General features: G+C 39.9%; 1 protein-coding gene across 1 annotated transcript; it reads left to right on the forward strand.

Moving 5' to 3' along the window:
* Nucleotides 1-11933: 11933 nt before the first annotated feature.
* LOC142173546 (uncharacterized) lies at nt 11934-19508 on the forward strand. Its single transcript, XM_075239159.1, has 7 exons — nt 11934-11985; nt 12082-12134; nt 14970-15025; nt 16343-16655; nt 16722-18421; nt 18707-18848; nt 19161-19508. The coding sequence occupies exons 1-7, from the start codon at nt 11934-11936 to the stop codon at nt 19506-19508; spliced, it is 2664 nt and encodes an 887-aa protein (XP_075095260.1).
* The last annotated feature ends 52581 nt before the right edge of the window (nt 19509-72089 follow it).

Raw genomic sequence — 72089 nt, forward strand, 5'->3', positions numbered from 1 at the left:
AATTTTGCCCAGCGCTGCTTCGCATCTGCGGACATAGTTGCGCACCTGCGGTTTCGCTTTTGCGAGACAAAACTCGCTCCTGCGGAAGTCCCTCGCCAGAAGCCCATCACACCTGTAGACGGCATTTCGCATTTGCGATGTTGCTTATGTGTCAAAATGATCGCTTCTGCAAAGCCATGCCTAGTTGCCTCTATCCGGCCTGCGCTCCAGTGGTCGCATCAGCAACCAGAATTTTCCAGCCCTTCCTTAAGTCCAAAATCCGATCCGTTAACCGCCCGGAATCCACCTGACCCCCCGGGACCTTGACCAAATATACCAACGCGTCCCAAAACACATTACGAACTTAGTCAAGGCTTCAAATCACGCCAAACAACATGAAAACTACGAATCGACGATCGAAATCATTCTTTAAACTTTCTAACTTCCAAACTTTGACGAACGCGTCCGAACCACATCAAAACATTCCGGATTGACGTCAAACTTTGTGTGCAAGTCAAAAATCATGATACAAACCTATTTCAAGGCTCGGAACCCCAAACGGACATCGATAACATCAAAATCCACTTCAACCCAAACTTATGAAATTCAAAAACTTTCAAAAATGCCAACTTTCTATAATAAGCGCCGAAATACTCCCGGACCACCCGATACTAAACCCGAACACGCGCCCTAGTATGAAATGATCATGCAAACCTATTGGAACCTTCAATTCCTAATTTCGAGGTCATTTAATCAAAAGTCAAACCTTAGTCAACTCTTCCAACTTAAAGCTCCCGAAATTAGAATTTTCCATCCGAATCAACTCTGACCACACACAAAAGTCTTAATACCTGAAGTGAAGCTACTCAAGGCCTCAAACCGCCGAACGATGTGCTAGAGCTCAAAACGAACTGTCGGGTCATTACAATATTAACAAAAAAGAGTGAAAAAAGAATGGAAAATGAAAATAGCATCTGAAATTGGTGTTTCCAGCATACATAGGTTTTATAATTATATTGAAGTATGCTTGGTATGTTAAAGGTGACATAATATTTTTTTGTTTCCATTGTGTTTATACTTGCCAGTAACCTTAGGTATATGGAGATTCTTGGTCAAACACCATGTTGAAATTGTACTTTTATGATCGTCTCACAAAGGAACAAGCAAAGTAGTAGAAAAGAGAGGACGAACCACCAATCACGAATTATCTCACTCTTCCCACTTTCCTTCCCCGAGGGGAAAAAATGTACTGTGTCCAACTCTAATTGATATTGTTCTTTATTCGTGAAACTTATTGTTACACCCTATATTTTTTTTGTACGTAAAACTGCGTCGTGAGCAAACTAGTGTAGGACCTAGAAAAAAAAAATGAGATCATCTTTGAAAATATATAAAGCAATTTAATCATGTTACCTCAGAAGTTACAAATATTGAATATCATGAACAACAAGTACAAAGAGGGTTGGAAGGTTTAGAAGCTAAAGGAATTGAAGAAAATAATGTTTCGTCGAAAGCCGACAAATTGGGAATGTTATAACATGTACTTTTGGGATGAGACCAGGGTGTTTTACATGATAAGGAGGTTATGTTACGAGTTATATTATTCGTATGATAGTCGTATGTTATGTTTTGAAGTCAAGCGAGTGGTGGAACAAAAGTCGATAAAAGTCATCACAAGTTACGTTCATATATTTTACTGAAACTTTAGGTTAAATGTAACTTCGATTTTCTCCCAATATACTTAGAGTTATGGGGTGTTACACCCATCAAATTAAATATCTATGAGTCTACTTTCCAACGCATTAAACCGTTTGTCAATACGATATCTGAGTAGAGAGATATGGGCATTTTTGCAAGACTGCGCAGACTGTCACCTACTTGCTTAAACGAGAATCCAAAACTGGGCCTGTTCGGGTCGTCCAAAAATGGGCCAGTTCGGGTCGTTCAAAGAGGCCTTTTTAAAGTCCTATCCCCTTCATATATTAGTCTGATAATAGGAAAAAATAATCAGACTCATTCTCTGCAAAACTCCTCCCAAATATTTCCCCCAAACCCCAATTGATTTTCTCCCCCTTTCAAGTTCTAATCGGAGGTAAAGCCTAGAGTTTGAAGAATCAAGATAGGAGTCGAGTTATCCAACAAATAAGGTAAGTTTACTGCTCTCTTTCATTCATTTTTTCTGTTGTAGATGTATAGTAAGTCGTTCTATATTTGTAAGAACTCACGGGACGGTGATCGGAAGCCGTGAGTTCGAGTTATTCACTTGTAGCGGACTGTTTTGTGGACTATTTTGTGGACTGTTTTGTGGTGCTGTTGGACTGCGTGTTTTACTACTGTTTTGTGGAGTTTTGGAGGAGGAAGGGTGTGGAGAAACACCACATAAATGCAGGATGTTGGGCTGGTCGTTCGTCGTAACATTTTCGGGTTGTTGACACTACTACGGTGGTCGTTTTGTGTATGAAGAGATTGGGGTGTGTTGGGCTGTTTTGTAGTATTGTGTGGTGTGTATAAGGTTGGAAAATAATGTATATATGCTGTTATTGTTGTTTTTGGTGTTGTTGGTGTTATCTTGAATTTGGAGGAAGTAAGAATTATAGGGGAAATGCTGTCCGTTTTAATACAAAATAAGCATGTCGTTCGTTGTGCGATAGTTATACGTTTCATAACTTAATGATAGTATTATTATCGTTGTTGTAGATTAAGGTGAGAAGAGGCGAGTTCAACTTGGTGATTGAAAAGAGTGTGATAAGGTATGTTAAGGCTAAGCCTTCCTTCATTTTGGCATGATCTCGTAGATACATGTGTTAGTAATGAGACAAAAGAGAAGTTCATATTCATGAATTTATTCACACTATTCTAGTCTCATAAGTTACAATATTATTCCTTATCGAGACTCTATATTCAATTTAGTATTGTCTTCTTCCAGTCAAGATAGCAGCAAGCCTATATATACAGTGTTACAGTATTTTCATTACCATCGAGCTATAATCGATGGGCAGGCCCCTATTGGGCAACCTCTGATCAGATGGAAAGTTATATACCGAGCCTACTGTGGCCGAGCGCCTATGAGCGAGCCCATCATGGTCGAGATACATAGCCTAGTATGGCCGAGCGCCTATGAGCGAGCCTACTACGGCAGAGCAATTATATATACCGAGTCTTATAAGGCCGGACAACTATTTTACTTACTATATTGAAGGAGTTGAGTCAGTATCAACAGGTAAGTATATCTCCAGATCATCTTTGACTCCCAATTACTTTCAGTTATTATATTATCAGTTTAGTTTCAACTTTAAGTTATGTTATCGCCTTATATACTCGATACATTATTTTGTACTGACGTCCCTTTTCTGGGGACGCTGCATTTCATGCATGCAGGTTCAGATAGACAGACGGGTATACCTCCTCAGTAGGTGTTTCCAGAGTTCAGCCTGATCGGTAAGCTCCACATCCTTCGGAGTTATCGGGTCTAGGTTTTCGTGTACATCTTCTGTGTGTATGTATATATATTATGGGTAGGTCGGGGCCCTGTTCCGATCACAATATATCTATCAGTAGAGGCTTGTAGACATATCCTGTCAGTTAGTGCATTATGTTGGGCTTGTAGGCCTGGTATGTATATTTTGGTGGTTTGTCAGTTGTAGTAGTTATGATGGCCTTGTCGGCCCAACTTTATATTAATGTTTAGTCATCGCTAGTTTCCATTCAGTTTTATATTTTGCTTCGCAAATTGTCTTGCAAGGTGGCCCCTTGGCCAAATTATGACATTATATGTTCAGAGTCCCTTAGTCGCAATTTGGTACACTAGGTTAGTTGAGGCACCAGGTGCCAGTCTCGCTTCTAGGTCGGTGCGTGACAAACTTGGTATCAGAGCAGTTCTATCCTAGGGAGTCTACAAGCCGTGTCTAGTAGGATCTTGTTTATAGATGTGTTGTGCACCACATTATATAAGCAGGGAGCTACATGGCATTTTGGAGTTGGTTTCCCTTTTTTCAAATCTAAATCGTGCTGTAGAACTGAGTTATAGGAAATTTGAGTTAAACTTACGTGTTTGTGTTTTCATACACAGATGACGATGACTAGGAAGACTACGGCTATCCAGAGGGGAGATACAACAACAGGTGAGGGGACTAGCAGGGTACCCCTAATAGATGGGTCCCAGTCTGAGGCCCAAGGCGAGACCCCTACTCAGCCATTACCGGCTCCTCCACCACCTTAGGAGATTCCTAGGGATACCGCACATCCAGTTCCCCCTCCACTTCCACCAGATCAGGACTTGAGGAGTGCGGTGCATTTGTTGACACAATTGGTAGCTACCCAGCAACAAGCTAGGGCATCAGCTAGTGCAGGATCTTCTGAAGGGTCTGGGAGTTCAAGGGTCCGAGAGTTTATTGCTTTGAGTCCCCCAGAGTTTACGGGGTCAGATTAGAGGGAGGACCCGCAAGATTTCATAGATAAGCTTCACAGGATCTTTCGGGTTATGCATGCCACAGAGAAAGAAGTAGTTGAGCTAGCAACTTTTCGACTCCGAGATATAGCCATCCTTTGGTACGAGGGATGGGAGAGGTCCAGGGCACGTGATGCACCTCCAGCTAGTTGGGAGAATTTTTTAGATGCTTTCCTTGACCAGTACTTACCGCAGGAGATCCGACAGGCTCGGGTCGATTAGTTTCTAGCCCTTAAACAGGGCAATATGAGTGTTCGAGAGTATAGTCTCCGTTTTGACTCATTAGCCAGATATGCACCATGCATAGTTGCTACTATGCATGACAGGATCCACAGGTTTATAGCAGGGTTAACCCCAGAGTTGACCGAGGCATGTGCCACCGCTGCATTGCATGATAATATGGATATCTCCCGGATTCAGGCATTCGCTCAAAATATAAAAAGGGGTAGGCGTCGACAGCAGGGTACAGAGAGGACTGAGCAAGGGCAGCGTAAGAGGATGCGATTTACTAGGTTTCAGGAGCAGTCTCAGGGTAGTTATAGGCCCCAGTACTTCAGACGGCCACCTAGGCCTCCACCACCTCAGTTGCAGGGTTACATGTATGACCGCTATACTCAGTCAGGACCAGGTGAGAGCTCACGGGCGTCGGGTTTGCAACGACAACGAGGTTCTGCGCAGACATGGTCATTTCCTCCGCGGTGTGACATCTGTGGTAGAGGACACTTGGGTCAATGCCGAGCAGGTTCTGATGCTTGTTATACATGTGGGCGTCCGGGGCATATGATGCGAGATTGCGCAAATAGAGATTCTGGGGGAATGGCACAACCAGCGAGTTCAGCAACAGGATCGTCTATGTCCGTGCATCCTTCAAGGCATGAGTCTCAATCTTCAGCTGGTAGAGGTCGAGGCAGAGGTAGAGGTTCCAGTTCAGGTGTTAATCAGAACTGTATTTATGCTTTAGCGGGTCGACATGACCAGGAGTCTTCACCAGACGTTGTGACAGGTATATTGACCATTTGCTCTCAAGATGCTTATGCCTTGATAGACCCAGGATCTACTTTATCATATATTACCCCATTTGTCGCGAGGAAATTTGGTATAGTGCCTGAAATACTAAGTGATCCTTTTGCGGTATCTACACCGGTCGGAGAATCGATTATTGCTAGACGGGTTTACCGAGGTTGTACGGTGACAGTTTGTAGTCGTCAGACCTCAGCCGACCTAGTTGAGTTAGAGATGATGGATTTTGATGCTATCATGGGCATGGACTGGTTGTCAGCTTGCTATGCTACAGTTGATTGCCGAGCAAAGGCAGCTAGATTTCATTTCCCGGGTGAGGCAGTCCTTGAATGGGTAGGTAATACAGCGGCACCCAGAGGTAGGTTTATTTCCTATCTGAAGGCGAGGAAAATGATTGCAAAAGGGTGCATTTATCATATTGTGCGAGTTAGAGACGCAGATGCTGAGATATCTACACTTCAATCTATTCCCGTAGTCAACGAGTATGCAGATGTGTTTCCAGATGAACTTCCAGGTATTCCTCCAGAGCGAGAGATTGATTTTAGCATCGATTTGCTTCCAGGAACTCAACCAATATCCATCCCTCCGTATAGAATGGCACCTGCCGAATTAAAGGAGTTGAAGGAGCAGTTAAAAGATTTGCTGGAGAAAGGTTTCATCAGGCCCAGTACCTCGCCTTGGGGTGCACCGGTACTCTTTGTGCGGAAGAAAGACGGCTCGTTGAGGATGTGTATCGATTATAGACAGCTGGACAAGGTAACTATTAAGAATAAGTATCCACTTCCAAGGATTGATGATTTGTTTGATCAGTTGCAGGGGGCTAGATTCTTTTCAAAGATAGATTTGAGATCAGGATACCACCAGGTCAGAGTTCGGGAGAAAGATATTCCGAAGACAGCCTTCAGGACCCGATATGGCCACTTCGAGTTCCTTGTCATGTCCTTCGGGTTGACAAATGCTCCCGCCGTATTTATGGACTTGATGAATAGCCTATTCCGTCCATTTTTAGATCTGTTCGTGATAGTATTTATTGATGATATTCTGGTCTATTCAAGTTCAGAGGATGAACATGTGGACCACTTGCGAGCGGTACTCCAAACCCTCCGTGATCGTAAGTTGTATGCTAAGTTTTCTAAATGTGAGTTCTGGTTGAAGTCTGTAGCATTCTTGGGGCATATTATATCCGATGAAGGTATAAAGGTAGACACTCAAAAGATTGAGGCCGTGAAATCTTGGCCTAGACCTACCACTCCGACAGAGGTTCGTAGCTTTTAGGCTTAGCAGGATACTACCGGAGATTCGTAGAGGGTTTTTCTTCCCTTTCGGCACCATTGACGAAGTTGACACAGAAATCAACTAAGTTTCAGTGGACTGAGGCTTGCGAGCGGAGTTTCCAAGAGCTTAAGAACAGGTTGACCTCAGCGCCAGTTCTAACACTTCCAGAGGGTCCAGAAGGTTATGTCGTGTATTGTGATGCCTCAGGTGTTGGGTTAGGATGTGTCCTGATGCAACATGGGAAGGTAATTGCTTATGCTTCAAGGCAGTTAAGGAAGCATGAGAAGAATTATCCAACCTACGATCTCGAGTTAGCTGCGGTTGTCCATGCACTTAAGATATGGCGGCATTATTTATATGGTGTTCATGTTGATGTATTTACCGATCATAAAAGTCTGCAATATATATTCAAGCAAAAAGAGTTGAATTTGCGACAGAGGCGATGGCTTGAGTTATTGAAAGATTATGATGTTAATATTCTCTACCATCCAGGGAAAGCTAATGTTGTAGCAGATGCCTTAAGTCACCAATCTATGGGTAGCTTAGCACATGTAAAGGCCGAGAAAAGACAATTAACTAGAGAGATTCATCAATTGGCTTGTTTGGGGGTTCGGTTAGTAGATTTTGACGATGGTGGAGTTATACTCCAAAACACTGCAAAATCATCTCTCATAGCTGAAGTCAAGGAAAGGCAGTACGATGACCCAGAGTTGGTCGAGTTGAGAGAGCGAGTTCCGCAGCAGAAGAATCCATTGTTAGAGCTCAAGGGAGATGGAGTTCTCAGATATAGGGGTCGTTTGTGTGTTCCAGATGTAGCAGGGTTACGAGACATGATTATGTCAGAGGCACATTATTCGTGGTACACCATTCATCCTGGGTCGACGAAGATGTATCATGACATTAAGGATGTGTACTGGTGGAACGATATGAAGAAGAACATTGCTGAGTTTGTCGCCCAGTGTCCTAGTTGCCAGCAGGTGAAAATAGAGCATCAGAAGCCCGGAGGGCTAATGCAGACTATAGAGATCCCGACATGGAAATGGGAGGCGATAAACATGGACTTTGTTACGAATTTACCTCGTTCTCATCGTAAGTTCGATTCTATATGGGTGATAGTCGATAGGCTTACTAAATCAGCTCATTTTCTACCTGTCAGATCTACATATACAGCAGAAGATTATGCAAAGTTATATATTAAGGAGATAGTGCGGCTACACGGAGTACCAGTATCTATTATATCTGGCCGTGGGGCTCAATTTATAGCACATTTTTGGAGGTCATTTCAGAGAGGTCTAGGGACTCAGGTGAATCTCAGCACAACTTTTCATCCACAGACTGATGGACAAGCCGAGCACACAATTCATCCGCTCGAGGATATGTTACGAGCATGTGTGTTGGATTTTAAAAGAAGTTGGGACGAACATCTACCTCTTGTCGAGTTTGCATATAATAACAGTTACCACTCCAGTATTCAGATGGCTCCGTACGAGGCTTTGTATGGGCGTAAGTGCAGATCTCCTATAGGGTGGTTTGATGTTGGAGAATCTGGGTTATATGGGCCAGACCTAGTTTAGCAGGCCGTAGAGAAAGTAAAGCTCATCTGGGAGCGACTGTTGACAGCTCAGAGTCGCCATAAGTCATATTATGACATGCGGCGACGAGACTTAGAGTTTGAGATTAATGACTGGGTATTCTTAAAGGTATCCCCTATGAAGGGCGTGATGAGGTTTGGCAAGAAAGGCAAACTTAGCCCACGGTATATTGGGCCTTACAGGATTATTCGGAGAGTGGGCCAAGTAGCTTATGAGTTAGAATTGCCCTCAGAAATGGAGTTAGTCCATCCGGTTTTTCACGTATCTATGCTACGGAAGTGCATTGGAGATCCTATCAGAGTGGTATCCACAGATGATGTACAAATTACGGAGGACTTGTCATACAAGGAAATTCCAGTTGCCATCTTAGACCGACAAATTCGCAAGCTACGAAATAAGGAGGTAGCCTCCGTGAAGGTTTTATGGAGAAGCAATAATGTGGAAGAGATGACATGGGAAGCGGAGGAAGAAATGAAGTATAAATACCCCCATCTATTTCAAACTGAAGATATGGCTTGAGATGGGATGCTAAAGCACAACTCTATTCAGGCTAGTAGGTCATCAGGTAAGCTCTTATTTTCAGACTTTCAGTATTTATGATTTACGACTCTTTGAGGCAAAGTGTTGTTATTTATAGACATTGGCCATGTGTGGCATGCATATTATGTTTTCTGGCTGCATACAAGTTGGTTATAGTCTAGTGTACAGAGGAAACTCTGGCAAAATTTTTCCAAAGTCTCTAAAAGAAAACATTCGAGGACGAATGTTCCCAAGGGGGGAATAATGTTACACCCTATATTTTTTTTGTACGTAAAACTGCGTCGTGAGCAAACTAGTGTAGGACCCAAAAGAAAAAAAAATGAGATCATCTTTGAAAATATATAAAGCAATTTAATCATGTTACCTCGGAAGTTACAAATATTGAATATCATGAACAACAAGTACAAAGAGGGTTGGAAGGTTTAGAAGCTAAAGGAATTGAAGAAAATAATGTTTCGTCGAAAGCCGACAAATTGGGAATGTTATAACATGTACTTTTGGGATGAGACCAGGGTGTTTTACATGATAAGGAGGTTATGTTACGAGTTATGTTATTCGTATGATAGTCATATGTTATGTTTTGAAGTCAAGCGAGTGGTGGAACAAAAGTCGATGAAAGTCATCACAAGTTACGTTCATATATTTTACTGAAACTTTAGGTCAAATGTAGCTTCGATTTTCTTCCAATATACTTAGAGTTATGGGGTGTTACACCCATCAAATTAAATATCTATGAGTCTACTTTCCAACACATTAAACCGTTTGTCAATACGATATATGAGTAGAGAGATATGGGCATTTTTGCAAGACTGCGCAGACTGTCAACTACTTGCTTAAACGAGAATCCAAAACTGGGCCTGTTCGGGTCGTCCAAAAATGGGCCAGTTCGGGTCGTTCAAAGAGGCCTTTTTAAAGTCCTATCCCCTTCATATATTAGTCTGATAATAGGGAAAAATAATCAGACTCATTCTCTGCAAAACTCCTCCCAAATATTTCCCCCAAACCCCAATTGATTTTCTCCCCCTTTCAAGTTCTAATCGGAGGTAAAGCCTAGAGTTTGAAGAATCAAGATAGGAGTCGAGTTATCCAACAAATAAGGTAAGTTTACTGCTCTCTTTCATTCATTTTTTCTGTTGTAGATGTATAGTAAGTCGTTCTATATTTGTAAGAACTCACGGGACGGTGATCGGAAGCCGTGAGTTCGAGTTATTCACTTGTAGCGGACTGTTTTATGGACTATTTTGTGGACTGTTTTGTGGTGCTGTTGGACTGCGTGTTTTACTACTGTTTTGTGGAGTTTTGGAGGAGGAAGGGTGTGGAGAAACACCACATAAATGCAGGATGTTGGGCTGGTCGTTCGTTGTAACATTTTCGGGTTGTTGACACTACTACGGTGGTCGTTTTGTGTATGAAGAGATTGGGGTGTGTTGGGCTGTTTTGTAGTATTGTGTGGTGTGTATAAGGTTGGAAAATAATGTATATATGCTGTTATTGTTGTTTTTGGTGTTGTTGGTGTTATCTTGAATTTGGAGGAAGTAAGAATTATTGGGGAAATGCTGTCCGTTTTAATACAAAATAAGCATGTCGTTCGTTGTGCGATAGTTATACGTTTCATAACTTAATGATAGTATTATTATCATTGTTGTAGATTAAGGTGAGAAGAGGCGAGTTCAACTTGGTGATTGAAAAGAGTGTGATAAGGTATGTTAAGGCTAAGCCTTCCTTCATTTTAGCATGATCTCATAGATACATGTGTTAGTAATGAGACAAAAAGAGAAGTTCATATTCATGAATTTATTCACACTATTCTATTCTCATAAGTTACAATATTATTCCTTATCGAGACTCTATATTCAATTTAGTATTGTCTTCTTCCAGTCAAGATAGCAGCAAGCCTATATATACAGTGTTACAGTATTTTCATTACCATCGAGCTATAATCGATGGGCAGGCCCCTATTGGGCAACCTCTGATCAGATGGAAAGTTATATACCGAGCCTACTGTGGCCGAGCGCCTATGAGCGAGCCCATCATGGTCGAGATACATAGCCTAGTATGGCCGAGCGCCTATGAGCGAGCCTACTACGGCAGAGCAATTATATATACCGAGTCTTATAAGGCCGGACAACTATTTTACTTACTATATTGAAGGAGTTGAGTCAGTATCAACAGGTAAGTATATCTCCAGATCATCTTTGACTCCCAATTACTTTCAGTTATTATATTATCAGTTTAGTTTCAACTTTAAGTTATGTTATCGCCTTATATACTCGGTACATTATTTTGTACTGACGTCCCTTTTCTGGGGACGCTGCATTTCATGCATGCAGGTTCAGATAGACAGACGGGTATACCTCCTCAGTAGGTGTTTCCAGAGTTCAGCCTGATCGGTAAGCTCCACATCCTTCGGAGTTATCGGGTCTAGGTTTTCGTGTACATCTTCTGTGTGTATGTATATATATTATGGGTAGGTCGGGGCCCTGTTCCGATCACAATATATCTATCAGTAGAGGCTTGTAGACATATCCTGTCAGTTAGTGCATTATGTTGGGCTTGTAGGCCTGGTATGTATATTTTGGTGGTTTGTCAGTTGTAGTAGTTATGACGGCCTTGTCGGCCCAACTTTATATTAATGTTTAGTCATCGCTAGTTTCCATTCAGTTTTATATTTTGCTTCGCAAATTGTCTTGCAAGGTGGCCCCTTGGCCAAATTATGACATTATATGTTCAGAGTCCCTTAGTCGCAATTTGGTACACTAGGTTAGTTGAGGCACCAGGTGCCAGTCTCGCTTCTAGGTCGGGGCGTGACACTTATATAATTATTTGAATCTAAGAGATATATTTCTATGTCTCATATTCTTGATTTATCTTCATTTTTAGGTTGATTTGTAGCAATAAAGTTTGTATCTTTTGGTTATTTTATTGTCCATTTTGTAAGATTTACTTAATCTTGAATGTGTCACTTAATAAAACTTTCATCTAACATTTTATGCATGGATAAAATGTCAAGCCAATTTTTTCTGGACACATAATGAGATAAAGATGTTGCTTTTCTCATCCGGATATGTAATGAGGTAAAGATGTTGTCTTTCTCATTTCAGATTGAGATGGAAACTCTTGAAATTGGTTGGAGTAATATTTGAACATTTTGAATATTAATATTTAGTAAAAGAGCGGACACTTGGACGTTTCTCTTTGTTAGCTCTTTTTTTCTCGAAATTTTTTTAGGTTGGATTTTGGGTTATGATAGTAGACTTTTTTTTGTAGATGCCATGAGAATGGTAGGCTATTCTGATATCATTGTTTTAATACACGTCGAAAGGTTGTGATGCTAGCAGCAGGTATTCCAGTTATTTATACAGGAGATGATCCTGGACAACGTCGTGATTATACGTTGTGACAAAATTAAAACTTAATTAATCATCTCTTCATTTCTTCATACTTCGCTTACAACTTAGATATCATGAGTTCTTATCGAAGTAGCATCACAAACGTTTTCATGAATGTTATTTATTATATTTTTCGTCTTTTTTTTTTGCCCTTTTCTCTCTCTATATATGTAACGACCGACCGGTCGGTTTGAGTTCTAGCACGTCGTTCGGCGGTTTGAGGCTTTGAGTAGTTTCACCTCAGGTATTATGACTTGTACGTGTGGTCGGAATTGAATTTCGGGAAGTTCGGGATTGATTTGGAAAGAAAATTCTAATTTCGAAAGCTTTAAGTTGGAAGAATTGACTAAGGTTTGACTTTTGAGTAAAACAACCTCGGAATCGGGATTTGAAGGTTTTAGTAGCTCTTTATGGCAATTTCGTACTTAGGCGTATGCCCGAATTCGGATTTGGAAGTCCGTAGGACAATTCGGCGCATTTTAGCGAAAAGTTAAAAAGTTAAAGTTTTGAAATATTCATAAATTTGACCGGAAGTTGACTTGGTTGATATTGAGCTCATATTTCTATTCCGAAAATTGGAACAGGTCCATTATGTCATTTATGATTTGTGTGCAAAATTTGAAGTCATTTCAGATTGATTTGATATGCTTTGGCACAAATTATAGACTTTGGAAATTTCATAACTCATAATTCGATTCGAGGCATGATTCGTAGTTTCAGCATTGTTGGATGTGATTTGAGGCCTCGACTAAGTTTGTATCATGTTTTGGGACTTGTTGGTATGATTTAATGGGGTCCCGAGGGGCTTGGGTGTATTTTAGATCATTGATTGAGAGATTAGTAAAGTTAAGAAATTTGGAGTTTGACCATTGTGAATATTGGGTCAAGATGACCTCTTTTCAGTGTTTTGAGTGCGCGAGCAGGTCCGTAGCATATTTTATGATTAAAATTCATATGGGGTTTGAAATTAATTCGAGCGGAGTTGAGAATTGTTATAAATTGATTTATTACGAGTATTAGAGTATATTTTTATTGGTTTGCACATTGTTTGACTAGTTTTGGAGCGACGGGCATCAATTTGAGGTGTTAGAGTGGCGTTGGAGCCGGTTATGGAACTTCAGAGCGAGGTAAGTCTTCTGTCTAACCTTGTGAGAGGGAAACTACCCCTAAGTGATATTTATTATTATGTGCAACTAGTTGTGGGTACTACGTACGCACGAGGTGACGAGAGTCCGTATGTAGCTAAAGCATGTTTATGTCCGGGTAGACTTAGGACTTTATCACGTAATAATTGAATTATTTGAACTCGTTCTGTTGGCTTAATTAATTAGAGTTATAACTGAAATTGATTTAGAAATAAATATATATATACTAGGTCAAGCCTTATCACCTTAAGTTATTGGCTAGTTATTTGAGAAACGGTAAAGATTATGTTCCCTTTGTGCTCATGTACTGTATTGTAAGTACGTGTCTCGTGATTCGATAACTTCCTTCCTTTTCTTGTGGAGCAGGCCAAATGCATCGACAGTAGATAGATGCATCTATGGTTCGTGCCGCACGACCCTTGATAGTGTACATATTATTCTGGATTGGGTCGAACGACCTTGGCAGAATCGTGTGTTATATCGCTAGTAGTCCGAATATTCACGAGCTAATCTTTCCACTGATACCCAACATTTTATATGGTATTCCTTATTTATTGGTGTAACACCCCGTAAATTCGACTTAGGTATGAATGTGTTAAATGAGTAGTAATGTTATATTTTGGACATGTGAAGTTCTATCGATATGAGTATGGGTGGAAATAGTTATTTTAGAATCAAGAAGGAGAGTGAGGTGTATAAGATTCGATAAAATCTACTAAGTTTACGAAAGGTCTCTCTTGCAGTAGGATTTAGTACACATGTGTAAGGAATTGCGGAAAACACAAAACATGAAAGTTGTAGGCCTTTGAAATAGCTTTCCAATGATATATTGTGGAGTCCTAACGGATCTTTGTGCAAAAGGTTATGTGTGTTTTACAAATAAGTGCGCAATATGCATCCCCAGGTGCGCGCCCAGATGGTCACGTGCGCGGCCACACACTTGTGACAGTGCTACTGCCATTTTGCGCGTTCAGGTGTGCGGTCAGGCCTTCAGGTGTGCAGGGGTACACCCAGAGGGGTCATTTTTAAAGCCCTACTTTGTCCCCCACACCCCAAAACACAAAAAACTTGCTCTAGAAAGGGAAGCTCTCAAGAACCTAACCTCCCCCAAGGTCCCTCCACCATCCAAGGTAAGTTCTAATGGTGATTCTAAGTTAATTTTAATTTTCCAACACCTTATTAACATGGGTAAACCTTCCATATCATTCGATATTCGATTAGGTAATGTCTTCACCCTCTAATTGATTATAGCATTGGATTAATGATTATAGACTCTAGTTCATGAGATACGAGTTGATGGGTTTGATAGAAAAGCATGAACGGTTATAGGCTTAGGTTGTTGATTGTTGATTATTGGTTAAGGGTGTTGTTTACCTTATGGGTGATGAAGAATGATGTTGGTTATAACCATTTGAGATTTTAGAATTTATCTAGGAACTAGAGAATGAGTTATTGGGGGTAGAAACACCATTAATAAGGACTATGAAGCTTTATTCTCACCAAGTATTTGATAAAATGCCTAAGTGACCAAAACATGAGTATCATTGCTAATATGGAATCCCTTTGACTTGTATTGCTATAGATTAAAGTTGAAAGGGTTGACAAACGTTGTATTACACTCAAGAGCAGGAAGTTAAGGTATGTGAGGCTAACTCTCTACGTTTGAGAATGTTTATGATTCTCCATACGTCTCATTCTTATGACTATTTATAAATTTCCTCAGAAAGTAATTATGCCTCAGTTCCATGAATAGTTGTAGAACTTCTAATCTCTAGATGACGTGGTTTCATAATTCATTCAATATCCCATAAGTCTCCGTTATGACAGATCATTTTATTATGAATACACATTCAAGTTGAGTCCTATTTAGCATTCCAGTATTATGTAACCCAGTATGGTTCATTAGTTCAGTATCATGTATTGCAGTGTGATTCTCAGTTCCTTATTTTAAATCCTGAATGTTGAACACCTATATTTGGGCATGAGGCCGTAGTTTATGCTTTATGCATCTTTGGGCCTGAGGCCGTAGTTATGTATACATATACTTGGGCTCGAGGCCGTAGCTTGCACACATATATATTGGGCCTGAGGCTGTAGTTTATTAGATAAACAAGTTGTTCATCATTTAGAATAGGGAGTATTCATATCCTTACTTTCTTGTTCAGTTATCAGTTTACCAGTTAGCAGTTCAGTTTCAGTTTCAGTATTTACAGTTCTTTCTTTTAGTTGTTTTACATACCAGTACAATTCAAATATACTGACGTCTCTTTTGCCCGAGGCCTGCATCTCACGATGCAGGTAATGGTTTACAGGTTGACGATTCTGCTTGCTAGGACATCTCGTATCAGCTATTGGTGAGCCCTAGTCTCTCGGGGCATTATCCTTTGTTTTCAGTCTTTATAGTATTTCAGTTAATAAGGTATACCAGGGACCTTGTTCTGGTAAACAGTTAGCATTTCAATATTCTTTAGAGGCTTCGTAGACTAGAGTCATGTCAGTCAGATATTAGCAGGATTTTATGTGTTAGCCTTGTCAGCTACTCATTTATACTTGCAAACTTTTTAGTACTTTTCACATTTATGATATTTCAGTCAGACTTTTTAGTAGATCGGCATGTTGCAAGTTTATATTTAGCTAACAGTTATACCACATGTTGATCCAATCATCCAGTTGGTTCGCTCGGTCACATGTAGTTAGGCACCGAGTGACGTGTTACGCCCAGGCCATGGTTTGGGGCATGACAAAGCTTGGTATCAGAGCCTAGGTTCAAGAGTCCTAGGGAGTCTATGAAGCTGTGTCCAATGGGGTCACTTTTATGTGTGTATGCGCTCCATACGTGTAAACAGTTGACCACCAAGACATCTAGGATTGTTCCATTTCTTTCATACTCTAGATCGTGCAGTTAGAGCTAGGCTTTCAGGAATCCTTCTAACTTGTGTGAATTGTGTATTTCAGAAAAATGCCTGCAAAAAGAAAGTACACTAAAAGGGCCTCAGTTACTAGCCAGGGGGCTACGACTAATGCGGCTCGGGAGGAGGACACTCCGGCCCAGGGAGTTGTATCGGGCTCAGTGCCCAATGCTTCAGACATGGATGTCAGGGGAGCTATCCAGTTGCTCACCCAGATTGTTGCTACTCAGGCTCAAAGGCAGGGAACAAGTACTGTTCATGAGATGGGTAGTTCCAGGTCCAGGGAATTCCTCAACATGAAACCTCTAGTTTTCACAGGGTCCAGAAAGGTTGAAGATCCGCAAAACTTCATTGATGAGGTTCAAAAGATATTTTGAGTGATGCATGCTACAGATACGGAGGTAGCATAGCTTGCTGTGGACTAGCTGAAGGATGTTGCTAATACTGGGTATGAAACATGGGAAGAGTCCCGAGGGGAGGATGTGGCTCCTGCGACTTGGAAGGAGTTTGCAGATGCGTGCCTTGAACATCTTCCACCCATTGAGGTCATGGAAGTGAAGGCTTTAGAGTTTGAGAGACTAAAACAGAATGAGATAAGTGTGAATGAGTACTACCTCAAGTTTGTCTCTCTGGCCAAGTATGCTCCGGAAATGGTACGTGATATGAGGGCCAGAGTTAGGCAGTTTGTGTTGGGGCTTTCAGATGAATTGTTTGCTGTTGCTAATATAGCTGCTCAGAACAATGAGATAACAATTACTACGATGGTTGCCTTTGTTCAAGGGAATGAATACAGATTGAAGGAAGAAGAGCGGATACAGAGAGAGAAGGACAGGGAATTCAGCAAGGGAGCTAAGTCTGCAGGAAATTTCAGCCATGAGGGATCTCAAACAGGTGGCAATCGCCAGTTCTTCAGGAAATCAAAATCAGAACCTGCTCCATCTTCAGCTAGTGCACCAATTCAGAGGTCCAAGTTTAACAAGAAAAACCAAAATTTCAGAGCAGTAGGCTCACAGTCACAGACTAGTGTGGGATATAGAGGCCTTGAGTACCCTACTTGCAACACGTGTGGTAAGAAGCATCCATGGGTGTGTCATTTGGGAACAAATGGTTGCTTTAGGTGCAGTCAGCAGGGCCACTTCTTGAGGGATTGTCCATCAGCAAGGCAGAATAATGGAGGCAATGTAGCTCAGTCCAATAACTCAGCAGCACCTCAAAACTCTGAGGCCCAACAAGGGTGTGGTGCAGCAAAGTCCGGTAATGTAGGCGGTGGTCAAATCCGCTTGTATGCGCTGGCAGGCCGTCAGGATACAGAGGCTCGTGGAGATGTTGTCACAAATATGCTAACAATATTCACTTTTGATGTTTACACTCTTATGTACCCGGGATCCACCCTATCTTATGTAACCCCATATATTGCTAAGAAATTTGGGATAGAACCAGAAAAGTTGTGTGAACCCTTTGAAGTGTCCACTCCAGTTGGAGAATCAGTTATAGCAAAACATATCTATAGGGGATGTCGAGTCAAAGTGTATCATCTCCTTACTGTAGCAGACTTAATGAAATTGGAGATGGTAGACTTCGATGTAATCGTGGTCATGGATTGGTTAGAGTCTTGTTATGCCACAGTGGGTTGTAGAACCAAAATAGTAAGTTTTGAATTTCCCCGTGAACCAGTCTTAGAATGGAAGGGTGATGCAGTAGCACCTATGGGTAGGTTTATTTCCTATCTTAAAGACAGAAAGATAATCTCTAAAGGGTATATCGATCACCTGGTTCGAGTTAAGGATGCCGATGCTCAGATTTCCACTCTCCAATTGGTACCAATTTTAAATGAGTTCCCAAAAGTGTTTCCCGAAGATCTTCCTAGAGTCCCTCCCGATAGAGAGATTGTCTTTGGAATTGATCTACAACCAGACACTAAGCCGATATCTGTTCCGCCTTATAGAATGGCTCAAGCAGAGTTGAAAGAGCTAAAAGTCCAGTTGAAAGATCTTCTAGATAAGGGATTTATAAGTCCAAGTGTCTCACCTTGGGGCACACCGGTCTTGTTTTTCCGAAAGAAGGATGTGTCTTTGCGCATGTGCATTGACTATTGTCAGTTGAATAAAGTCACCATCAAGAACAAGTACCCTCTTCCCAGAATAGATAATTTATTTGTTCAACTTCAAGGTGCCTAGTGTTATTCCAAGATTGACCTTAGATCGGGATACCATCAGTTGAAGGTTAAGGAACTTGATATTTCAAAAACAGCTTTCAGGACTCGATATGGGCATTTCGAATTTTTGGTAATATCATTTGGTTTAACGAATGCACCAGCAGCTTTCATGGACCTTATGAATAGGGTGTTCAAGCCTTATCTTGATTTGGTTGTTATTGTGTTTATTGATGACATCTTGATTTATTCTCGTAGACAGACTGACCATGCAGAACATCTCAGAATTGTGTTGCAGACACCGCAGGATCACAAGCTATATGCAAAATTTTCTAAGTGTGAATCCTGGTTGAAATCAGTAGCGTTTTCGGGCCATGTCTTCTCAGGAGAAGGAGTGAAGGTGAACTTTTAGAAAATAGAGGCAGTGAAGAATTGGCCTAGATCCAACTCCGTATCTAATATAAGAAGTTTCTTGGGTCTAGCAGGCTATTACAGACGTTTCATAGAGAGATTTTCCTCTATATCATCCCCTTTGACTAGATTGGCTCCGAAGAAGGTCAAGTTTCAATGGTCGGATGCTTGCGAGAAACATTTTGAGGAGTTAGAGAAGAGGTTAACTTCAGCTCCAGTCTTGACACTACCGGAAGGAACCGAAGGGTTCGTTGTTTATTATGATACTTCAGGGGTTGGTCTTGGGTGTGTATTAATGTAGCATGGTAAATTCATAGCCTACGCATCGAGACAACTCAAGGCTCACGAGAAGAATTATCCGACTCATGATCTTGAGTTAGCAGCTGTGGTATTTGCGCTTAAGATCTGGCGCCATTATTTGTATGGGGTGTATGTTGACATTTTTACAGATCACAAGAGTCTCCAGTACATCTTCAAGCAAAGAGAATTGAATCTACATCAGAGAAGGTGGCTCGAATTGCTTAAAGATTATGATGTTGATATCCTCTATCATCCCGGGAAAGCAAATATTGTAGCCGATGCTCTCAGTCGACGTTCTATGGGAAGCCTAGCTCATGTTGAGGCAGACAAGCAAACTATGACAAAGTAGGTCTACCGCTTATCAAGTCTAGGAGTTCGACTTTTGGACTCCGAAGATGGTGGCATTGTTCTTCAGAACATGGCTGAATCCTCCTTAGTAGCCGAAGTGAGGGAAAAACAGTTCAGTGATCCTTACTTATTGCAGCCAAAGGAGGGAATTCACAAACACAATACTACAGCTTTTGAACAGGGGGAGATGATGGTACTTTGAGGTACAGAGGAGGAAGACTATGCGTTCCAGACGTAGATGGGCTCAGAGAGCGGCTTATGTCAGAAGCCCATAATTCGAGGTATTCTATTCACCCAGGTTCCACAAAGATGTATCACGATCTTAAGGAGATTTATTGGTGGAATGATATAAAAAAGAACATAGCAGATTTTGTGGCTAAGTGTCCAAATTGTTAGCAGGTGAAAGTCGAACACCAGAGGCCTGGTGGTTTAGCTCAGAGTATAGAAATCCCCGTTTGGAAATGGGAAATAATAAACATGGACTTCATAACAAGTCTACCTCACTCGTTTCGGAAGCATGATTCAATTTGGGTGATTGTAGACCGACTTACCAAGTCAGCTCACTTCTTGCCAGTGAAGACTACAGATTCAGCAGAGGATTATGCCAAGTTGTATATCCAGGAAATTGTTCGATTGCATGGGACTCCTTTGTCCATAATCTCAGATAGTGGTGCTCAGTTCACATTGAACTTTTGGAAATCCTTTCAGAAAGGATTGGGCACAAGAGGTGAACCTCAGCACAACTTTTCATCCTCAGATAGATGGCCAGGCAGAGCGCACCATTCGGACTCTTAAGGACATGTTGAACGCATGTGTTATCGATTTTAAAGGTAACTGGGATGAACATTTACCCCTCATTGAGTTTGCTTATAATAACATCTATCACTCTAGTATCAAGATGGCACCGTACGAAGCTCTGTATGGGCGAAGGTGTAGATCACCAATTGGTTGGTTCAAATTTGGCGAACCGGAGTTGTTAGGACCCGATTTGGTCTATCAGGTTATGGAAAAAGTCAACTTGATACAAGAGCATTTGAAGATAACTCAGAGTCACCAAAAGTCCTATTTGGACGTGCGGCGTAGAGACTTAGAGTTCCTAGTTGATGATTGGGTGTTTCCAAAAGTTTCGCCTATGAAAGGCGTTATGAGATTTGGGAAGAAGGGGAAGCTTAGTCCCCGCTATAATGGGCCATATAGAATCTTGTGAAGGATCGGGCAGGTGGCTTATGAGTTAGAATTTCCACAAGAATTAGTTGTTGTACACCCAGTGTTTCATGTGTCAATGCGGAAGAAATTCATGGGAGACCCGTCACTTGTGGTTCCTACGGAGATTATAGGGGTTAAAGATAGCCTGACTTACGAAGAAATTCCAGTGGCTATTCTTGATCATCAAATCCACAATCTCAAAACTAAGGAAATTGCTTCAGTGAAAGTGCTTTAGAGGAATCAAAAGATTGAAAAGACTACGTGGGAAGCCGAAGAGGACATGAAGTCCAGATATCCCCATCTCTTTGAAGAGAAAACAGAAAATGTGCAAGGTAATTAAACTTTCCATTTAGACCTTATATTATAATCTCCACGTCTTTCAGTATTTAGTTAGCTCAGTATTCAGTAATCACGTATTTGTTCAGTTTAGTATACATGTGTTTATGACAATTCAGTATTCGCACATTTCCATCATACCCGTTTAAGGTCCAGAGTTAGTCGTAGTTACAGCCAGGACAATCATTCGAGGACGAATGATCCCAAAGGGGAGATAATGTAACACTCCGTAAATTCAGCTTAGGTATGAATGTGTTAAATGAGTAGTAATATTATATTTTGGACATGTGAAGTTCTATCGATATGAGTATGGGTGGAAATAGTTATTTTAGAATCAAGAAGGAGGGTGAGGTGTATAAGATTCGATAAAATCTACTAAGTTTACGAAAGGTCGGTCTTGCAGCATGATTTAGTGAAAATACGTAAGGAATTGGGGAAAACGCAAAACATAAAAGTTGTAGGCCTGTGTAATAAATTTCCAACAATATATTGTGGAGCTTGAACAGATCTCCATACAAAACGTTATGTGTGTTTTACAGAGTAGTGTGCAATATGCGCGGCTGCGCACTTGTGGTAATGCTACTGCCATTTTGCGCGTTTAGGTGCGCGGTCAGGCCTTCAGGTGTGCGGGGGAGCACCCGGGGGGTCATTTGTAAAGCCCTACTTCACCCCCTACACCCCAAAACACAAAAACTTTCTCTAGAAAAGGAAGCTCTCAAGAACCTAACCTCCCCCAAGGTCCCTCCACCATCCAAGGTAAGTTCTAATGGTGATTCTAAGTTAATTTCAATTTTTCAATACCTTATTAACATGGGTAAACCCTCCATATCATTAGATATTCAATTGGGACATCATTGTTGAGAGAAGAAACCCTATAACTCGAAATCAAGAGGATTGAACTTCAAAAAGGTAATGTCTTCACCTTTTAATTGATTATAGCATTGAATTAATGATTATAGACTCTAGTTCATGAGATATGAGTTGATGGTTTTGATCGAAAAGCATGAACGGTTATAGGCTTGGGTTGTTGATTGTTGATTATTGGTTAAGGTTGTTGTTTACCTTATGGGTGATGAAGAATGATGTTGATTATAACCATTTGAGATTTTAGAATTTATCTAGGAGCAAGAGAATGAGTTATTGGGTGCAGAAACACCATTAATAAGGACTATGAAGTTATATTCTTACCAAGTGTTTGATAAAATGCCTAAGTGACCAAATCATGAGTATCATTGCTAATATGGAATCCCTTTGACTTGTATTGCTATAGATTAAAGTTGAAAAGGGTGACAAATGTTATATTACTCTCAAGAGCAGGAAGTTAAGGTATGTGAGGCTAACTCTCTACATTTGGGAGTGTTTATGATTCTCCCTTCGTCTCATTCTTATGACTATTACAAATTTCCTCAGAAAGTAATGATGCCTCAGTTCCATGAATAGCTGCAGAACTTCTAATCTCTAGATGACGTGGTTTCATAATTCATTCAATATCCCATGAGTCTCAGTTATGACAGATCATTTTTTATGAATACACATTCCAGTTGAGTCCTATTCAACATTTCAGTATCATGTAACGCAGTATGGTTTAGTATTTCAGTATCATGTATTGCAGTGTGATTCTCAGTTCCTTATTTTAAATCCTGAATGATGAACACCTGTATTTGGGCCTGAGGCCGTAGTTATGTATACGTATACTTGGGCCCGAGGCCGTAGCTTGCGCACACATATATATTGGGGCTGAGGCTGTAGTTTATCAGATAAACAGGTTGTTCATCATTCAGAAGAGGGAGTATTCATATCCTTACTTCCTTGTTCAGTATTAGTTTACCAATTAGCAGTTTAGTTTCAGTATTTACAGTTCTTTCTTTCAGTTGTTTTACATACCAGTACAATTCAAATGTACTGACGTCCCTTTTTCCCGGGGTCTGTATCTCATGATGCAGGTAACGATTTACAGGTTGACGATTCTGCTTGCTAGGACATCTCGTATCAGCTACTGGTGAGCTCCAGTCTCTCGGGGCATTATCCTCTGTTTTCAGTCTTTATAGTATTTCAGTTAATAAGGTATGTCGGGGACCTTGTTCCGGTAAACAGTTAGCATTTCATTATTCTTTAGAGTTTTCATAGACTAGAGTCCAGTCAGTCAGATATTAGCAGGCTTTTATGTGTTAGCCTTGTCGGCTACTCGTTTATACTTGCAGACTTTTTAGTACTTTCCGCATTTATGATATTTCAGTTAGACTTTTTAGTAGATCGGCATGTTGCACGCTTATATTGAGCTTACAGTTATACCACATGTTGATCCAGCCATCCAGTTGGTTCGCTCTGTCACATACAGTTAGGCACCGAGTGCCGTGTTATGCCCATGCCATGGTTCGGGGCGTGACAATTGAATATGTCAACTTGACATTTTCTGAGCTGTTAAGGTAGAATACAAAATTAGAAATTCATGCTTTAAAAGAAGTAATTGAAAGATTATGTAATTTACAGATTTACCCCATCATTGCCGTATGCTTCATATCTGCTTATGTTTTATTATATTGCTTTATTGGACCTATGTAAGTGTCGATGTCGACCCCCCGTCACTACTTCTTCGGGGTTAGGCTAGATACTTACAGGGTACGCATTGGTTTACGTACTCGTGCTGCACTTTTGCACTAAATATGCAGGACCTGACAAGTTCAGTTGATGATCACCTTGGCGCATATGCGCACCTGTTGAGGAGACTTTATGTGAGCTGCATTCTAGGCTACGCATCGCAGTGCACCGAGTCTCCATCGTACTATTTATTTTATCCTATCTTATTTACATTCTAGAAAGATGTTGAAATATTATTGTACTTCTTAGAAAAATACTCATGCACTTGTGACACCGGTTTTTGGGGTTCTTACTAGTTGTTCGTTATTATAGTTCACGTAGTTATTATCATTTTACCCTGTAAATTCCATTTTTATACTATTTAAGTAATGAAGATTATGATTTCGAAAGTAATAAAATGAATAAAAAAATTAATAAATCAACGTTGGCTTGCCTGACGGCGGCGTTAGGCGCCATAACGACCTACAATGGATTTTGGGTCGTGACAATATGTTTTGCCCCTATAAAGATTTTTGGTTCTTTTGTTTTCCCTTTAACCTTCTTAAAGTCTTCCACATAGTAATTGCCAAAACTTTAAACTGAAAGAGGCAATTAAGTATTTTGGTCTTTTGCTTGGCTATATTTTATTTTTAATTCTTTTTAATTTTTGGTGTGCATCCTATGACTCTTCATTTTTATTAGTCTATTTCATTCTCTCCTGCATCCTTTTCCTTTCTTTTTTATTTTCTTCTCAGTGTGCATTTTGATGAAATCAGAAGGTATTGAATTTTGTAGGATAAATTTGAGTTGTATTCACATTAGGAGCATATTATTTATCTATGTGAATGGTAAATTTTCTTATATGTTCTTGAATATGGTATCAGTAAGTGCTTAGTTTTATAATGACCCGACCGGTCGTTTTGAGCCCTAGCGCATCGTTCGACGGTTTGAGTCCTTGAATAGCTTCACTTCAGGTATTATGACTTGTACGTGTGGTCGGGATCGATTTTCGGGAAGTTCATGATTGATTTGGAAAGAAAAATTTTAATTTTGGGAGCTTAAAGTAGGAAGAATTTGCTAAGATGTGACTTTTGAGTAAATGACCTCGGAATAGGGATTTGAAGACTCCAATAGATTCGTATGATGATTTTAGACTTGGGTTCGGGTTCGGGTTCGGTATTGGATCACCCGGGAGCATTTCGGCGTTTATTATGGAAAGTTACAATTTTTGAAGTTTTAAGAATTTTGTAAGTATGTTTTGAAATTGATTTTGATGTTATCGGTGTCCGTTCGGGGTTTCAAACCTTGGAATAGCTTCGTTATGTCATTTATGACTCGTGTTTGAAATTCGAAGTTATTCCGGATTGATTTGATACGTTTCAGCACAAGATGCAAAATTTTGAAATTTGAAAACTTATAAGTTTTATTCTAGGCATGATTCATGATTTTGATGTTGTTTGACGTGATTTAAGGCTTCGACTAAGTTTGTATTGTATTTTGGAACGTGATGGTATATTTGGTCAAGGTCCTGAGGGCCTCAGGTGGATTCCGAATGGTTAACGGATTGAATTCGACCTTATGAATTTGCTGGTGGCAGCACATCTGGTGTAACCTCACTTGCGAGGTTTTGGCCACAGGTGCGGAGCCGCAGAAGCGGTTCTTGGCGAGCATGGAAGTGGAGCAGGTGCGATACCATTTTTGCATCTGCGATGGTGTAGATGTGGCATCCTTGAGCGCAGAAGCGGAATGGCTGGGGAAGGCTAGGACCGCAGATGCGGTGAGTTCCGCAGAAGCGGAACCACACCTGCGCATGAAAGCCGCAAAAGCGGAGGAGCAGAAGCGCAGGAGGGGCCGTATATACGGAGGTTTAGGGACCTGAAGCAAGCCGTTGAAACGGATTCGGAGCCCCAGAAGTGGCCAAGGTTCCGCATATGCGAGATGTAGCTAGGCAGTGAGATTTTATAAAAACGGGGTTTGGCCCCTTTTTCTTCCATATTCACTTGGTTGGGGAGATTTTGGAGAGCTTCAAGGGGATGTTTTCATCAAGCAATACAAGTAAGTGATTCCCACCTATTACAAGTTAAATACATGGTTTATGTATGGATTTAAACATTAAAAATTAGTAGAGATTTGGGATTTTGGTAGAAAACTTAGAAATTGATATTTTTGGATTTTTACCACGAAATTGGACATGAAATTTGGAATGCGTTATATATTTTAGTTCTTGGTGCTATGGGTAAAGTTTATCTTTGAAAGTTTTGGAATCCGGGCACGTGGGGCCGAGGGTTGATTTTGTCGACTTTTCAAGCGGAGTTGAGAATTGTTTAAAAAGATTCATTATGGGTATTAAAATATATTTTGATTTGGTTTGCACATTTGTTGAATAGTTTTGGATCGTCGGGCATTGGTTTGAGGTGGTAGAGAGGCTTTGGAGCCGGTTATGGAACTTCGGAGCGAGGCAAGTCTCATGTCTAACCTTGTGAGGGGGAAACTACCCCTAGGTGATAATTGTTGTTATGTGCTACTAGTTGTGGGTGCTACGTACGCACGAGGTGACGAGAGTCCGTACGTAGCTACAACATGTTTATGTCCGGGTAGACTTAGGATCTTATTATGTAATATTTGAATTAATTGAACTCATTTTTTTGCCGGCTTAATTAATTGAAGTTATAAATGAAATTGATTTGAAAAATAATATATGTACACTAGGCCAAGCCTTAACACTTTGAGTTGTGGGTGAATTACTTGAGAAACAGAAAAGATTATATCCATTTTGTTCTCATGTGTTGTATTGTAAACACGTGTCTCGTGATTCGGTAACTTCCTTCCTTTTATTTTGGAGTGGGCCAAACGCCTCGGCAGTATATAAATGCATCTATGGATCGTGCCGCTCATCCCTCGGCAGTGTACACATTATTCTGGATCGGGCCGAACGACCTCAGTAGAATCGTGCGTTATATCGCTAGTAGTTCGAACATTCACGAGCTAATCTTTCTGCTGATGCCGGACATTTATATGGTACTCCTTATTTATTTGATAATGACACTTGCCATATTCTGAACTTAAGGTAGAATACAAGATTTAGAAATTATCGCTTTAAAAGAAGAAATTGGAAGATTATGTGACTTACAGTTTTACTTCACCATTACCGTATGTTTCATATCTGCTCATATTTTACTATATTATTTTATTTGACCTTTAGTAAGTGTCGATGTCGACCCCTCGTCACTACTTCTATGGGGTTAGGCTAGATACTTACTGGGTACGCGTTGATTTACGTACTCATGCTGCACTTCTGCACTAGATGTGCAGGATCTGACAGGTTCATTGACGACCACCTTTGCGCGTAGGCGCACCTGTTGAGGAGACTTCATGTGAGTTGCATTCCAGGCCACGCTTCGCAGTCCACCGGGTCTCCATTGTAACATTTGATTTATTCTGTCTTATTACATTTGGGACAGATATTGTAACATTATTGTACACTTTAGAAAATGCTCATGCACTTGTGACACCGGATTTTGGGGGTTCCTACGGGTTGTTCTTTATTGTAGTTGTGTAAATTCAATTTCATACGATTTAATTAAGGAAAAATTATGATTTTAAAATACACAAATGGGTAATTGAGTTAATAAAATAATGTTGGCTTGTCTGACAGTGGCGTGATGGTAGGCTATAATCTTGTGTTTTAGTCGATTATTACATTCCAATTTACTACACTTTAGTTGAGTTTGAGCTTTAATCGCTAGTGTTTTGCACTAATTGTGTATATTATAGCTTGTAGGAGTGATTTCGAGCTATGTAGATGTTATGGAATTAATTCAAGTGATTTGTATCTTTGAAGTCTGAGTAAAAGCCCAAGTAATTAAGCTGGTATCGTGTTCGGGGATCAACGGATGCTAGTGGAATGAAACAAAGAATCGAACATGCATATTGCGCACTATCTAGTAAAATACACATAACATTTTGATCCGAACTTCTTGTGGTCTGCACAATATATAGTTGGAAAGATAATTCAAAGAGCTACAACTTTCATGTTTTACGGTTTTTCCAATTCCCAACAGAAGAGAGTGAAAAGTGCGAAAAGTGTGCGGCCAAGTGCGCGGGAACACTTCCAGGTGCGCGGCCGCGCACGTCCAACTCCGGGAAAAGTGTCATTTTTCGCGTAGGAGAAGGTATATTTATTTGAGCCCGACCCTACTTGGTATATATACATAGAAAAATGGTATTTTGAGGACTTTTGACATAATTTAGACCTAAGGAAGCTAAGGAGAAGAGGGAGAAGCAAGAGCACAAGGATTTCACCATTCATCCCCACTCAAGACAAGGGTTTGGATGTTTTATGTTTTCCTTTGACTTAAACTTAATTGTGATGAATTTCTCCATATCCATGGAGTATTTCTTCCTTAGGGATTGATGGATTTGGTATTTTGAGAATTATTTGTGGATATTAACTCTAGTTTTATGTATTGAATTATTTTGAGTATTTTTATTATTGCATATATATTCACTTCTTTATATACTCGAAAGAGGCATAATTTGTGATGTTCTTCATTATCTTATTGGTTGAATTCATTGATTCTTGTTAGTAATCGAAAGAGGCTAGTTGAATTAATGTTTAGACCTAGTTAGGAGGATAATCGAAAAAGGTTCTCCTAAGGATCAATCCACTACGAATTCTTGCATATATTCACCAAGCTTAACTTAGTTCATATCGTAAGGTTGAGACTTAATCGAGAGAGGAGTTTCTACTGAATGTTTGAACATAATAGAGTAAATTCGAGAGACTCACTTGAACCATAGAAGTGAAGTAACTAGAGTTAATTCCCAATAAGTATCTTACACCTATCCAATCAACCCCTATTTTCTCCCTTTGATATCTTCTTGCTTACTCTTGTTGCGATTGTCATTAGCCAATATTTTAGACTTTAGTAAATTTTAGTTTTAAATCACATAACTCTAAATTATTGATCATCTTGGATAGCAATTAAAACTAGAAGCTATGAAAACACTATTGAAATCTAATCCCTGTGGATACGATATTTTCTATACTATATTCGACTAGCGAGCATAATTTTGTGTTGTGTTTTTAGCTCGTCACGACGTTAGGCGCCATCACGACGTATAGTAGATTTTAGGTCGTGACAGCATGATATCATAGTGTTAGGTTCACTTAGGTCTCAACAATCATGAACAAGTCTAGTAGAGTCTTGAGGATCGGTACAGAGACGTCTGTACTTATCTTTGAGAGGCTACAGGGTTGTTAGGAGCACTTCCCTTCTTGATTTCCTCATCGTGCGGTTTGATTCCATTGAGGCTTGTGCCTTTATTTTCTTCCTAATCAATCTTATGTGACGTGAAGCGCTTATTATCAATTGGACGTCGAGTAGTGGTATTGGTACTACAAACGTGGTGTAGGATGTTCTCCTTGCGTGTTCGGGCAGGCTATTGTTATCGCCTTACGGAAGCATCTGTATTTTAGATGGTTTTGAGGCTATGCACATATTGCTATATTGTTCACGCATTGTTATCGCACCGTGTTAGTGTAATGGTAGGGTGCTCGTTTATGTGTTGAGGCAGTGAATGACTTGAAGAGAGGATTTCTCAAACTATGATTAAGGGGTTCGGTATTTAATTCCAGCGGAGGAAAGGCAATTGGACTATAGATGTCCAGGTTTGGTTGATGAAGCAACGAGACTTGATATTTTCGAGCATGGTGGAATTTTTATTATGATGGGGTATCATCGTCCTTGTTTGAACGCATTACAGTTCGCCGGTGTTATGGTCTTTTTCGATTTTGCCTTCGGGGCGGGGTTTGTGAAATGGTGCCTGGAGGGCGGTTGTCAGAGATAGTGGTGTGCAGCGGTTCAGAATCGAATTGGTATTTCTAATGTTGATGGCTTGAGAAATATGATATTCTAGGAGGTTTAGAGTTGGCAGCAATTCATTAGTTCCGGTGCTTCAGGTACAAATTTGATTTGAGGCAACAGTAGGGCAACAAAGTATGAGGAAGGACATGGCGTAAGGTGTTTCGTGGTGGTTGAAATACTAGCAGGTCAAGTATGAAAAGCAGAGGTTTAGAAGGATCTTAAAGGAGATGGTTTAACTGAAGTAAGAGCGACAGATTAGCATATGGATTCTGTGGTAGGAGAGTCGCGTGCCTTGAGAAAGTGTAGAACAATTTGGGAATCGTGATGGAAGGTTATTTGGTCTACGGATTTTATTTGGAATGATGGTTACTGTACAAAGAAAGATTGAATACGGTAGAAGGGAGTTTGCTTGAAATGAAGAGGGGTGTGAAGATTTGATTATTGTTTCAGATGCAATATGACTTGAGTTCGGAGGGTATTGTTGAACTTTCAGTTAATGTCAATGGGGAGGGAGTAGACTTATACAGTTGGTGGGCGAGCATGGGTTCAGGAGAATTTACTGATTATGTGGTAGTTGTACCCAGTGCAGTGTCGTGGGAAGATGTCGGTAAGGAATTCCACATATGGGTTATCTCCTGTGAGCAGGTGAGCGATTGCGTGAGGTTGTTGAAGCTTCTGCGAAAAATACTACTTGCTACCTGGTAAGAGGTCGAATATTTGATTGTGACTGATGATTTGGAATGTTCATGAAAATCTTAACAAAATACTTCGAGAAATTTGGCGGGTTAACGGTACGGGATCATGGTAAATGAGAAGGAGGAGTTGTTGTGGGCTCTACATTATGTGATGGTAGCTTAAAGCTAAGTGGAGGAGCCCAACCATTTATGATTGGATCGCGTAGTTGTCTGCTTGTACGTTTTCTGGTTATCAGTGAGTTGGTGGATTATTTATGACTAAGGAAGGGAAACACCAAGGCTAATTCGAGCAAAGAAATTGATAAGTGTATGCTATATTCTTCCCTATCGATTCATGTGCAGGTTTTGGGATGACTCAGAGTGTATGCTTTGTGGATATGATGTACAAGGAAAAGAATTCAGTCGGTTGCTTCTTTGAGAGGGTGTTCATGTGCTCGCAGAGCGTTGAAGTTGGTTAGATTCGAGATCGGGTCAGAGTGGGTGACTCTCAACAATGGTCCTAGTGGGTTCAAGAATTAAAGTGCAGTGCCTAAGGATTTTGGGTCCGTTGTATGGTTAAGGGCCGAGTCTTCACAATGGTTTATGAATGGAAGTTGGAATGTTCTATGTCATCGTTGGGTATGCGGTGCAGTATTGGAGTAAAGGAAGAAATAACTTAGGATGCGCAGAAGGTCTTGAAAAATTGGTATACCAGTTGGAGATACTATTGTGCACTTGAAAAGGGTATGAAATGATTTATGGGTATTGAGACGATGTGGCCTCGCGATTCGGGTCACCCGAGATGAGTGCGGATTGAGTTCGTTATATTTTGAATGGAGCTATTATTATTTCTAAGACAGGTCAAGAGTACATTTAAAGAAGTTGGGTCGGTTAGTAATGGTTGAATCGTCTTGGTTGTGGCAATGATCAGTTCCTTCGGTGTGTGAAGTTATACATGTGGGTTGAGGTTGTACATGTGGGCTTGACAGCCACTATGACCTGATTGATTTGGGAGGTATTTGACTCAAATGGCTTTGTCGTGTAAATGGATTTTGGAAGAGTTATGACGGTTTAGATCACGGCTTGAGGTTGTATTTTCTGTGGTTTGGGAATTTAGTTGCGTGTTGCATGGGCTCTTCAGAAATGAGCTAAGTGAAATATTTCTATCCAATGAAGTGTTATTCCACTGGTGGTTCACGGGTTATGATGAATTCGTGTATTCTCACGTAGCGGCATGATAGGTGCAGTGAGCGGTATGGGAATTTGAAAGTTGAGGACCAAGGTTGCAGTTCGGTGTGGACAAGAATGTTACGAGCTCGGATGAGCCGGAAAGAATTAGATATTCAGAGTAAGCTGACATTATCCTAATGTCGCTTGGGAATGATGTTCTGTGGAAGGAGCATTGTGTATTGATTTGCGGATTCTTGATCTGCTTTACAGAATTAGTACAGTTGGTGGTATGGATATGTGGACTTGGCTACCTGGGCGGAAGGTCATGGTAGCGTACCCCACAGGGAAATTGTATGAGTGTGACATGCTAGTCACATGATTGTTAAATTTTAAAACCAAGTACGGAGATTTTTGGTACTATTGTTAATGTGAGAATTTATGCTTGGAAGGCGCTCTATTCCTTTGGTTATGGACTGTGGGGTTGTTGAGACGGCTTGATTACTCGAACATGTGTTGAGGTCCTGTGTAGCTTGTGGTGTCATATGAGCAGGATAGCTCTCGAGATGCAGGTCATTTATCGCACATCAGTCATGCTTGGGTTTTGTGGCGTATTACGCTATCCTTCCCGCCAGAGTTGTATTTTTGCACTTGGCGTGCTTGTAGCCGATATTTGGTATTCCGTAGGTAGAAGAATTTTGGCTTGATGGGTATGTCCTTATTTATTGTTATGAGTGGATCAGATGGCACGCCGCCACTGGTACGTTATTTGGACCGGGTTGCACGCCGCAACGGTATCATGTTTGGATCGGGTTGCACGCCGCAACAATGTTATGTTGAGTACGGTTCCCTATATCCATTCCTGTGTATTTTGTTTATCATCCTCTGAGAAAGGTTCATAACATATGTCAGTCCGTTTTATTCGTTATGCGGGCTGGGTAATTCTCTTCCAGAGTTTGTTCCTCCTTATGTGTCATATTCGAGTTGTAAATTGTCGGCGCATTGATGGCGTCATATGAGATCTGAGTCAGTGTTTGAGGCGGCTTATTTCCTGAGCGGCTTGTACTGGGTGAGACGAGATTATTGGACCTGAAATTTATGCAATCAAATTTATATAAAGTACCTTAAAGGGAAAATATCGTTGTTCGGTTAAGAATGATGTAATGGTTCTTGTCAGGGGGAGAAACTCCATGAATTATTGATTCGGCAAGTGGTTATGAGTTTCTACACATCTCTTTCGTCGTGGCAGTATTGTGAGAGTTGGAACAGGATTTATATACGTCATGAGATGTATGGTAGGCATCGAATTTGTGAAATCTCAGCTATTGTGGTCGGGGGATGTTATTAAGGGCATGTGAATTATACGGGGCATGGTGTGAATTCAGCAAAAGATGTACGATCGTGTTTTGCTACGGTGTGTGGTGATTGGTACAGTGTTCGTATGTTAGAATTAGGTCTTGTAGAGTATTTCAGAGGTTAGAATTTGGTTCTAAGGCTTATTGACTAAATATAAAGGAGGACCTCTAGCCCAGATCGAGCTAATGTGCCCAACTGGCTGTGGTGGCACGGGTAGGTGCATAAGGTATTGCACAGTGATTTTGGACAACTCCGGAGCGGGTCTTAGCACGTTCGAGGACGAATGTATGTTTAAGTGGGGGAGAATGTAATGACCCGACTGGTCGTTTTTAGCCCTAGCACGTCGTTCGGTGGTTTGAGGCCTTGAGTAGCTTCACTTCAGGTATTATGGCTTGTACGTGTGGTCAGAATCGAATTTCGGGAAGTTCGGGATTGATTTGAAAAGAAATTTTTTAATTTTGGAAGCTTAAAGTAGGAAGAATTTGCTAAGATGTGACTTTTGAGTAAATAACCTCGGAATCGGGATTTGAAGACTCCGATAGGTTCGTATGATGATTTCGAACTTGGGCGTATGTTCGAGTTGGGTATCGGATCACTCGGGAGAATTTCGGCGTTTATTATGGAAAGTTAACATTTTCGAAGGTTTAAGAATTTCATAAGTTTGTTTTGAAATGGATTTTGATGTTATCCGTGTCCGTTCGGGGTTCCGAGCCTTGGAATAGTTTTGTTATGTCATTTATGACTCGTGTGTGAAATTTAAAGTCATTCCAGATTGATTTGATACGTTTCGGCACAAGATGTAGAATTTGGAATTTTGAAAACTTATAAGTTTGATTCGAAGCGCGATTCATGATTTTGATGTAGTTTGACGTGATTTAAGGCTTCGACCAAGTTCGTATTGTATTTTGGGACGTGATGGTATATTTGGTGAAGGTCCCGAGGGCCTCGGGTGGATTCCGAATGAGTAACGGATTGAATTTGGCCTTATGAAGTTGTTGGTGGCAGCACATCTAGTGTAACCGCACCTGCGAGGTTTTGGCCGCAGGTGCGGAGCCACAGAAGAGGCCAAGAGGGTCGCAGAAGCAGTTCTGGGCGAGCAGGGCAGTGGCGTAGGTGCGAGACCATTTCCGCATCTGCGATGGTGCATATGCGGAGTCCTTGAGCGCAGAAGCGGAATGGCTGGGGAAGGCTGGGCCCGCAGATACGGTCGAGTTCCGCAGAAGCGAAACCGCACCTGCGCATGGGAAGCCGCAGAAGTAGAGGCGCAGAAGCGCAGGAGGGGCGGCAGATGCGGAGGTTGAGGGACCTGAGTATAGCTGCAGAAGCGGAGCCACATAAGCGGCCAAGGTTCCGCAGATGCGAGATGTCGCTGGGCAGTGAGGTTTTATAAAACGGGGTTTGGCCCCCTTTTCTTCCATTTTCACTTGGTTGGGGCGATTTTGGAGAGCTTCAAGCGGAGGTTTTCATCAAGCAACACAAGGTAAGTAATTCTTACCTATTACAAGTTAAATACATAGTTTATGTATGGATTTAAACATGGAAAATTGGTAGAGATTTGAGATTTTGGTAGAAAACCTAGAAATTGGTATTTTTAGATTTTTACCACGAAATTAGACATGGAATTTGGAATGAGTTATATATTTTAGTTCATGGTGTTATGGGTAAAGTTTATCTTTAAAATTTTTTGAAATCCGGGTAAGTGGGGCCGAGGGTTGATTTTGTCAACTTTTCAAGCGGAGTTGGGAATTGTTTAAAAAGATTAATTATGGGTATTAAAATATATTTTGATTTGGTTTGCAGATTTGTTGAATAGTTTTGGATCGACCGGCACTGGTTTGAGGTGGTAGAGAGGCTTTGGAGCCGATTATGGAACTTCGGAGAGAGGTAAGTCTCCTGTCTAACCTTGTGATGGGGAAACTACCCCCTAGGTGATAATTATTGTTATGTGCGACTAGTTGTGGGTGCTACGTACGCATGAGGTAACGAGAGGCCGTACGTAGCTACAACATGTTTATGTCCGAGTAGACTTAGGATCTTATCATGTAATATTTGAATTAGTTGAACTCATTCTTTTGCCGGCTTAATTAATTGAAGTTATAAATAAAATTGATTTAGAAATAAATATATGTACACTTTGAGTTGTGGGTGAGTTACTTGAGAAACAGTAATGATTATATCCATTTTGTACTTATGTGTTGTATTGTAAACACGTGTCTCGTGATTCGGTAACTGTTTTCCTTTTCTTGTGGAGCGGGCCGAATGCCTCCATAGTATATAGATGCATATATGGATCATGTCGCTCGTCCCTCGACAGTGTACATATTATTCCGGATCGGGCCGAACGACCTTGGCAGAATCGTGCATTATATCGCTAGTAGTCTGAATATTCACGAGCTAATCTTTCCACTGATGCCCGGCATTTATATGGTACTCCTTATTTATTTGATAATGACACTTGCCATATTCTGAACCGAAGGTAGAATACAAGATTTAGAAATTCTCGCTTTAGAAGAAGAAATTGGAAGATTACGTGACTTACAGTTTTACTTCACCATTGCTGTATGTTTCATATCTGCTCATGTTTTACTATATTATTTTATTGGAGCTTTAGTAAGTGTCGATATCGACCCCTCGTCACTACTTCTCAGGGGTTAGGCTAGATATTTACTGGGTACGCGTTGATTTACGTACTCATACTGCACTTGGCACGTAGGTGCACCTGTTGAGGAGGTTTCACGTGAATTGCATTCCAGGCCACGCTTCACAGTCCACCGGGTCTCCATTGTACCATTTATTTTATTCTGTCTTATTACATTCGGGACAGATGTTGTAATATTATTGTACTATTTAGAAATGCGCATGCACTTGTGACATCGAATTTTGGGGGTTCCTACGGGCTGTTCGTTATTGTAGTTGTGTAAATTCTATTTCATACGATTTAATTAAGGAAAAATTATGATTTCAAAATATACAAATGGGTAATTGAGTTAGTAAAACAACGTTGGCTTGCCTGACGGCGACGTTAGGCGTCATCACGATATATAGTGGATTTTGGGTCGTGACAAGCTACTGTTGGAATTAGTGTAAGTATGGTGTAGTCCTTTTAGTTTTTGTTGTTCAATTAATTTTGATTGTTATTTTGGCTGTTTTCATGAGCACTAAAACTGCTAGGGGTGTTCAAAACCGAACCGAAACCGAAAACCGAACCGAAACCGAAGTTTAATGGCTTATTGGTATCGGGTTAACGGTTTAACGGACGGGGAATGGATTGAAATTTTTTTATTAACGGCTTATCGTTTGGGGGCGGATTATTCAATTTTCTTAACGGATAATCCGTTAACCCGTTAAGAATATATATATATATATATATATATATATATATATATATATATATATATATATATATATATATTTATATATATATATATATATATATATTAAATATCAAAAATCCTTCCACTTCTTCCAGTACTCTATCTCGTCCTTTTTTTTAGCTTAATTTATTCTCCCACCCTACAACAAGATTGTTTAAGCTGCTGTCTATGGTTCACCTCTGCTTTTATTTTTTTAAACTAATGCTTGTTGTCTATGTTTAATAGAAGAACAGCAGTGTTGTGCCATATCTTTTTTCACTCTACAACACATGACACACTACATCATTCTTATGTAGGCGTTAACAGACATGTATGTCTGGACTCAATGTATAATTTTCTATTCTGAATTTGTATGCTAGGCGGTCAGCAAACAATTAATGCACGCAATATAGATTGAATTAGGCCGATAAACCGCCCAATAACCGCCCGATAAGAGCTAAACCGATACCAATCCGCCCGATATCTTATCGGGTGGCTAGCGGATTAATACATTTAAAAATCGATAACCGTTAAGTCAAACCGTTAAGAGTAATTAACCGCCCAATCCGTCCGATAAGCAGCCCTAAAAACTGCTATTGAATTTCTTTTGCAAAAAAACTATTTCCTATTGTTGTTTCAGATTTATTGGAGAAACTTTGCTGTTGTTATTTTATAGGAATACAGAAGGATCGAGTTTTAAGTATGACGAGCATTTGACATCAAACACGTAAGTTATGCATTTAAATCTTTTTATATGTGCTTATGTGACATAAGTTCCCTTCTTTTTTTTTTTCCTGAAATATTTGAACACTTCTATAAAATGGAAAGATTCATGCATCATCATGGATCTGTTTTAGAATTTCGGCTCTTCTACTGTCTTGATTCGTTGAGTTTAGTTTCTGCATATGTATTATGTTGTTACTATCTGTAGCACCATTACAAGAACATATTTTCTTAAATACTTCTGAGAATTATCGGTGGTAGCAGATTTCATTTTCTCAGTGGTCTCTACAATTGTCTGTCTACCTCACTACCTGTGCTCGGCATATTACTACTATTATGTTACGGCTAAGATGCCAAGGTTCTTTCTCGCCAATTTCTACTTTAGATGTGTACATAATATTAAATTTTATCTTCGCTGAGGATTTTTTTTTGCAGTGAGTATATATACAAGTACTATTTAAACCATTTCTTCCGTATTTAATCTATTGGTTGTGCGAATTCCAGCGAAATGTCATGGCATTTTGTCTTGCTAATATATTACTATATATCAACCATGTCATTTTGGCCATTCAAATTATGGTGTTATTGAATTTTGGACTCAAATCTGTTTGTGAGTGTAATTATGGCCAATATTTTGGCTAATGGAGTCCATCTCACATAAGTATAAGTATCTTTGCAAAGTGTAGACTTTGTTGGCAATATTCTTTGGGACCCAAAAATATTGTATTGTGTGGTGGACATCATTTGCATAAGTTGTATCTCTTCTTTTACACCTAAGAGGCCAAGACTTTTTTGCCTATAAAATGGAAGGTTATTAGTTCATTTTACACACACCAACAAGACTTGAGTCTTCATTTCTTGTTTCTTCCTTTCTTCCTTTATTAAGAGTATTTTGTATGAGAGTTAAGTGTTAGGAAGCACTTGTGTGAACCCTTTCTTTGGAGTGATCTTGTGAGGTTATTCTCTTAGGGTATTTGGGATTAATTAAAATATTTACTCTAATTTTGTACTCTCTTTTGTATTCTTATTGGTATAGCAAAATTGCTCCTTTCTGCTTGTGGACGTAGGTCACTTTGACCGAACCACGTTAAATTTGTGTCTTCTTTATCTACTTTAATTGTCGTTATTATCAACTGTCATTGTCTTTGTTATTGTCATTATACCATTGTTTGGCTAAATTTTGCACTATCCGGTTTACCGATCCTAACAAATTGGTATCAGAATCGGATCTAACCAGGTTTGTTTTAGTAGCCAATATGACTTTAACAAAGATTTATGTTGAGAAATTTGATCGAAGTGCAAACTTCGGAATGTGACAATTAAAGATGGAAGCTATCCTAATTCAGGATGGATTAGATTTGGCGTTGCAGGGAAAGGAGAAGAAGCTTAATAAAATGACGGATGAGGAGTTTGTCGTCATAGACAAAAGGACAAAAGCAGGTATAATTTTAAATCTCTCAAATGAGGTTTTACTTGAAGTTTCAATAGAAACCACAGCCAAATGCATGTGAGAAAAATTGAAAACTTTATATATGAAGAAGACGGTGGAAAATAGACTTTACCTAAAGTAAAAGCTTTATACAATTCGTAAGGGTGAAGGTACCTCTATTCTCTCTCATTTTGACACCTTTGATTCCATTCTTATGGATTTGATTAATATAGATGCTGAAATTAAAGATGAGGATCAAGCCGTGTTACTGCTTTGTTCTCTACCCCCATCTTTTAAGCATATAAGAGATACTATACTTTATGCAAAGGATAATATCTCTTATAAGGATATTAAATCTATCTTAAAATCAAAAGAACAGATAGATAGTGATATTACTGGGGAAGCTAGTGGAACTCAAGCGGAAGTTGGCTTGTTTGTTAGGGGCAAATCCGACTCCATATCCAGATACAATAATTTAGAGTGTCGCTATTGTCATAAGAAAGATCACATTATCTTTGAATGCTATAAACTGAAAAATAAAGAAAAGCATAAAGAAAGAAAAAATGAGCACAAAAATACTGACACCGTCGAAACTAGTGTAGCAACTGATGAGATTAAGGGAACTATATTTTTAGCAACTGAAACTAGTTTCAGATCAGACAATGAGTGAATTTTAGATTTCGGTTGTTCATATCAATTGTGTCCTAGCAGGGACTTATTTTCTACATATGATTCAGTTGCAGGTAGAGTTGTCCAACTGGGTAACAATGTTACTTGTAACGTTATTGGCAAAGGTACAATTTAGATCCGAATGCACGATGGTGTGGTGAGAACTCTCACCGATATTAGATATGTTCCTGAGTTGAAGAAAAATCTCATCTCTTTGGGCACTTTAGAATCCTTTGGGTGCAAATTCACTAGTGAAGGTGGAGTTCTAAAAATATTTCAAGGTGCTCTTGTGATCATGAAAGCACACAGATTCGGTTCATTGTATACTTTATTGGGCTCCACTGTTATAGGCCCTACTACAGTTTCGGTATCAGACAACATGTCTGATTTTGATGACATTAAATTTTGACATATGCCCATTGGGGCTTTTGCGGAGAAGGTGGAGCAAACTTACTATATGAGCCAAAACTAGGCCAAGGTGGAGATTTGTAATTATGGCCAATATTTTGGCTAATGGAGTCCATCTCACATAAGCATAAGTATTTTTGCAAAGTGTAGACTTTGTTTGCAATATTCTTTTCTTTGGGACCCAAAAATATTGAATTGTGTGATTGACATCATTTGCAGAAGTTGTATCTCTTCTTTTATACCTAAGAGGCCAAGACTTTTTTGCCTATAAAAGGGAAGGTCATTAGTTCATTTTACACACAACAATAAGACTCGAGTCTTCATTTCTTGTTTCTTCCTTTCCTCCTTTATTAAGAGTGTTTTGTATGAGAGTTAGTGTTGGAAAATACTTGTATGAACTCTTTCTTTGGAGTGATCTTGTGAGGTTATTCTCTTAGGGTATTTGGGATTAATTAGAGTATTTACTCTAATTTTGTACTCTCTTTTGTACTCTTATTGGTATAGTAAAATTGATCCTCTCCGCTTGTGGATGTAGGTCACTTTGACCGAACCACGTTAAATTTGTGTCTTCTTTATCTATTTTAATTGTCGTTATTATCAACTTCCATTGTCTTTGTTATTGTCATTATACCGTTGTTTGGCTAAATTCTGCACTACCCGATTCACCGATCCTCGCAGCGAGAATGGTTTATAGAAATATCAAATGCGACTAAGCTAAGAATATGACTCTGCTGCTCCATTTGGTCGATATTGGAAGGTGAGGCCAAGAAAAATCTCTTGAACCAATTATCATTGTGGGTGTCCAATGGGTTTAATTATGGTAGCCATTTCTGCTCGGATTCTAGGAAGCCCTGATTTTTTTTTGTCTGTGAAGAAGATCTTTTATTTCCTTTGTACTTATATTAGAATGTAAGAGAATTTAAATGATTTAAAGCTAGCTTAATAAGAGTTTCAAATGTAATGTGGTTACCCTCCAATATTATAGAATGAGGTGCCTTGAGATAAAGTTGCTGGTGTCACATACTTGATTTGTGCCGTATAAATTTTTGTTGCTATAAATATTATAACTATAGCTTTATTATTAGTAAAGTTCTAAGACATGGTCATTTCTGCTTATGGTTCTTGCTTAATATGGTCAGCCTTTGAAATAGTCCCAAGTCATCTTCCTTAAAAAAATGGCATTTGCTGAATGGTATGATAACCAGAGTATGGGTTATCACGACCCAAAATCTACTAAAGGCCGTGATAGCGCCTAACGCCGTCGTCAGGTAAGCCAACAGTGATTGATCAACTTAACAAATTATTTTATTACTTTGAAATCATAATTTTCATTAATTAAATAGTATGAAATAGAATTTACAGAGTAAAATGATAATAATTACGTGAACTACCATACCAAACATCCAGTAGAAGCCCCCAAAATCGGGCGTCACAAGTGCATGCGCATCAACTAGGAAATATAATAAAATACAATATCTGTCTGGAATACAAGTTAGACAGAAGAATATAAATAACTCTGATGGAGACTCTGTATGCTGCGGATCGTAACATGGAATGCAGCTCACGATAAAATCCCAGCAATAGCCGCGCCTTTGCTCCCAAAAGACCACCAGACATATATGTACCTGCACAATAAGTGCAGCAAGTGCAGCATGAGTACATAAATCAACGCGTACCCAGTAAGTATCTAGCCTAACCCCGAAGACGTAGTGACGAGGGGTCAACATCGACGCTTACTAGTGGTCTAATAAGTCAACACGGTAAATCATAAATAGATAAGAAGCACAACGATAGTAGTGAGGTGAAACTGTAATTAACACAATCTTCCAAAATGTCTTTCTAACGAAATCAACTTCTCAATCTCGTATTCTATCTCAACAGTTTAGAAATATCAAGTGTCAATAATAAACGGATAAGAAATACCATATAAAATGCAAGGCATTAGTGGGCTAAAAATCTCGTGAATATTCGGATTTCTAGCAATATAACGCATGATTATGCCGAGGTAGTACGACCAGATCTTAGAAAGAGTATGATACTATTGAGGAAATCGGCCCGATCCCATCATATCGTGTACACTACCGAGGGTCAAGTGGCACGAACCATAGATGCATCTATTATACGGTCAAGGCGAACGGCCTGCTCCCGTGAGAGTGTGGTACATAATCTTGCCGAGGAGTTCGGCCTGCTCCACAAGAAAGGAAAGAAATTTTCAAATTACGAGACATGATCTTACGATACAGTATATGAACACAAGATGAGTATAACCTTTATCGTTTCTCAAATAATTTCCAACAACTCAAAGCAATAAGGCTCGGCCAAATATATATGTATATATTTCCAAATCAAATTCAATTACATTTTCAATTAATTAAACCAACAGAATGAATTCAAATATCTCAAGTATTACATGGTAAAGTCTTAAGTCTACGCGGACATAAACATGCTTTAGCTACGTACGGACTCTCGTCACCTCGTGCGTATGTAGCACCCACAACTATTAGCACATAACAATTACATCACCTAGGGGGTAGTTTCCCCCTCACAAAGTTAAACCGGAGATTTACCTCGCTCCGAAGTTCCATAACCGGCTCCAACGCCTCTCTAACACCTCAACTCAGAGCCAAACGTCCCGAAACTAGTAAAACAACATGTAAATCAATCAAAATATACCCTAATGCTTATAATTTAACAATTTATAATAATTTTCAACTCCGCTCGAAAAGTCAATAAAGTCAACCCTCGGGCCCATGTGCCCGGATTTTAAATTATTTTGAATATAAATATTACCCATAACATTACGAACTCAATTATATAATTTATTCCCAATTTCATGTCTAATTTCGTGGTCAAAAATCCAAAATACTAAATTCTAGGTTTCTTTCAAAATCTCCTAATTTTCCATAAATTTCCATGTTAAATCCTTATAGAATCTATGTAGTTAACTTACAATGTGAAGAAATCACTTACCTCCCAGTTGATGATGAAAATGGTGCTCCAAATTGCTCCCAAAGTCGGCTCCCCTGAAGAAATGGAGTGAAAAATGAGCAAGGACTCGTCTTAAAACAATTCTGCCCAGCGCTGCTTCGCATTTGCAGAAATAGTTTGCGCACCTGTGGTCTCGCTTTTGCGAGACAAAGCTCGCTCCTGCGGAAGTCCCTGGCCAGCAGCCCATCGCACCTGCGGAAGGCATTTCGCATCTGCGTGTCACGACCCAAAATCTAACTAGTCGTGAGGGCACCTAACCCAACCCGCTAGGTAAGCCAGTTACCAACTATCCAATTCCAATTAAATTAATAAGGCAATTAATTAAAAGAAAATATCTAAAACCAATATATTTTCCCAAGAACTGGTAGTACAAATCATGAGCTTCTAAGAATGGAGTTTACAAAGCTGGTATGAAGTAAATACATCATCTGTTTGAAAAGTACATAAACCTAGTCTTATGAATCTAAGACTACCATGAACAAGAGGCAGCTACAACCGGAACGCAGGTACATCTTCAGATCCAGCTCCCAACAAACGCAGCAACATCAACAGCCAACATCTGCACATAAAGTACATAAGTATAGTATGAGTACAACCGATCCCATGTACTCAATAAGTAACAAACCTAACCTTAGGTTGAAAGTAGTGACGAGCTTGTACCAAGGTCGGGTCCCAACTTCAATAACCAACAATAGTTCATAACAACTTAAACAAGTAATTTCAGAAGTAACTCAACAATCAAATGCTCAGCAAAAATATGATTTCTGAAAATAGTTATGCCTTTCAAGTACATCAATGAAAACCCAAATCGTTTACCGGAGTTGCCAAAAATATGAATAAGTTTGAAAACAATAATTTTTCCAAAATTCTTTTAATAATAATAATAATAATATGTTTGATTTTTATTTCTAGATAACCAGTGTAAAATAAATGCATCACTATGCCCATCTTCCAACATGTGTGAGAAATCGTGAATGATGTAATATCGTACATCATGAGAAAAAATACCTCTCTATGTTTGTATGTCATGTGTGCATGTCAATGCAATGTATATCATAGATGAACTCATATGCATACTCTCAGAGTATCAATTCACTCAATCCTCCTCATCACTCAATCCTCACAGTCACTCAGTCCTCACAATTACTTAATCCTCCGAATCGCTCGGCACTCGGCACTTGCACTCAGTAGGTATCTGCGCTCAGTAGGGATGTGTACAGACTCCGGAGGGGCTCCTTCAGCCCAATCGCTATAATCTGCATGGACAACTCACGTGCTGAACGTACAACTCACGTGCTATAGTATCAATATTTGTATCCACACGGACAACTCAGGTACTATAATAAGCCAATCTGGCCTGCTGCGGCGTGCAGCCCGATCCCATAATAATAAAGTATATAAAGCCAATATGGCCTGCTACGACATGCAGCCCGATCCCATAATTATCCTCACAATCAGGCCCTCGACCTCACTCAGTCATCAATCTCTCTAGTCTCTCTCTCATGGGCTCACAATGTCATGAAAATACCCCGAAAATGATGATATGATGTATCAATAAATAACAACAGAGACTGAGATATGATATGTAATGACATGAAGATGACTGAGTATGAATTTTTAATTTAAAATAAATAATTCACAGCAATATAACCACGGTGGATCCCAATAATACTGGCACATAGCCTCAACATGAATTTAATATGATTCTCAGTTCAATTTCTTTAGCACATAAAACTACATAGAAAATGCCAAGATTATTTGACTACAAAATTCCACGGAAATAATTATGTCACAATTTCCATGGTGCACGCCCACATGCCCGTTACCTAGCATGTGCTTCACCTCCCAATAATTCACATAATACATGTATTCAGGGTTCATACCCTCAGCTCCAAGATTAGAAGAGTTACTTACCTCGAACAAGCCGGATCCAATGTCGAGCAAGCTAAAATTCCATATCAAAATACCAATATTTTACCACAAAATTCGAAATTACACTCCAAAAATTGTCTGTGGGGCCCACATCTCGGAATCCTATGAAACTCACAAAATCTGACAACCCATCCAATTACAAGTTCAGCCATACTAATTTCACTCAAATACGATATTGAATCGGTATTCAAATCTCGAAAATTCATTTTATGAAATTGTAGAAACTTCCTTCGATGTCTCTCGAAAAATCAATATTCAAACGCCGAAAACGAAGATTAATTCATGGAATATAATCACAAGGGAGTCAAGAATACTTACCCAAAGTTGTGTGAAAAAATTCCTCACCAAAATCGCCCAAACCGAGCTCCAAAATCCGAAAATTGTGAAAAATAGCGAAACCTCGAACTTAAAGGGTTCTGTCCAGGCTTTTCACACCTGCGGAGCCTGGGCTCGCTCCTGCGTAACTGCTTCTGCGGGAACAATGCCGCACCTGCGCAAAAACTCGCTTATGCGCCCAAGACCTTTGCTTCTGCGAGGCCGCAGATGCGCCCCAATTTCCCACTTCTGCGATCAATTCCAGCCCAGCCTTCCTTCGCTTCTGCGACCAACTGTCCGCATCTGCGTTCATTCTTCCGCAGATGCGGAAACACCAGAGCCAGCAGCCTTCAACAATGCAATATGAAACAAAATTGATCTGAACCTCATCCGAAACTCACCTGAGGCCCCTGGGACCTCAACCAAATACACTAACAAGTCCTAAAACATACCACGGACCTACTTGAGGCCTCAAATCACATCAAAACGACGAATCGCACCTCAAATCAAAATCTATGAACTTTGAACTTTTAAATTCTATATCTTGTGCCAAAACACATCAAATCAATTCGGAATGACTTCAAATTTTGCACACAAGTCACATTTCACATTACGGACGTATTCCAATTTCCAGAATCGGATTCTGACCCCGATATCAAAAAGTCAACCCCTCGGTCAAACTTCCCAAAATTCAACTTTCTCCATTTCAAGCCTAATTCCACTATGGACCTCCAAAATAATTTTCCGGATACGCTCCTAAGTCTAAAATCACCATACGGAGCTACTGGAATTATCAGAATTCAAATCCGAGGTCGTTTACATATAAGTCGACATCCGGTCGACTTTTCCAACTTAAGCTTTCCATTATCAGACTAAGTGTCTCAATTCATTTCGAAATCTCTCCGGACCTGAACTAACTAATTCGATAGGTCATAATATAGTTATAAATCACAAATAGAGTAGTAAATGGGGGAATAGGGCTGTAATACTCAAAACGACCGGCTGGGTCATTACACTGCGATGTCGCTTCTGCGAAGCCATGCCCAGCTACCTCTGTCCGCTCCTGCGCTCCAGTGTTCGCATCTGCGATCACGCAAGTGTGGGAATTGCTTCGCACCTGCGACCTCTGCCCAGTTCAAGTCTAGTCGTTTCTGTGATTCACTGCCTCGCTTCTACGATGAAGCTTCCGTAGAAGCGGTTGCACCAGCAACCAGAATTTTCTAGCTTTTCCTTAAGTCCAAAATCCGATCCGTTAACCTTCCTGAATCCACCCGAGGCCCCCAGGACCTTGACCAAATATACCAACACGTCCCAAAATACATTACGAACTTAGTCGAGGCCTCAAATCACGCCAAACAACATCAAAACTACGAATCGACGATCGAAATCCTTCTTTAAACTTTCAAACTTCCAAACTTCGACGAAGGGTCTGAACCATATCAAAACATTCTCGAATGACGCCAAACTTTGCGTGCAAGTCACAAATAACGATACGAACCTATTCCAAGGTTCGGAACCCCAAACAGACATCGATAGCATCAAAATCCACTTCAAACCAAACTTATGAAATTCTAAAACTTTCAAAAATGCCAACTTTCTACAATAAGCGCCGAAATCCTCCCCGACCATCCGATACTCAACCCGAACATACGTTCAAGTCCAAAATCATCATACGAACCTATTGGAACCTTCATCCCAATTCCGAGGTCGTTTATTCAAAAATCAAACCTTAGCCAATTCTTCCAACTTAAAGCTTCCGAAATTAGAATTTTCCATCCAAATCAACTCTGAACTTCCCGAAATTCAATTCCGACCACATGCACAAGTCATAAAACATGAAGTGAAACTACTCAAGGCATCAAACCGCCGAACGACTCGCTAGAGCTCAAAACAACTGGTCGAGTCGTTAGATTGGTATTATGCTAAACATGAAATTGGTTATTTCATATCATACTAATAACCTCTTTTCAGTTTAAAAAAAAGGTATATTGCGGCTGAATCTAATTTGACGGCTAAATTTTTGACCTATAATAACATTTATTGGGGCCAAAATGTTTTACATGACTTTATTTTTGCGACAGTTAAAATGGATACAATGATACAAAACCTAAGGTAGAGGTATAGAATAGTGAAGCCATATTAATCAATGCGAAAGAAGCACCCACCAATAGCAGCACAGACACCACATGCTTGAATAACAAATAAATCAGTTTAGCTAGGGAACATTCTACTCTCTATATGTAAAAGCTTTTTTAATAATCATCTCCTTTTTCTTTTTTTCCTTTTTCCTATACTATTTTTGTAAGATCAAAACTGGATTCATTATTCTTAAATTTTTAAGTTGTTATTTAAAGCATTGTTTTCATGTCTTAGATAGTGGAGTATTATAGTACTATGGAGGATTCACATCATTTAGATGAAGGACAAGGTATTTTATCTGAAGTTAGAACTTTTAGAGAGTAAAGATTAAAATTTAATTTTTAATTGTGTAAAAGACTTTTCACTGTTAATGTAATTTTATCAATTCTCATATGTCATTATACATTATAATAGTTCATAGTAAAATCGTGAAGGAGATTTTTTATAAGTAGAGATTGATTTTATTTTAGGCAAAATACATCGACAGCCCCTTAAAGTTATCCACACTTTTCACTTAAACACTTATCTTAAGTATGTTTCATTTGAGCACTTTAACCAAGCATTTACTCTGTCATTTAGACACAAAAAGCTGAAGGCAACCAAATACAAAAGGTGTGTGTACCTCACATGTAGAGTGACGAATAAGACGAGGACACGTGGATTTAACTTAAATAAATTGAAAAAAATAAATATAAAAATGAGAAAAACTACCCCACCCATCGTCATAATCCCCAACGGCCCCTCCTCACCGGCAAAATCAATTTTTCGGCCATGTTTGTTCTGCGTCACATCATTATCTTCCACACTCATTTCTTCTGTCATTTTTAAGCCATAGATGCAGTACCATTCTTCCTCTTTCTCATACCATCCCACTCTTTCTTCTTTTAGATCTGAACTCGTTTTCTTCAAATATTTTCGAGTCAATCCCAAAAGAATACTTCTGCCATTTTCTATCATCTTTTGAGCCACTTTTGTGCTATTTTTCAGCGATGGATTCGGCTAACTTGGAAGAAGAAAACATATTAGGTTTGAGTTTCTTCATTCCTGAAAAAAGCGTTGAAAGGCGGGATATTGGTGGTGATGGTGGAACACCTGGGTTTGACATTTTTCCAATCCTTTCCTTTACAGATTTAGGCTTGTTTTGTTTGCATTTTTTGAGTGTGATTTTTGTGTGTGATATATAGAGAGAGATTAAAGTTTTTGAATAAGCCAATTGCCGAAACAATTTGCCGGTTATTCCATATTTTCCAACGAAGAAGGGTGAGGTAAGAGAGGAAGATAAGAAAAGAAAAGAACAAGAAAAGAAAAAAGAAAAATAGAAAAAAAGGGTGAGGAGTTTATTTTTCGGACAATTTCACGCGCTTGAAAAATATGAGAAATACTTGCCTTGGCATGTCAGCTTTTTGTATCGAAATGACACAGTAAATGCATGGTTAAAGTGCTCAAATGAAACATATTTAAGATAGAGTGTTTAAGTGAAAAGTGTGGACAACTTTAAAGGGATGTCGATATATTCTGCCTCTATTTTATATGCCATTACTTATCAAAATAGCCTCCAATCCGCTTAAACTTGTATCCGTTTGTCAACCCGATAAATAAACTTACAATTTTCCCATTTAAACACTTGTACTTGATGGAATGAGTACCAATAAACACCTCACACCAATGACCAAGCCTATATGGTAACAATATGTGTGGCAATAGTGTGTGCATATCACGCAAATCAGATGCGTGAAAGCAATTTGCTTGAGTAATTAAAAATAAAAATAAAAAAGATAAAAAGTAAAAAAGAATAAAAAATTACAAAAACCCACCCGACACCCCATCTCCCCATCCCCTATCCCTTTCTTTTTCTTTTATTTCCCCTAAAACCACAAGTCCTTCTGTTTCTTTTTTTTTTCATCTCCATTAGAGGTTTTGAAGCTCTTCACTGTACAGCAATGGTGGGTCTATGCTCCATAAAAATATCTCAATTAAATCAATGGTCTGGCTTTCAGATTTAGGTGGGAGGGTTTTAGGTGGCCTTAAAGATATAATCAAACACTCAGAGTTCGAGAATTAACTAACAAATTAAGCTGCAGGATATGCCGGTAAGTATATAACCTAGAAATGACCTAGCTAAGAGAAAACGAAATACATTAAATTTGTGTCATGGAATTGATACATGTTCGCAAACATGCATTCAATAATTTGGTTTTATTGAAGTCCGATTATTGAAAGAATGTAACTCAAAATTTCCAAGAGCTTGACAACGCAGAGAGAAAAAAGAGCACTTGAATAGAGCGGAGAGACTGCTAGTGGTGGCCTGAGACTTGAAAGTGGGAGGGTTTTAGGTGGCCGAGTATTGAATATGGTGAAATGGTGGTGGATTGGCGGGAGCTTTGACTATGAAGGAGAAGACAAAAATTAATTTTTTAAAGAGGAAGAGAATAAAAATCTGGTAAAATTATTTTAAAGTAGGACCCACAGATTATACATGTCAAAGAATAAAAGGCTTAGTATATGACGTGTCAATCATGTCACAGTGAGTGAAGAACACGTTCAGTCGGATGTGTTTATTAGTATTCAGTTCATCAAGTAGAGGTATTCAAATGGAAAAAATAAAAGTTTATATACTGAGTTGACAAACGGGTACAAGTTTAAGTGGCCCGGAGGCCATTTTGCCTTTAGTTTTTTTTACGATCATTAACTAGTATAAACATATATGTTTGTGTCAGAATCTGAGAGAGTACGTGTTGAAAAACATTTTAAAAAGGAAAGTAAGCAGAAGCAAGCAAACTTTACCTTTTGTTCTTCCCCTGGAGTTAATCAATAACATTAACTCAACTAATATCTCTGTTACAACAAATTAAAGGACACCTTCTGCTGGAAAGCTAGTCCTAATGGCTGTTTTTCTACAAAATCTGCTAATTCCATGCTCATAAATATGCATATAATGACCAAAGTTTCTATAAAATTTGAGAAATCAATGATGTTCATAAGTCACTCTGAAAATTGTGTGTGTTGATCTTAGTGTTCTGAATCCGTTTTATTTTAAGATGGATGGAACAAATTATTTCCTTTCCTCTTCTATACAAACCAAACTCAGTCCAGTGAAATATTCCTGTCTTCCTTTTCTGGAAACAAAAATTATACGGAATGTCGATATATTGAGTTGAACATCCCAACTCACGCCGCTCTGCCCCATTACATGATTGATTTTGAGTTACTCCCTCCCACCACTGTTACATGTCTAGGCGCACCCTCTAAAAAGTCATTAATAAAATAATAATTTTATTATATCACTCCTATTTATGATATATTGAAAAAGAATTGAAAATGATGTATAGTTTTTCTATTTCAATTTGTTTGAACTTTTTCGTAATACGAGGGTCAAATTGACTAAATTTCGGTATGAATTCGGACATAGTTTCTTTAAGTTTTTTGAAATAAACTTTACATATTTAAAAACTACATAAAAGTTACTATAAGTCAAAATATTTATAACTTATCTGCAAAAGACATGATCAAGGAAAACCTTGTTTGACTTCACAAATAGTAAAATGTTAATTCTTTTTTATAGGGAGGGAGTAGTACTTAATAAGGGTAAAATATGTATAAAATGATAAATCATCTTTCAATTTTCTAAAATCTATCTATACACTATATTAAAAGTACGAAGTACTTTAGCGAAATGTCGTTCCTCTTTTGCCCTTTAAAATTGAGTTCACATTGGACAAGATTGTAATTTAATAAAAAATTTCTAATATTTAGGATTTTAAAATCAAATAATTTTTTTCTTATTAAACCTTTCCTTATTTGATCTCTGTAGAACTCCTAATATTTAGGGATTCAAAATCAGATTTAATTAAGACGATGGTTCTTATATTTGGTAAGTTGTTGTGCTTTTTGTATAGGCCAAAATCTATCTTCAGAATATTTAACGAAATATGGCATTAAAGAAAGTTATCGGTCGAGCTCGCCCAAGACGCAGCGAGATCAATGGCCGAGGTTCCGACATGAGCCGTGGTCAAGATATCAGCGGAGATCGTAGTTAAGACGTCAACAAGGGTCGAGGTTGGGATTGACTACCGGTGATAAGACTTGTAACGGCTAATTTGCCAGAATATGGTACTAAAAGGGAATATTCTAGTGAATATTCTCTACATTTGTACTATTAAGGATTCCTAAGAAAATGACCACATACATATAGAAAGAAGAGACAATAATAGGGGCATATAATATTGATTCTGATAAGAACACTTTTGAGAAGAATACCCTCTCCCTAGCAAAAACACAAAGATTATCTTTTTATAATTATTCTTGTTGATATATTATTCATCATCTTTCCATCAGATCCGAGGATTGTTCATGCGAATCTTGGATCTATTTGTCATTCATCATTATCAGGTAAAATATTCGTTTCACACATCCATTATTGGGTGAATCATTCTCTTTATTTACTTAAATGTCATTTATTGACATTTATTGTTAGTTATATCACCCTTAATGTTCTTGCTTTAAGAGTATTTTACATTTATTCTCACCAGCCATATACGGAATTTGTCCCATCTACTATACGTTTTTGTACTTAATACATAGAGTTATTATTCTTAGTTAGATTTAATCTTGTATTACGTAAATTTAATAGTTTAACCGGAGATTATATTTTTCGGTCAAACACTTTTCTCAACACTTTTTCCTTGAAATTAAACACGTTTTTATTTTTCAAAAAGTTTCGTTCCTACTTATAAATGCTAGAAGAATTATAATTTCAGTATTAATTAATAAAATTTTCGTTCCTACTTATTGTGTTTCAATCTTATTTGGTAAGAACAACCACATACAAGTTTTTCTTGTGCTAAAATTTCAAGCTTATTCGGTAAAAACAACCACATATAAGTTTTCCTTGTATTGCAATTAGCCATAACTTTTAATTCAAATATATGCGGCATGTGAATATCAACGAAAGACGAGGTTGAGTTGCAAGTTGCCTGTACATTCAAACCTTCATGATCTCAATAATCTTTTATATTTTTTGACAAAGATGAGCTCCAAAATACTATTGTCAAAATAGTTGCATGGAGAGTTATGTGTTGTAAGACTTCTCTTATAGCTTATCATTATTAACTCTCTTGAATTTTAAAATCTCAAGATGATATTTTATTAATGTTATTTAGACTTGAACTTCTCAAGAATCAGTCCAATAATATGCCTCTGCCTGAGAGAGATGAGTTGTTAGACCACAAAAATTATCATGGCTGATACCTAAAAATTAATAATGAATTCTTAAGATTCCAGATATTTATAATTTAGAACTATTCATGTCGTAGTTATGATAATAGATTGCCGTGAATATTACTAGAAATTCGGAAAAAAACGTCCACAAAAACTGACCAAAGTCGGTCGGTAATGGCCAATAACCGTCAAAAATGCGACCATTAACGTGTGGTAGGTATTTTGAAGGTCGGAAGAGCATACAGACCAAAGACGGTCGAAAATTACCAACATTGGTCGGTATGCTCTACACGATCATCTGACAATTTAATTGACTTACCGACCAACATTGGTCGGTATTGAAAAATATATATTTTTTATAAATAATTAAAATTTAACGATACCGACCAACGTTGGTCGGTAAATTGGACAGTGCAGGCAACTTATCGACCAAATTTGGTCGGTAAACTGGCCAGTGCAGGCAACTTACCGATCAAAGTTGGTCGGTAATGTTGAATTTCTGGGAATCCAATGTGCATTAACCGACCAACATTGGTCGGTAATTTATAATTTTAATTTTTTTTTTATTAGTTACCGACCAAGGTTGGTCGGTTTTCTGGGATTAATTTTGGCAGAAAATGCCTTTTTAGTAGTTACACCACCTGCCAAATAAAAATAACATACAATATCCCCAATTCACATCTAATAACCACCAATTCACCACATACAAACCCTAATTCACCACAAATCCAACCAAACATCCAATTAATACTTTAAAACTAACAAATTAAAGTTCAATTAAACATCACAATCCAAAATCAAGCAAAAGCTAAGTAATTACAATAAGTTCAAAATTGTTCAATCTAATTCAAAACTATTTCTATTAGTCTAGTTCAAAGTATATCAAAGTATTGGTCAAGGGGTATTTTCTACAACATCATCCCCATCTGATGAACTTTCATCTACAAGATGGTATAGAGAACGGTCTTGTGGAGGACGGAAAGAACGATCACGGGTCGGACGGGAAGAACGATCACTGGGAGGACGGAAGGAACGATCACGTGGAGGCCGAGCCTCTGGCAATGACTCACGAGACCGGGGCAACGGAAAAGCTCCTGTAGAAAGGAGAGTTCTGACCTGATCTTGCATACCAAGGAATTGAGCATCTCTAAGCTTTTCTCTTTCCTTGGCCGCTTCTAGCTCAGATGTAAGCTTTGCAACTGTCTCCAGCATAGCCGAGAGGCTCTCCCTATTAAGTTCCTCACCTTGTGAGGAAGTCTCTATTCCTTGCATTCCACACCTATAGCGATGGATTTTTTTCTCAGGAAGCCCGTATACTTTTCCCCTTTTTGGACCGCCAACAATCTCCAACCATATTCTTTCAGCATCCTCATCCGAAGGTTGGATTGGCTCGCCCGATTCACCAGCTGGCTGACTACGAATGAATTCCTCCACATTACTTTGGTAGCGACCCTATATTATTTTAAATTAAATTAGTATTTAAAAATTCGTATAAAAGTAAATTATAACACTTAAAGAAAATTGAAAGCTTACATATGCAGTCTCTGCCCGTTCCTCGACCCGCCTATCTCCATCTCCCTCTTTCTTCTTCTTTAAAATATGCGTCTCCTTGAATAGCTCATCATGGCTCATTGTACGCCCATACTTCTTTTCCTGAAAATAAATTAATTTAGTTAATAAATAGAATTGATATACTTAGAAAAGTAAAATAATTCAAGCAATTACCAATCTTTTTCTTATTGTCCCGATGCTGATAGCACCCCTAGTGTGCAAGGAGCATCCCTTCTCGGATGAGCGAGCATTCTTTCCTTTTTCGCTCTTCTGTAATAAATCCTCGGTCTGCCATTGCCTTAACAAATTATCTCATAAATGCTGCAGACACCAGTCAGGCCTCTTGTTCTTCTTTCTACCATCCGAGAAATGATCTGACAATCTCTTATGGGTTTTATGATAAAAATTTACAGCCACTTTTTCGCTATAGCGATCTTCCCATACACACTTACTCTGCATTTCAAAAGTTAAATTCATCGATATAGGTCGAGACATTTTGTTTTTAATATTCATCGATGCATCTAAGTAAGTTATAAGTCGATGAATCAATTTACAAATATATATAATTGATGATGATCAATTATATATACTAATTAGATTATTGCTTCTTCACAAGTCTATCCCCAAAAGAACCCGACCCTGTGGCCCTAGCGCTTCGTGTTCTTAGATGCGGCTATACCTATATACACACACACACACACTTCGTTATACTACTTTAACTATATATAGCTTGTTATAGTATATGTTAGTGTATTCATTATTTGTATTACAAAATAAAGTGTTAACGAATTACATTTATATTATTTAGATAGTAAATATTAACATGATTCAAAAGTTTGACCATGTTTGACCTAATAACCGACCATCTTTGGTCGGTTATTTTCCAGAAATTACATCTACCGACCAAAGTTGGTCGGTAAAATCTTTCCCTGCAATAACCGACCGACTTTGGTCGGTAAATTTAACTATAAATTTTATAAAATATTTTAAATAATAATATAATTATTAAAATTTAAAATGTGGGTCCACATTACCGACCGATGTTGGTTGGTAATCAAAAATGTGCTTTGACTAAGCAAGTCTGACTACTGTGGTCAAATGTTTGACCAATATACCGATCAATTTCGGTCGGTATGTAATTTAAAAAAATATAAAATATTTTTATGGTAGTTTCCACCTATTGTGGACAGTTTTTTGGTCGCTTTTGTGGAGCGACTAACGTTGGTCGATATCGCTTGGTCGGTTTTTCCCGGATTTCTAGCAGTGGAACGTGGGAACTAGGAAAATGAGACGCTCTGCTTTGTCAAAGTTGTTATACGGATGATGGAGTTATTTTCATTTAAAGTGAAATAACTATCACATGATATCAATGATCAAACAACTATAGTTAGCAATTTTTGAGATGAACGGACCATTAAAGTCTACTCGAATGGGGTGAAAATGTAAAAGTATCATGTCTTGAAAATTTTCACGTAAGAACATTCTTCATATATAAATATTCTTTGGGTATACAATAGAATGTCATTACCTTTTAAGAAAATACTTTTTTTTTTATAAAATTTATATACCAAAATATAGGTACACATTCAAAAAACTATAATTAGATAAAAATTATAACAATATTCATAATAATTATACTCTTTAACTTATATTAAATTTTAGAAATATTTTTGAAATGATATTTAATAATTGCACGTCAGGTATACATAATTTAATAATATTTATATGATTTTCTAAAGTACTATACTTATTAATATGGGGTACACGTGCACCGCGCGTACCTATCTATCTATATCTATATCTATATTCTATATTATATTAAAAGTACAAAGCGCCTTAGCGAAATATCGTTCGCCTTTTTTACCTTTTAAAACTTATTTCACACTGGATAAAATAGTCATTTAATTATTAACTTAATATTTAGTATCTTAAAATCAACTAAACTTTTGATTATTAAATCTTTCCTTGTTTGAATTGTGTAAGTATTAGTAATATTTAGAACTTTAAAATAATTAAGAATTTACCTTACATAACTATAATACCTTCCATGCTAGTATTTCTAATGTTTAATATTTTAAAATTAGAAAAAAACATAATTTCCTTAATAACGAACTTAATGCATGTTGAATGTATTACTTGTGAAAAATACTCTTGAAATTAAAAAACGTGGAAGGAATTGTGAATGTGCCGTTTTCTTTATATCATAAACCAATTACTATTTGAAATCTAAATAAGTGCAATATAGAATGATAAATAGTTAAACGTCACGGTGTCAATTAATGATGAATTTTTAATGGTTATTTCTGATTTCTATACTAATATAGTCGAACTACTTTCCTACTAAAATAATAGTATTATTTATTTTTTATTTTTATAATATTTAAAAACGATACTCAAAAATTAGAACAAATAACTAACAAAACTTAGAAGAGATAGAGGTGATTAGCAATAGTTAATAACACTAATGATTTTTCAAATATAAAGATCCAAATTGAAATTTCAGATAAACTTTTACCCTTTAAGAATAGAATTTTTATTGCATAATTGAAACTCGGAATGAACCAATACTAAGAATTTGCAGAAAAATACATTATTTTCTATAGAATTTGTAACCACCCGGCCGGTCATTTTGAGAGTTGTAGCCCGGTTTTCCCATTTACTGTGCTTTATAGTTGTTATGTGACTTGCCGGGGTAGTTGGTTCGGGTCCGAAAAGGTTTCGAAATGAGTTGAGACACTTAGTCTCAATGTTGAAAGCTTAAGTTGAAAAGGTTGACCGAATGTTGACTTATGTGTAAACGACTCCGAAATAGAGTTTTGATGGTTCCGTTAGCTCCGTTGGGTATTTTGGACTTAGGAGTGTGTCCGGATTGTGAACTGGGGGTTCGTAGTTGAATTATGCTTGAAATGGCGAAAGTTGGAAATTTAGAGGTTTGACCGAGAGTGGACTTTGTGAATACCGGGTTCGGAATGGGATTCCGGGAGTTGGAGTAGGTCCGTGATGTCATTTGTGACTTATGTACAAAATTTAAGGTCAATCGGGCGTGATTTGATAGGTTTCGGCGTCGTTTGTAGAAGTTGGAATTCCTTAGTTTCAATAGGCTTGAATTGGGGTGTAATTTATGTTTTTGATGTTGTTTGATGTGATTTGAGGGCTTGACTAAGTTTGTATCGTGTTTTGAAACTTGTTGGTATGTTTGGTTGAGGTCCCGGGGCCTAAGGTTGATTTCGGATGGTTAACGGATAAAAAATGAGACTTAGAGCATTGCTGAAGCTGAGAGCCTTCTAGTGTGATCGCGTCTGCGAGGGTCTTGGCCGCAGGTGCGGCTAATGTTGTGCAGGTGCGGAGATGGGCTGGCCTGGGGTAGGACGCAAGTGCGAGGGATCATCCGCATCTGCGAGCCCACGGTGCGAGCAAGGCTCCGCAGATGCGGAGAAGGGGGCGTAGGCTGTCTTCGCAGAAGCGGATCACGGGCCGCAAAAGCGCTTCTGCAGGCGCAGAACCTGGAGCGTAGGTGCGGACCCTGTGGACTTAAGTGGCTTCCTTAGAAGTGGAAATTCTATCGCAAAAGTAATTCTGCGGGTGCGGATAATTGTCCCGCGGGTGCGAAAGCACTGGGCAATGTTTAAATTCGAGGGTTTCCGAGATTTTCTTCATTTTGGACATTTCAAGCTCGGGATTGGGCAATTGTTTAGAGGATTTTCGAGGGATTTCTTGATGTAAGTCACTTGTGGTTAAAGTAATTCAATAATTTTGTTTCCCCATTGAATTTCCCACCTAGATTGTATGGTTTTGAGGTGTAATTTTGGGAGTTGAGGCTAGGGATTTGGAGAGTGTAAATTGGGGATTTGGGTATCGATTTGGTGTTGAATTTTGGTAAATTTGGTATGGTTGGACTCGTGGTTGAATGGGCTTCCGAATTTTATGACTTTTATTAGATTCCGAGATGTGGGTCTGGGGGTAGACTTTTGAGTCGACTTTTGACTTTTGATCAATAACTTAGTATTTTTTTATGGAATTTATTCCTTTAGCCCGTGTTGATTGTATCGAACTGTTTATGGCTAGATTCGAGGCATTTGGAGGCCGATTCGCGAGGCAAGGGCGTGTTGGAGTAGAGATTTGCACGGTTTGAGGTAAGTAACAGTTCTAAACTTGGTTCTGAGGGTATGAAACCCCAAATTTTGTGTCATGTGATTGATGTTGAGATGACGCACATGCTAGGTGACGGGCGTGTAGGCGTGCACCATAGTAATTGTGACTTGGTCAATTCCATGAAACCGTATAGTTGTATAATTTGTTGGTATCCATATATTCTCCATGTGTTATAGAAATTGAACTGTGAATCATGTTTTAAATCATGCTTAGGCTATGTGTTGATACTGTAGGGACCCCCCAGAGGTTGTGTTACATGTTGAATTATCTGTTAAATTTTCACTCTGTAATCAGTCACAGTTTTTACTCGCATATTATATCACAGTCTCTGTCATTCTTTATTGATGCATTATATCATTGTTGTTTGGGCTGTTTATCATGATTATTGAGAGCCCGAGAGACTGGAGAGATTAATGACTGAGTGAGGCCGAGGGCCTGATTGTGAGGATGTTAAGGGATCGGGCTGCATGCCGTAATATATTTTTATTTATTTATGCCTGGACCTGGCTTATTATAGTGCTTGGGCTGAAGGAGCCCCTCCAGAGTCTGCACCTCCACAGTGAGCACAGTGGATATCATATTTGGGATGGAGTTCCTTGGGCATGGAGTTGCCCCATATATTCACATTTGGGATGGAGTTCCTTGGGCATATAGTTACCCTATACATTTATATTGAGGGATGGATCTTTCCTGGGCTAGACCTGCCACGTACTGTACTGAGTGATTGAGTACTTTGATAGTATGAGTATGTGAGGCTTCCATTGTAGTGTACCACATACAACATGTACAGTGGCATGTAGATATAGAAATGTCATATCCCTCATATCATTCAGAGTTGATCTATTTTACTTGTATTGAGTTTTATCTGTTGAACTTGAAAACATGCCTACATTTCTGTACCGTTAAATTCTATATTGAACTGTACCCGCTGAGCTCGTCACTACATTTGGTCCAATAGTTAGTCTTGTTACTTACTGAGTTGGTTGAACTCTCGCTATACCATGCACTTCGTGTGCAGATCCAGGTGTTACCAGCTGCGGTGGGTGTTGATTATTTGAGCAGCTTGATCATTCGGAGATTTCGAGGTAGCTACCCGGCGTTCGCAGACCTTGACTCTCCCTCCCTATCTTTCAGCTTTATGTATTTAGTTTCAGTTTTTCATAGATAGTATTTTCAGACTTGAGTTGTATAGACGCTCATGCACTCAGTGACACCCTGGTTTTGGGAATTTCAGTATTGAGTTTTGACTTTCTATCCAGTTTATGAGAGTTTAATTTATTTAAACCTCTGTTATTTCATTTTTCATTTAAAAGTGTTGGAAATGTTTTGAGGTGTCGGTTTGCCTAGTACCACGTTAGGCACCATCACGATAGGCTAAGTTTTGGATTGTGACAAGTTGGTATCAGCGCGTTTACACTTACCCTTTCACGCTCGCCCCTGTGGATCCCGTAGTTCTTGCCTTTTGCAAGAGATACGAGGTGTGCCTTGGGTAGATCCACCCATCCTTCTGGAGGATTGTGATCCTCTTGCGCCACTTCGTAAATGACACCGAGTCTTGCCGGTTCACCCTCGACCATCTACTCCGTTTGTACAATCTCCGAATCTTCCGAAGGGGACTGATAAATCTCATCCGCGAGTAAGCAAGGCTCTTTTCTTAAGCATTGACGAGGACCTGATTCCCCCCGAGTTTCTATCGTTCCCCGAGAAGTGGAACACATCCCATAAGTATTGTCTTTCTTGGGTATTTCTTCCCTTTTATTTCTTTTTCTCATCGCTTGTGTTTGTGCTCGTGCAACTGTTGCCCAAGTTCCAGATGCAATTCCCTGATTCAAGGAGTGAATAAAGGGGATTTGTAAGAAGATGCCTTACTCTGAGCGCGTATGGCGCAAGCTTTAGAAGGGCAGATGGGAGGCCCGTTCTCACGGTGAGGTTCTTACTTGAAATTGTAACCATCACGCTTTTAACTTTCATAGTGCTAACTTTTTCTTTTTTCTTGTAGGTCTGCCTAAGACCACTGAACTTAGGCCGCTTGATGAGGACGAGGACGAGGACGAGGACACGTCTTTGCCTGTTGAGCCCTCCATCTCGGGACAGCCTGGGGCTGCCGTGAAGGAGGAGAAGAAGAAATAGAGAAAATCTTTGGGTCTCCTAGACACCGAGGGGAAGAGGAAGAAGAGAACGGCCACCGGGCCCGGAGGCCCAAGAAAAATACCAAGTCCAGGGCACCGGACCCTGGCTATCTCTACCGGCTCAGGGATGAGCCCAAAGAAGATGACATCTTCGTTGTCCATGGATTGACCCCCACTGAGGAGCAGATGACGACCGAGAAAGGGGGCCACGAGGCCGATCCCCTTCAGGCTTAGGAACCTGAGGGGGAGATGACGGTTGCGACCTCCCAGGAAGCCACTCCCATCCTGAAGGAGGCGACCGGTGTCATCGACATCATAAAGATACCTTCCTATACTGAGTCCATGCTCGAAGAGTGCCAAGCGGGCAAAGAAAAGTCAAGTGAGGGATTGCAGGGTTCAGATGATCCCTTTAACTCCTTTTTTGACTGCATAGATTGGAGGACTTTTCCGGTCTTGGCCACCTGGAGATCCTAAAGAAGGACGTGCCCTCGGGAGTTGGCGAGCCGAGTTGGAGCGCAAAACTGGTGAGGCAATTTTCCACACCGAGCATGGATCTCGTGCGCAAGAGAACGGTCGTTCTTACAGTCTCGGAGAATGCTCGGGTCCTATCTGCTCCAGTGGGCGTAGCCTACTACCTCCGATGCGTGGTGACCGAGGAGGATCAGGCAAAGATGAAGGAGGTGTGCACGTCAAGTCTTTTCAACAAGGTGCATCAGGAGCTGAACCGGGTAAGATACCAACACTTTTACACCTCTTTATCAATTCCACTCAAGTTTAGATGTTTCTTATTACTATTGTTGTTTTATAGGCCTCAGTGCTTCACCATGAGAGCTTCCTCCGGTACCGCTTGGAAATCAGCCAGCTCGAGTTCGAGGTCAAAGAACAGGTCCAGGAGACGGACATGTACATGCTTCTCAGTGAGCAACAGGAAGAGGCCCTTAAAAACCTCCAGGCCGAGATGCAAAAAAGGCTCAGAAGGAGGCCTCAATTTTGAAGCGAGAACACGCCAACCTGGTTGAAAAAGTAAAGGTATTTGAAGCTAAAAATAAGGAGATAGTTGTGGTTAACAACACAACTTCGCAAGTCCAATAGAAGATTGACCTGATCGGCCATCTCCGAGCCGAGATAAACGAGGTCAAGATCATAGACAAATGGTTGAAGGGTAGGATGGACCTGCTGGCTTCAGAGAAGGAAATGCGAAGGTGGAGTTGTCATCAATTGAGAACCAACTCCGAGTGGTGAAGTACAAAGCTGATAAGTGGTCTCAGCTGAATGATGATCTTCGAGCATAGCTGAGCTCGATCGTCGCTGAACGGGATGCCCTCGAAAGAGAATATGAGGCACTGTGGTCCAAATTAGAGACAACCTCTACTGATGCCAAGGAAATGGTGGCCCAGTACAAAGCCGGTGTGGAGGCAGCCGAGACAGCCTAAAGACAAAGGCTGAATACGTGAAGTGGTTGTTTCGAAGAGAGACCCTCGAAGAGATCCACGCCCGAGTCTTCGACCTATTGGCCGAGATCGAGGAAGCTAAGAAGCTCAAGGCTGAGGCAAAGGAGCTCTAAGAGCCTGAGGGCGCTCAAGGTTCCGAGGGATCTGAGGGCTCTGACGGTTCTGGCGACGAGTTGGGCCTTGGTGAAGACCAGGTGTAGATGCCTTAGTACTTTTTCAGTTTTTGTTTTTCCTTATGTAAAGATTTTTGTTTATTTGAGGCTGTTTTTATAGGGACTTTGTAAATACATTTTGGAATATATATATGAAATTTCCCTTTCTGGAAATATCGTGTCTTTACTTCTCCAGCATCATTTTGCAATTTTTACTTTTCCAACATCTTTTATTCGTGTATTATTTTTGGTGCCTTAGCATAGAATCATATGTAGTTCCGGGGTATTCATTTTTCGAAAGTTCGAACGAAGCCTGCCTTCGATGCAACTTTGTTTGCTTATGGCTTTGGACCCTTGATGAGACCGTAGGTTCTCAAGATGCTTAAGTGTTTTTAAACGATGTTTTTGTCGAGGGTAACCCTTTAGTAGATTTCGAATTTTTTTATTGTTGTAAAGGCCTTACTTTCTAGTTACGGGCTTCAAACGTCTTCGAGGTATTTCTAAGGTAGCCGTAGCCTTTTGTATTTGGGCACCGCATGATAGGTTTGGTGCCTCCGGGATTCGGTAGCCCGGGCTATCCGAATTTTCTTCGGGTGACAGTCCCCGAGTAGGGGTAGCCCTTGGGCTCGATAGTCCCCGAGTAGGGGTAGCCCTTGGGCTCGATAGTCCGGAATCGAAGAAGCAAAATATGCGTAATAGGAAAGAGGAATTTTCTTTCATTTCTTAGTGTGCCAAGTACATGATCGAAATCGCATAAAAACTTGTGTCATGGCTATAGTGGACTATGTGGGCACGGTTCATACGATCGTTTGGCCCTTACAATAAATCCTAACCACTAAGCCTTAGCTCTTAGCTTACAAAATTTTCTTTTTCCCTTGCTAAAAACCTTAATCCGAGGGTAATAGCCCCCGGTATTCGAGGTCGAACTCATGAGGGCTCGGATACTGTTGATACAAAGTGAACGATCATTGACTCCAGTTTGAAACCGGTCTTCGAATCTAAGTTAGCATATTTTATTGTTGCCTCATTAAAAACCTTGCCGAAAAACCCATTTGGGGACAAAACCGGTTCAAGAAAAAAAGAGTGCAACGCGTGCTTTTAGACCTAATAGTCACATTCATCCTTGGTCACCTACCTGCAAATGTTAGTCCGGTTTATAACATGATTAAAGAGTAATTGAGTTTGTACCTTAGCGGTAGTATCGCTTTAAGTGTGCCACGTTCCAGTTGTTCATTAGTTGTACGTTGTTTCCTGCTTCGAGTTTGTATGAGCCTTTGCCGGTTATTCCGAAAACTTGATATGGTCTTTCCTAGTTCGGTCCCTGTTTCCCCTCGTTCGGGTTCCTGGTATGTAATGTTACTTTCCTCAACACTAAGTCTCCGCCTTGAAAGTGTCGGAGGCTGGCTCTTCGGTTGTAAAACCTCTCTATTCATTATTTCTGGGCGTCCAACCAGAACAGCGCGGCCTCCCGTCTTTCATCCAATAGTTCCAGGCTCGTGATCATGGCCTCACCGTTTGGCTTTTCTGCTGCATATTGGAACTCGGGTCTTGGTTCCCCTACCTCGACTGGTATTAAGGCTTCGACTCCATAGACCAATGAAAATGGGGTGGCCCCGATACTAGATTTTGAAGTCGTACGGTACGCCCATAGGACTTCGGGCAGGATCTCCTTCCATATCCCTTTCACACCAGTCAACCTCTTTTTCAGGTTTTGAAGTATGGTCTTGTTTGTTGATTCTGCCTGTCGGTTCACACTAGGGTGATAAGGTGTTGATAGTATCTTCTTGATTTTGTGATCTTCAAAAATTTACTTACCTTACTACCGATGAATTGTTTTCCATTATCGTGAATGACCTCGACTGGTATTCCAAATCGACATATTATGTGATCCCAGATGAAGTCAATGACTTCTTTCTCTCGAATCTTTTCGAACGCTTGAGCCTCGACCTATTTGGAAAAATAATCAGTCATGAATAGTATGAATTGGGCTTTACCGGGTGCCCACGGTAGGGCACCATCAATGTACGTTCCCCACTTCATAAATGGCCATGGGGACAAAATCGAGTGGAGCATTTCTCCCGGTTGATGGATTATCGGGGCATGTCTCTGGCAGTCATCGCATTTCCATACGAAGTCCTTCACATCTTTATCCATCTAGGTCCAGTAATAACCGGCCCTAATCAATTTTCGAACCAAAGATTATGCCCCCGAATGGTTTTCGCAAGTACCCTCGTGAATTTATCTCATGGCATATTCGGTCTCTCCCGGTCCCAAGCACCTGGCTAGCGGGCCGTCGAAAGTTCTCCTGAACAGTGCCCCCTCGACCAAGCTAAATCTAGCATCCTTGGTACGCAGGGCTCTCGATTCTTTGGGATCCAAAGGCAATTTTCCGATCTTCAAGTAATCAATATACTTGTTCCTCCAGTCCCAAGTTAGACTTGTTGAGTTTACTTCGGCGTGGCCTTCTTGTATCACCGATTTCATGAGCTACACTACCATTCCCGAACTAAATTCATCATCATCGACCGATAACCCCAAGTTAGCCAGAGCATCGGCCTCGCTGTTTTGATCTCAAGGTATGTGCTGCAGGGTCCATTCCCTGAATTGATGCAATGTTACCTATAATTTGTCTAAGTACCTTCGCATCTGTTCTTCTTTTACTTCAAACGTTTCGTTGACTTGGTTTACTATGAGGAGGGAGTCGCATTTGGCTTCGATCACCTTAGCCCCAAGGCTTTTAGCCAATTCTAGATCTGCAATCATGGCCTCATACTCGGCCTCATTGTTAGTCAATTTCATACTTCTAATAGACTACCTAATTACATTTCCCGTGGGCGATTTTAATACGATGCCAAGATTGGACCCCTTCGCGTTTGAGGCCCCGTCCGTAGAAAGGGTCCAAATTCCTGAGATGGTCCCACAGGATAATAATAATTCCCTCTCGACTTCGGGTATTAAGGCCGGTGTAAAGTCGGCCACGAAGTCTGCCAAAATCTAAGATTTTATGGCGGTTCGGGGTCGATACTCGATATCCTACCCGCTAATTTCAATTGTCAACCAGCCCGAGAGCTTGGGTTTGTGCATGATGTTCCTCAGCGGGTAAGAAGTTATGACATATATGCGGTGGCATTAAAAGTATGGCTTTATGTTTTAGGAGGCGCTTAGCAAAGCGAGCGCCAATTTTTTCAGGTGAGGAGATCTTGTTTCGGCCTCGCCTAGAGTTTTACTAATATAGTAAATAGGAAATTGCATACCTTTTTTCTCCTGGACTAAGACTCCACTTACTGCTACCTCAGAAACCGCCAGGTAAAGGTACAATTGTTCGCCCGCCTTCGGAGTGTGGAGCAGTGGCAGACTTGATAGGTACCGCTTGAGTTCTTCCAAAGCTTGCTGGCATTCTGGGGTCCAGGAAAAGTTATTCTTCTTCTTTAACAGTGAGAAGAACCTATGGCTTTTGTCCGAGGACCTCGATATAAACCGATCCAGGGCGGCTATACACCCAGTTAGCCTTTGAACGGCCTTGACATTATCCACCATGGTGATGTCCTCTATGGCTTTGATTTTGTCAGGATTGATCGCGATCCCTCGATTGAACACCATGAACCCGAGGAACATTCCCGATCCAACCCTGAATGTGCAATTCTCCGGGTTCAGCTTCATATTGTATTTCTTCAATATGTCAAAAGTCTCCTGTAAATGTTTCAAATAGTCCTTTATTCGAAAGGACTTGAGTAAGATGTCGTTAATATAAACTTCCATGGATTTTCCTATATGTTCTTCGAACATCTGCTTTACTAGGCATTGGTAGGTGGCACCGACATTTTTTAATCCGAACGACATTACATTATAACAATAGGTGCCGAACTTAGTTATAAAAGAAGTCTTTTCTTGATCGCCTGGGTCTATCCGAATTTGGTTGTACCCGAAATAGGCATCGAGAAAACTAAGTATCTTATGCTCGGCCGTCGCGTCGATCATCCGATCGATGTTAGGCAAAGGGAAAGAATCCTTGGGGAATGCCTTGTTTAGATCTTTGTAATCTACACATGCTCTTAGCTTATTCCCTTTTTTAGGCACTACTACTACGTTAGCTAACCAGTCTGGGTACTTAACCTCCCGAATGGATCCTATTTTAAGGAGTTTAGATACCTCGTCCTTGATGAATGCATGCTTGACCTCGGACGGTGATTTCCTTTTCTGCTTAACCGGATGGAACTTCGGGTCCAAACTCAGCTTATGAGTGGTTACCTCCGGCGGGATCCCTGTCATACCAAGATGGGACCAAGCAAAACAATCTATGTTAGCTTTATGAAAATCAATGAGTTTTTTCCTGAGCTCGGGGGTTAACCCTGTGCCCAGGTATACTTTCAATCCGGTAGGTGTTTGATTAATATGACTTGCTCCAGCTCTTCGACCGTTGATTTGGTGGCATCGGTGTCATCAAGAGCTATGAACAATCTTAGGACTCTGTAATCATCCTCCTTGTCTACTCCTTGTTCCTCCGGTTTGGTCGAGACCGACATCTATGATTGCTATTTAATTTATTCCTTTTTGGTCAGCTCCGTGTTCCTTGATGTTGAAACCGTAAGCACCAAGATTACCTCGTCGACTACGAACATTTCCTTTATGGCCTGCTGCTCTCCGTAGACCGTCTTGACTCCTTCCGGCGTAGGGAACTTCAGCACCTGGTGTAAGGTTAAGGGTACCGCCCTCATGTTGTGAACCCACGGCCTTCCGAATATGGCGTTGTACCTCATGTCCCCTTCGATCACATAGAAATTTATCTCTTGAATTGTCCCGGTGATTTTCACTGGCAGGGTTATCTCCCCTTTAGTGGTTTCGCATGCCATGTTAAATCCATTCAACACCCGGACCACCGACACTATTTGGTCCTGTAACCCCAACTGCTCTACGACCCTCGATCTGATGGTGTTGGCCGAGCTACCTGGATCGATCAACACACGTTTAACTCGAGATTTATTGATAAGTACGGATATTACCAGTGCATCATTGTGTGGTTGCACGATGCCCTCAGCATCCTCATCACTGAACGAAATGGTTCCCTCCGGAACATAATCTCGGGTGCGTATTTCCCTTATGATAGATACTTTAGTGCACTTTATCATTGGCCCTTGAGGGATATCGACCCCTCCAATAATCATGTTGATGACATGCTGAGGCTCCTCTTGTTCGGTCTGTTTGATGGCGTCCCTGTTCCTGAAGTGATTTTTGGCTCGATCGCTCAGAAATTCTCGGAGGTGCCCGTTATTGAATAACCGAGCAACTTCTTCTCTCAATTATCGGTAATTCTCGGTCGTGTGGCCATGAGTGCCATGATACTTACACATCAAGTTAGGATCTCTTTGGGTAGGGTCAGACTGTAATGGTTGGGGCCACTTAGTTTTCTTAATGCGCCCGATGGCTGATACGATGCTGGCCGCATCAACGTTGAAGTTGTATTCTGACAATCTTGGTGCTTCTCTACCCCCGAGTGGCCCGTCGAAACCATTTTTGCTCATCAGACCTCGGCTACTAGGCCCTCGATCGCCTCTCTTTTCGTTCCTTGTGGGCTGACGCTTGGACCCATTTCCTCTTCAATCCACGTTGTATGGTTGGTACCGATCCCTGACCGGTCTTAGCTCATGATTGACGGCTCTCTTAGACCTATCGTCAGCCCTGATGGGGTAAACAGATCCAGAAGAGGCTCTGAGTTGATCGTCCTCGGCTCTAATCTTCGATTGGTACCTGTTGTGGACATCGGCCCAAGTTACCATTGAGTATTCTACCAAATTTTGTTTAGCTGCTGTGAAGCCAATGAGCTTCGGGGTTAAGTCCTTGGGTAAATTTCTGAATGGCCCAATCATCTACGACCGAAGGCAGGTCCATCCATTCCATCTGAAACCTCGATACGAATTCCCTGAGCATCTCGTTGTCTCTTTGTTTATCCTTGAAAAGGTCTGACTTTCTAGTCTCGACCTTGATGGTCCCGGCATGGGCCTTCACAAAATCATCTGCAAGCATAGTAAACGAGTCAATGGAATTTGCGGGGTAAGTTGTGATACCATATCATTGCTTCTTTGGACAAAGTTTTCCCGAACTTCTTCAGTAACACTGACTCGATTTTATCATCTTCCAAGTCGTTCCCTTTGATTGCGCATGTATAGGAGGTCATATTCTCATTCGGATCTGTGGTTTGTTATATTTTGAAATGTCGGGCATACGAAAACTCTTAGGGATCAGCTTCGGTGTCGCGCTCAGAAGAAAATGCTTTTGGATAAACTTCTTGAAATCCGGCCCCTTCAATATCGGGGGTGCTCCCGAGATTTGATCGACCCTGGAATTGTATGTTTCTACCTTTTTGTCATTGGCCTCAATTATCTTTTCACCTAATTCCACCTGTTTCGTTAATGCTTCAAGAATTTTCATTACTTCGGGACTGACCCCGGACTCAGCTTCACCCGGTCTCTTGGTGATTTGCTCATTCCTTCGGACGTTCTCCCGAGATAGTTCGGGCTCAACTCTGCTAGGGGCGTGGCTTTGATTTTGCAGCAGCGCTATCGCCGCCTGTTGAGACTGCAACATTTCAAAGATTAACCATAGGCTAACCCCATCGCCTTCGCCTTCGGGCGCTTCTCGAGCCATTGGTCGGGGTCCTCTGCGAATGCTATTTTCGGGATCAGTTGGAAGGTTAACGTCGATGGCCACCTGTGAGTTAGCATCGACCGGATTAGCAACTGGAATTTCGTTGGGATCAGCAGAAGGTACCTCGTTGCTAGGCACCAGATTGTTGTTTTCGCCATGATGGCCAAACTCAACGTCAACGTTCAAGTGGGCAGACTAAGAATTTGACATTTTTTAAACTGGACTGAAATTAAGACTTTAAAGAAAAAGCATAAAATAAAGTATGTTATGGAGATTTGTATCAAATCATCACTACTATCCTTAACCCCACGGTGGGCGTCAAGCTGTTTACCCTTAAAACGGATAACAATTAAATTTGTACCGATTTTAAGGATATATAGATTGATCAACATAAATGATCAAGAATGTTATATAAACGAGTTAAAGATATAATGAATAATCAAACCAATTGTGATGTTTATAGCCTGGCTCGAATTTAGGCTGAGCAGTAGTTTTTTCCTCGATCGGACCTTTGGTTCGAAGCCAAATGTGTATAAAGAACAACAATAAAATAAGAACTTTGCAATGGCTAGAAAGAAGAAAATGAATTTGTATTGCCTTGGTTTGTGTGTTACAATATGTCTTATCAAATAAATAATTTTCCCTTTATATAGTAGAAGAGTTTCACCCCTATTATAAGTCTAAAAAATATAAAAATCCTCCTCTCTCGTTAATTACTGATATGTAACCGCCATCGAGCGAGATCCGCTCCGTGATATCCGGTTGGTTTCGGATATCACGACCTTCTATATGTCACCTACAACCGTTCATTGTGCTTCCCGAAGTCTCAGAACTCGTCCCGAGTCCGGGGTGCATCGTTTTATCAAGTCTGATGGTGAGCACTTCGTTCGGGCCTCGATACAAAGAGTTCCCAACTTCGATTTCAATCTCATATATTCATACTCTTACTTCGTTTGATCCACAAGGAAACCGGGGTGTGCGTTAGCGCCGATTTCACCCGTATACAAAGTATGTCCAAACACCAGATATAAGTGTAAACTTACAATGTGAGGTATATGAGGTAAATACTTATCGGCAGCCGGTGTTTTACCGGTATATGGTGTGATGGAGAAAGTGTGAAAGCAGCATCCTTGATTATCGACTGACTTTTCCTTTTCTTTGAAAAATTATATTTGACTTAGAATTACATTGTCTCAGCAGATTCATAAAAATTACTACTCCAATATTAAAGAAAAGAAGAAACAAAGTACTTAACTAACATTAATTTTAAATTATAAGTGGGGGAATAATTGACAGAACATATAGGGTCTTCTTAGGCATGAAGTTTGGACAATAGGAGATGAGCTAGCACATCTCTTTGGCCAAGAATCCTATTAATCTATTTTCTCCTTTTTTTTTTGGCTTTTATCCCTTTTTTCATATTTGTGTGCTATTTTCTTTATACAATAAATACTTACCCATTAATAAAAGAAACGGTCCCAACAATGAATGTTTCTGTAACGACCCGACCGGTCATTTTGAGCTCTAGTGCGTCGTTCAGTGGTTTGAGGCCTTGGGTAGCTTCACTTCAGAATTGACTAAGGTTTGACTTTTGAGTAAACGAACTCGGAATCGGGATTTGAAGATTCCAATAGGTTCGTATGATAATTTCGGACTTGGGCGTGTGTTCGGGTTGAGTATCGGATCACCCGGGAGCATTACAGTGTTTACTATGGAAAGTTAACATTTTGAAAGCTTAAGAATTTTATAATGGTTTGAAGTGGATTTTTATGTTATCAATGTCCGTTTGGGGTTCCGAGCCTTAGAATAGCTTTGTTATGTCATTTATGATTCGTATGCAAATTTAAAATCATTTCGGATTGATTTGGTATTTCGGTACAAGATATAGAATTTGAAAATTAAAAATTTATAAGTTTCATTCGAGGCGCGACTCTTGATTTTGATGTTGTTTGACGTAGTTTAAGGTTTCGACTAAATTTATATTGTATTTTGGGACGTATTGGTATATTTGGTTATGGTCTCGAGGGCCTCGGGTGTGTTCCGGACGAGTCGCAAATCAATTTGGAGCTTTGTTGTATTGCTGAAGGGCCTGAGTTCTGGTGCAATCGCACCTACGAAAAATGGGCTGTAGGTACAACGCCGCAAAAACGGCCAGGCAAGTGCAGGAGCAGACCTTGGCTAGGCAGTGCTGGGACCGTAGATGCGGTCGTTTTGTCGCAGAAGCGGGATCGCACTTACGGAATGGGGCAGCGCAGAAGCGGAGGTTGGTCAAAAGGCTTGGGCCTTAGAAGCGGGCATAAACGCGCAGGTGCGCGAGCGCAGAAGCGCTTGAGGGCCGCAGAAGCGGAAGTGCAGATGCGCTACATGGGGCGCAGATACAAGGACTGTTGGGTTGAGCTGGAGCCGCACCTGTGATGGATTTTTCGCAGGTGTGGAGCCGCAGAAGCGGTTATTGAACCGCAGGTGCGAAGGTCGGGCTAGGTAGTGTGTTTCTTTAAAATGAGGGTTTGGCTCAATCCCACTTCATTTCGTCCATGGGAGCTAATTTTGGGGCACTTTTGGAGTGTCATCTTCATAAACTATTATAGGGTAAGTGATTTCTTGACATCGTGAGTTAAATATATGGTTTATATATGGATTTAAGCATGAGAATTAGTAAAAATTGAGATTTTGGTAGAAAACCTAGAAAGATTTGATATTTTTCAAATTTGACCACGAAATTGGACATGGAATTAGGAGTAAATTATATATTTGAGTTCGTGGTGTTATGGGTAAAGTTTATCTTCGAACATTTTCAAAATTCGGGCACGTGGGCCTGCGGGTTAGCTTTATCGACTCTTCGAGCGGAGTTGGAAATTATTTAAAATGATTAATTATGGGTATTAGAGTATATTTTGATAGAAAGGCTTTGGAGTCGGTTATGGAACTTCGGAGCGAGGTAAGTCTCTTGTCTAACCTTGTGAGGGGGAAACTACCCCCTAGGTGATATTTATTATTATGTGCCACTAGTTGGATTCTACGTACGCACGAGGTGACGAGAGTCCGTACGTAGCTAAAGCATGTTTATGTCCGGGTAGACTTAGGATCTCATCATGAAATGTTTGAATTACTTGAACTCATTCTGCTGGCTTAATTAATTGAAGTTATAATTGAAATTGATTTAGAAGTAAATATATGTACACTAGGCTAAGCCTTAACACTTTGAGTTATGGGCGAGTTATTTGAGAAATGGTAAAAATTATATTTAATCGATGCTCATGTGTTGTATTGTAAACGCGTGTCTCGTAATTCGGGAACTTTCTTCCTTTTCTTGTGGAGTGGGCCAAACGCCTCGGCAGTATATAGATGTATCTATGAATCGTGCCGCACGTCCCTCGGCAGTGTACACATTATTCAGGATCTGAGCAAACGACCTCGATAGTATTGTGCCTTATATCGCTAGTAGCCCGAATATTTACGAGCTAATCTTTTCACTGATGCCCGTCATTTTATGGTATTTCCTATTTATATAATAATGACACTTGACATTTTTCTGAGCTGTTAAGGTGGAATACAAGGTTTAGAAATTTCATGCTTTAAAAGAGTAATTGGAAGGTACAGATTTACCCCATCATTGTCGTATGCTTCATATCTGCTCATGAATTACCATATTATTTATTTAGACCTCTAGTAAGTGTTGATGCCAACCCCTCGTCACTACTTCTCCGGGGTTAGGCTAGATACTTACTGGGTACGCGTTGATTTACGTACTCATGCTGCACTTCTGCACTAAATGTGCAGGATCTGACAGGTTCATTGATGATCACCTTGGTGCGTAGGCGCACCTGTTGAGGAGACTTTATGTGAGCTGCATTCCAGGCTACGCATCGCAGTCCATCGAGTCTCTATTGTACTATTTATTTTATTCTGTCTTATTACATTCGGGATAGATGTTGTATTATTATTATATTCCTTAGAAAATGCTCATGCACTTGTGACACCGTGTTTTGGGAGTTTTTTACGGGTTGTTCATTGTTGTAATTGTGTAAATTTTATTTTATACCATTCAATTAAGGAAAAATATGATTTCAAAATACTAAATGAGTAATTAAATTGGTAAATCACTGTTGGCTTGCCTGACGGCGGTGTTAGGCGCCATCACGACCTTTA

This window comes from Nicotiana tabacum, chromosome 19 (genome assembly GCF_000715075.1).
Source record: "Nicotiana tabacum cultivar K326 chromosome 19, ASM71507v2, whole genome shotgun sequence".
Classification (NCBI taxonomy): Eukaryota; Viridiplantae; Streptophyta; class Magnoliopsida; order Solanales; family Solanaceae; genus Nicotiana; species Nicotiana tabacum.

Bases quoted from the DNA above. Each gene is read 5' to 3' on its own strand.
- LOC142173546 (XM_075239159.1), top strand. From the start codon at position 11,934: ATGTTGTCTTTCTCATTTCAGATTGAGATGGAAACTCTTGAAATTGGT. The intron at 12,135-14,969 runs GTAGGCTATTCT...GTATTGCTATAG, and splicing joins TTGTAGATGCCATGAGAATG to ATTAAAGTTGAAAGGGTTGA. The intron at 15,026-16,342 runs GTATGTGAGGCT...TGTGTATTTCAG, and splicing joins CTCAAGAGCAGGAAGTTAAG to AAAAATGCCTGCAAAAAGAA.